The sequence below is a fragment of the Coregonus clupeaformis genome, unplaced genomic scaffold, assembly GCF_020615455.1.
Source record: "Coregonus clupeaformis isolate EN_2021a unplaced genomic scaffold, ASM2061545v1 scaf0042, whole genome shotgun sequence".
NCBI classification, from domain to species: Eukaryota; Metazoa; Chordata; class Actinopteri; order Salmoniformes; family Salmonidae; genus Coregonus; species Coregonus clupeaformis.
This window is the reverse complement of record NW_025533497.1, coordinates 969,998-1,041,779: the sequence shown is the minus strand read 5'-3', so window position 1 is coordinate 1,041,779 and position 71,782 is coordinate 969,998. Positions and strand designations below refer to the sequence as shown.

The following is a 71,782-nucleotide window of genomic DNA, read 5'->3' as shown; positions in this document are numbered from 1 at the left end:
GAGGAGTTCCTCTCAGAATGCGGGTTGCCAAAGCCTTGGCAGACAACTCCCCACGAACATGGCATATTTCACGGAATCTGCTGGCTGTCAGTCGGGGTTTGCGTACCTGGCTCCACAGCTGGCATTCTGACTGCATTCTTGTTTCTGCTTCAATAGCAGCAGACATCTCCTCTGACACAATCAGGCTGTCCAAATGACATTGTTGTATGTAGTTGGGCTCAAAATCAATGGGAAATTTAAAGTTGTAACCTTCAATAGGCAACTGAGGAAACTCACTGGCACCAGGGTGTTTAATAATATATCTACTTAATTCTAGAGGGCACTGGTAAGAAAGCACAGACCCAAATGGCACAGGGCCAAATTTAGAGTCCACCAAATTAAGGCCCTCAAGCCCGTGCAGCAATTTGCAAATCCCTGGTTGTGGACGGATGTCTTTCAGTTTCTCAGCACTGGCCATGACGTGAGGATCCGGAATAGGCCCTGGCATGAAAGTGAGATATGTCAAGTTTAGATTTCATTAAATGCCACCTTATCTTTTTCACTAAAAAAGACAACCACACTCATCCAGTCTCGTACATGCTTCTAATACAAATAAAAAAATATCCACTGAAAGTCTATATAAAAAGTAACAAATAATAATCACTTTTATGTTTGTATTATTTTAGAAATGCACTAAAGTCTTTGTGCTCTAGTACAGGCGGGGGCTCATTCAGACTCACCATCATAGGCTCGGTACAGTGTGCACTTCACACCAGCTCTGACACTTGTTTTTTTCTTAGCCGCTGGTTTACACACCGCCATATCATTGGTGGCCTCTGGTACAATTCCCTGTGATATAATAATGATGAACAATACATTGTCAAAAGTCAATACAAACTGCAAAGTTCTGCATCAGTGTAACAAATAATGTCTGACCTGTGTCCTAGGCCGGTGCCAGGTCTGCAGTGCGCTGGTGCATGACAGAGGCAATGGCACTGTCTTAAAGCCCATGGTAACATAGTGAGCACTTTGAAAAGAAGTGCTACTATGTGATTACATAGTGCTTTCCCAGCAGAGCAGGAACATGACATGTGATTGAGTACCACAGGAACCTCTGCAGAGTCTAGTGTAACCTGTTCATAGAGACATAACAATTAGTGCTGTACTTACAAAACATTTTTTTCGCGTTTCATTATAAACTACTGTACACAATTTTCAAAACCCAATTTCTTTTTTAATTAAGAAAAATTGGCTGTTCTGAAACCTTTGACAAGTAGTGCCAACACTTATCGAAAATTTGAACATTTTGAGTTATCACAGAATCTTTCCCAGTCTTTATTGCCGTCAACAACCCACATCGGTTTGTTAGAATTTCGTTGTGTATTAAGTTTAATGATACAAAATCAGAGCTCAGACTGAGAAACAAACTGATCCACAGTGGAACATTGTGGAATCATTCTTATTAAATCTGCAACCGCAGCAAAACACAACAAAAAGAAAACTTATCTATCTTAACCTATCTTATCATAATGTTAGAGAACTGTTTATCTGAGAAACCTGAAGCCGATGAGCCTCCTCATTTTTCTTCATGGACCTGTAACATCGCCCTCTCACTGTCACCTCACCGTTAACTACACTTGAGACTGTTTCAATACAGTGATTGGGGAGAAAGGGCGCAGCATTAGCCATTAATACATTACTGACTCTTATCTTACGGTCGATACAAACAGCAGTAATATTAAAAAGAGGCTGCAAAACAGAAACTCGTCAGCTCATAACCTTCGCTAGCATAGGGCTAATTTAAGCTAAATAAAGATAAACACGTACCTTCATAATCAAACAGGTAACCTTCAACGAAGAACTTGTAGCCTTTATCAAGCTTCGATCTTGAAGTAAGGGACCACTTGTCAGCAAGTCGTTCTACGTCGTTAAGTCGTATTGGTGGCAGATGTGAAAGGGACTGGGTGAACTCCATAATGATGTGCTACTAGCTAAAGCGTTCCTAAGCGACACCGGATGTAAACATAACCTGCATCGCGGCAGAACGGAAGTTGTCTGACGTCACGTGAAAAGGGCCTAATACAGCTAGCTTTACAGAGTTGTCCATGTGTGCCCTGGTGTTCTCATGTTTCTTTACCTTCTCTGACAGGTGCTTCATATCCCTCACTCCGGTACCTGTCCATGCTGAATCTGACCCCGTCGTTTTAAAAAGCAAGCACGGAAAGCAAAATAAAGCATTAGCATCAGTGCACCCAGCTAGCCAAGCCTTCCTGGTGTACCAGCTACGGGAGAAGCCGCGCATATACTGCTTCCCTTTCTCGCTAGCCTGCTGTCTGATTGAGAGGTCAGGTTGATCTGGGCCCAGCTCTTTCACCCGAACTTTCTCTGACAAAGTTCTCCTCTCAAACGGATCTTGGAGGAGAGATTTCACCGAGTTAGGGTTGGGTCTTGGAGGAGTAACGCTTGCGTTCGCCATTGTTGTCTAGTAAAAATGGCGTCACTGGACCCCGGTCCTTATTTTATCAGGGGCGAGCTTGGGGCGGTAAAATAATCGCCCTCCTTGGATTCGATTTAAGATCGCTTATTGACTACATTTTATGTCATACATTCATATCTTAAATTAGCAATTGGCTTAACTGCTACGTAGACCCGCCTCCTCGGGGCACTTTCTGTATCGCCCAGAGCTGACGAGGCGTTTGACAGGCAGAGGAAAGGTTGCGAATATGATTTTCTATCATATCTTACACATATTACTGTGTGCATTCCATATTTCAAACACACAAATATTGACATACTGATGTTTTTATTATTATTATTATTATTATTTTTTATTTTTTTATTTTTTAAAATAATTTTATTTAAGGGGGCGGCGCCCTAGCGCCCTCTATCGGCCAGCCGCCACTGCTTTTCATGGCAAGTTTTGGGGAAGTGGGGGAGGGTGAATCTGTTACTTTGTCGATTTGATTTCTTTTTAATAGGCCTATCCAACAAAAACAGCGTAAGGAATAGTTCCACTTGATTTTAATTGAATATCATGCATGCATATTTTTTGGTGGCGATCGGATTGTGTGAAGGGAATTCCAGTGATAAATCAAGGATTGTACGACAAATGCAAAATGAAAAAGTTCGGGAGTGCGTGAAAACTGGGAAAACGTTTCGTTTCATTGTATCATAATGTTACATTCGTCATCAAATGAACAAGAGCACTTCGTGCGATTTTTATTAACGGTTACATTTTAGATTACTGGAATACAAAGTATAATTTTTTTTCCTGGATACAAAGTTGCACCGTTGAATCTCCAAGATGTCTTCCCATGGCTGGAGTTCCATTGTTGGTGGGTTCGGGATGCTTTGCGTTTGGGCTGCCTCCTCCTTTACTCATGCGGTAACGGTCCAGAGAAACGAAACAATTTTCAATGACTTCTGCAAGAAAACTACAACATGTGAAGTGCTTAAATATAATACATGTCTTGGGTCACCGCTACCGTACACGCACACGTCTCTTGTCTTGGCTGAAGACTCAAGTACCCAAGACGAAGCGTTTGAGAAGTTGGCCATGTGGTCTGGTAAGCCTTTATTTGGGTAATAAGCAAAGGTAAAAAGGGGTCGTCATGTTCATTTACTGTAATTGATATGAAAGAAATTGAAAAATGTATGAAACATTTGTGTTGCGTTATTAAGTGCAGACCCCCCATTAGCATCAGATGCAATATAGATGTTCATATTATGTCATTTGCAAAAGGAAACGTAAAACATTGTTTATTTTACACGTTGAACTTTCACTAGTGATTATTTAGTCTTAACCTTGCCATTTGACATAAACATAATGTTCTATTATACGTTTTTTTTTTTTACAGTAGCACTATATAATAATTATGTAATAAGATGTATTACATTGTGCTATTAAAAATTAAGGTAGATATTGGTTACAGTCACATACAAGGTCAGTAGGTTAATTGGTATAATATAGCGTGTTAACTAGGCAATGAAATGTTGAGGGCCCCTCCAAATGGATCGTTTTTGTAATTGCCAAATACACGGGAATAGGACTTTTACAGGAAATGAGGGTTAAGAGCAAATAAAGAACAGAAAAGAAAAGATTCTCTCTGAGGTGTTAGATATTCAGTGAGATTTCCTGCACATGCATACACACTCATTAGTGAGCCATCAACCTGCGTTTCCTTCCACTTTACACTAATCCTCAGCTCATCTGTAGAGTGGTTCCCTTCCCCACTCCCCACCCCCACCATGGGAAAAAAAGAGGAGACCACACAACTAGTGACCTTCCAAATGCATGATATTGTAACGGTAGCAGCCTCATCAAGAGGTTTGGAGCTCTTGGCGTAACAGCTAAGGTGTTGAGTTAATAGGCACTGGACCCAGGTACCAATCCCAGTCAGGGTCAACGTCCAGATCCTACTTATCTCCTGACCCTAGTGATCATCATCATCATCAACATCCAGATCCTACTTATCTCCTGACCCTAGTGATCATCTTCATCATCAACATCCAGATCCTACTTATCTCCTGACCCTAGTGATCATCTTCATCATCAACATACAGATCCTACTTATCTCCTGACCCTAGTGATCATCATCATCATCAACATCCAGATCCTACTTATCTCCTGACCCTAGTGATCATCTTCATCATCAACATCCAGATCCTACTTATCTCCTGACCCTAGTGATCATCATCATTATCAACATCCAGATCCTACTTATCTCCTGACCCTAGTGATCATCATCATCATCATCAACATCCAGATCCTACTTATCTCCTGACCCTAGTGATCATCATCCTCACCACACTGAAGTGATGAATGTGCATGATTTATATCCAGACTGGTCTCATACTGTATATGCTGTAGCCAACACTACTATCGTTGTCATACCATACCATACATAGATGTTTGGCATGACAATGAACGAACAAACCCAGAGAGGAGTTTGCTAAGGCACAAACAGGCTGGAGCACCAGGGTCGTGTGGCGCAGAGTGGCGCAGTGGTCCAGCTGTGCCACTAGAGATCCTGGTTCGAATCCAGGCTCTGTCGTAGCCGGCCGCGACCAATTGGCCCAGCGTCGTCCAGGGTAGGGGAGGGAATGGCCGGCAGGGATGTAGCTCAGTTGGTAGAGCATGGCGTTTGCAACGCCAGGGTTGTGGGTTTGATTCCCACGGGGGGCCAGTATGAAAAATAAAAAAATAATGTATGCACTAACTGTAAGTCGCTCTGGATAAGAGCGTCTGCTAAATGACTAAAATGTCGTGTTCGCTAGGGCACACTGTAGCAAAATGTTTCACAACAGAAAACGATAATTAGCGTTTCTTATGGTACCTACCTTCCCATTTCTCTCAGTTTAGGAGCGTTCTCATCCATTTGGTGTCTACTGAAGTCAACCCACGGTACATTATTGTCCCTCACCTCCCGCCTCGCCCATGCAGGTCTGAGGAACGCCCCTCGGTGCTGGGCGGTCATCCAGCCCCTGCTTTGTGCAGTCTACATGCCCAAGTGTGACAACGGGCAGGTGGAGCTTCCCAGCCAGCACCTGTGCCAGGCTACGCGTCGCCCCTGCAGCATCGTGGACCAGGAGAGGGGCTGGCCCAACTTCCTCAAGTGTGAGGAGACGGACAAGTACCCCATGGGCTGCACGGTATGGTAGATGCTCTCACTATGCATGCATGTGTCCAGAAACAACCCCAAGCCCCTAACTACTAGCCATTTTTTAGTAGATCGGAAAAACCTATACAATCCTTTCGGATCTGAACAAGTGCCTAGGGCAGGGTTCTTCAATTCCGGTCCTGGAGGGCCGAAACACCTCTCTTTTTCATCCTCTCCTTCTAATCAGGGGCTAATTCAGACCTGGGACACCAGGTGAGTGCAATTAACTACCAGGTAGAAATAAAAAACAGAAGTGTTTTGGCCCTCCAGGACCGGAATTGAAGAACCCTGGGCTAGGGGGTAAGGGCTAGGGGTTGTTTCTGGACAGGGCCACAGACTGAGGTTCATTGGTCATGTATTTAGTGGCGGCACCAGAAGTTCTTCACTGGGGTAGCTAAGGAGGTGCTTGGTCATTGAGAAGGGTGAGAAGGGGTGCTTGGTCATTGAGAAGGGTGAGAAGGGGTGCTTGGTCATTGAGAAGGGTGAGAAGGGGTGCTTGGTCATTGAGAAGGGTGAGAAGGGGTGCTTGCAGTCCATGGTGTACATGTTTGTGTGTATTAATACATTATTTCTTGAGGGTGCTGATGGGGTGCTAGGCCAATTCTTGAGGGGGCTTCAGCACTATCAACCCACTGGGCACACACTGGTTGAATCAACGTGGTTTCCACGTCATTTCAATGAAATTACATTGAACCAACGTGGAGTAGACGTTGAATTGAAGTCTGTGCCCAGTGGGAGGCCCCTCCATGGAGTCACCCATCTAGTCAAGAGACTATAATATATTATATACAGTGCATTTGTAAAGTATTCAGACCCCTTGACTTTTTCCAAATTTTGTTACCCCTGAGGTAGCTTATTGTTATTATAAACTGGTCACCAACGTATTTAGAGCAGTAAAAATAAATGTTTTGTCGTACCCGTGGTATACGGTCTGATATACCACAGCTGTCAGCCAATCAGCATTCAGGGCTCGAACCACCCAATTTATAAAATATTATATAATATTGAGGCGTATGCCCCATATGAAAAATAGACCAAACAGTGACATTATGAGCTCACTGTGCCTTCCGTCCATGGTGAGACAGAACGAGGTGCAGAAGCTGAAGTTCAACACGTCGGGACAATGCGAAGCCCCCCTGGTAAAGACAGATGTTCAGGCCAGCTGGTACAAAGATGTGGAGGGCTGCGGCATCCAGTGCAACAACCCCCTGTTCACCGACGAGGAGCACTCGGACATGCACGCCTACATCGCTGTGTTCGGCACCGTCACCCTGCTCTGCACCTTCTTCACTCTGGTGAGCCTCACACGGCAGTGTTGTGGACTACATTACCCATAATTCCAAGTGTAACTTGCAGCTGTTAGCAACTATTTTTTGACTTGACTTTTAACTTTTAAATTTGAAGTTACTAATGGAATTAAGATACAGGTATTGTAACACACATACCATTATTTGTAGATAATGTGTTCTTACTGCTTTTCACAGAAGTTGTCAAAACAATGCTTTTTATTAGCTGATTTTGTTAGTAATTCGTGGAGAACTATGTGTTTCAGTTAGTTGACCTTTCTAAGGACAGCAAAAAGTGTTTTACATTGATATTATTAATCTTTATGATTTGACCCATGACCTGTGGGGTGAGACTGTACTGAGAAATCACCAGGGATTTTTTATATTTATTCTCAAATGTTCCTGTCTCACATCTCCTCTCTCTCTCTCTCTCTCTCTATCCCCCCCCTCCCTCTCTCTCATTCCCTCCCTCCCTCTCTCTCATTCCCTCTCTCCTTTCACAGGCCACCTTTCTGGCGGACTGGAAGAATTCAAACCGTTACCCCGCCGTCATCCTCTTCTACATCAATACCTGTTTCTTCATGGGCAGTATCGGCTGGCTGGCTCAGTTCATGGACGGAGCTCGCAAAGAGATCGTATGCAAGAGTGACAACACCATGCGTTTAGGGGAGCCCTCGTAAGTGAAGAAGAAGAATACTATATATTTTAATGTCCATCATTTGTAGTTTTTGCTTACGACCCAACCCCCTGAGACACACACATACACCGAAGGGGTTGGAAGAAAGTGGGAGTATATGAATATAAATATGCCATAAGCGACTTACAGTCATGCGTGCATACATTTTTTGTGTATGGGTGGTCCCGGGGATCGAACCCACTACCTTGGCGTTACAAGTGCCGTGCTCTACCAGCTGAGCTACAGAGGACCACAGTATTGGAGTATATGGAGTATTATGAGATAAGATGGGAAAATGCCATTTAAAGGAGTATTTCTTGAATCCTCTGGTGAGGTTCGTAGCTCTTGTATTTAGCTGGTACAGGAGTCAGGAGGTTAGTTTTCACAAGTTTGCTTTGTTTCTCAAACTTGATTGGTTGATTGATTGGTTGGCTGATTGATTGATTGAATTTATCAGACAATTAATAACACACATACAGCCAATGCAATGGCAGTGTACACTTTCAAAATCATAGTCATTCACTTTCTCCTCTCTCTCTCTCTCTCTCTCTCTCTCTCTCTCTCTCTCTCTCTCTCTCTCTCTCTCTCTCTCTCTCTCTCTCTCTCTCTCTCTCTCTCTCTCTCTCTCTCTCCATCCAGGTCTACCGAGACTCTGTCATGTGTCATCATCTTCAGCCTGGTCTATTACTCCCTGATGTCTGGGGTGATCTGGTTTGTCATGCTGACCTACGCCTGGCACACGTCCTTCAAGGCCCTGGGCACCACCCACCAGCCCCTGTCGGGCAAGACCTCATACTTCCACATGGTCACATGGTCCGTCCCATTCATCCTCACTGTGGCTATTCTAGCCACCGCTGAGGTATGGAACACCTACCATTTGTTTTAGCCATTGAAAAAAAGTAACTTCTGTGATTTGCGATTTATAATACTTATGATGATAACACATTATACATGCTTATGACAAGTCTCACAATGCGTTGTAACTTAATCTTAATGCATTGTACCAGCAGGCTTTAAGTTAGGTGTTACTGGGTTATTTTGCAATGCTGTAATCCCAAACAGTGTCTACAGTTTAGAGACAAGTTTATTTATTCCCTTTTCATGATAGAAAGACTGACTCAGAATTTCTTGTTTTCCAAATTATTTATATTTTATGCTGTTATGCCATTCAAACACATGTATGCATTTCTGGTCTCTGTTGTTTGCCACAGGTGGATGGAGACTCTGTCAGTGGGATCTGTTTCGTTGGCTATAAGAACTACCACTACCGCGCTGGCTTTGTGTTGGCTCCCATTGGAGTTGTGCTTGTCATTGGTGGCTATTTCCTCATACGAGGTGAGTTCTCTCAAACCCAAAAAACTAGACATTTTCATATTTCAGAATTTAAACGCTACCAAATAAACAGACGTTCCCTAACTGATTTCCTCTGTTTGTTTCTGCAGGAGTCATGACGTTGTTCTCCATCAAGAGTAACCACCCGGGTCTTCTGAGTGAGAAGGCTGCGAGCAAAATCAACGAAACAATGCTAAGACTTGGTATGACCCCTTAGCTGTAAATCACCAAATATCCAGAGCCAAACCACTGGCATAACAGTGTAACAAACCTGGTTAGTGTTGAAAAGACAGATAACCGCTTCCACAAGGGAGCTAGCTTTCCTGGATTTACTGTAGATTCTGTGACAGGATATATGTTATATAACCCTTTGGTTTTATCATCATATAAAGTATATTGTGTCTTGACTCCTGAGGTTTCTGGAATTTCAAATATCCCTAATCATTTGTGGAATTCCTCTTTATCAGGTATATTTGGATTCCTGGCGTTTGGCTTTGTCTTAATCACGTTTGGCTGCCACTTCTACGACTTCTTCAACCAGGCTGAGTGGGAGAAGAGCTTCAGAGAATATGTGTTGTAAGTTCCTTTTCTCCTCATGTAGCCTACAGTAACCCAGAACTATATTCAACCTAAGGACTTCTGGACCCTTTTGGAATACTCAAAAAATGTATGCTTCTTTTCTCAACAATATAATATATAATATGCCATTTAGCAGACGCTTTTATCCAAAGCGACTTACAGTCATGTCAACACCTGGAAGTAATCACCAATATATGACATGACATAATTGGTAAAAGCTTTGCAATGGAAAGTTTCCTTACACTAATCCAATATGCCAAATGAGTGATTACTTCAATGAAGGGAGGAAGGAAATATGCATTTAAGAGTATTGGAACATGGCCCCAGTTGTATGGTGTAGTAGGAGATTTAAGAGTATTGGAACATGGCCCCAGTGGTATGGTTTAGTAGGAGAGTATTGGAACATGGCCCCAGTTGTATGGTGTAGTAGGAGAGTATTGGAACATGGCCCCAGTTGTATGGTGTAGTAGGAGAGTATTGGAACATGGCCCCAGTTGTATGGTTTAGTAGGAGAGTATTGGAACATGGCCCCAGTTGTATGGTGTAGTAGGAGAGTATTGGAACATGGCCCCAGTGGTATGGTTTAGTAGGAGAGTATTGGAACATGGCCCCAGTTGTATGGTGTAGTGGGAGATTCCCAGCAGATGAGACAGGTGGTAACCATAGCCCTACTGGGTTGTGGTGCTGTGAATGCAGCCTTATTTCTCCACTCTGTTGACTTTGGGTGGACTGGTATTAATTTCACCTCAGAAATGTAAATGTCTCTTTCCTGCCTCAACAAGTAAACAACTGGTTCATGTCAACCGCTCTGTATGTGAATATGCCCCATTTATATGGCTTAACAGTGGGTGTGTAGAGTATTTTACCACAGCAAATGCAACTGCCTGTGCAAAAAGAGCTTTGACGATTGATTGATGATGTCTGTGATGGTTTTGAACAGGTGCGAGGCCAACGTGACGATCGCTCATCAGACCAACAAGCCGATCCCAGAATGTACCATCAAGAACCGTCCCAGTCTACTTGTAGAAAAGATTAATCTGTTCTCCATGTTCGGCACGGGCATCGCCATGAGCACCTGGGTGTGGACCAAGGCCACTATCCTCATCTGGAAACGCACCTGGTGCAAGTAAGCAGCCATTTCCTTTAGAACACACACAGAAAATTAGACAGGGCGGCAGTCCCTTTGTGCTTTAGCAGAAAGTTGTCATGTAGAAAAAAGGTATGAAAATAGGCTAAAAGAAAATAGTATATGAACTTTAACAACAATACCCAAGTATGGAGTTACACATTTTATTATCCCTCTGAGGCATTCACACGGCATTGTCTGTGTATTAAAGCTGAAATCCGCATAAGGTGAAACAGTGCCACTGTTCGCCCCAGCACATTTGTTATTGTTTTTTTGATGAAACTGAGGAGAGGAGTACATTTTGTTTTCTTCAGTCCATACTATGCTGTTCTATCGCACGTGCAATGATATCCAAGGGAAAAAATACAGTGTTTGTTGTTTGATGCAACTTCTTTGTTGTTGTAATATCTCAAACGGACGTGGTAGTTTCACCAAGTACGGATTTCAGCTTTAATGTCTGCACAATTTTACCGTGATTGCCACGTCAAGGGATAAGTGAACATTGTCTGTCACATTGTCATTTACCTACCTGTTGTTCCTGTCATAGGGTTATCGGCCGTAGCGACGATGAGCCCAAGAGGATAAAGAAGAGCAAGATGATAGCCAAGGCCTTCTCCAAGCGCAAGGAGCTCCACAAAGACCCGGAGAAGGAGCTGTCCTTCAGCATGCACACTGTCTCCCATGACGGGCCAGTAGGTAAGTCCCCAAAGCGACCCCCTGGGGGTTTAGGAGAAGTACTACAAACCTTGGCATCAGTCAGCAAGAGGCTGCTTGGCATCAGTCAGCAAGAGGCTGCTTGGCATCAGTCAGCAAGAGGCTGCTTGGCATCAGTCAGCAAGAGGCTGCTTGTCATCAGTCAGCAAGAGGCTGCTTGTCATCAGTCAGCAAGAGGCTGCTTGGCATCAGTCAGCAAGAGGCTGCTTGTCATCAGTCAGCAAGAGGCTGCTTGGCATCAGTCAGCAAGAGGCTACTTGGCATCAGTCAGCAAGAGGCTGCTTGTCATCAGTCAGCAAGAGGCTGCTTGTCATCAGTCAGCAAGAGGCTGCTTGTCATCAGTCAGCAAGAGGCTGCTTGGCATCAGTCAGCAAGAGGCTGCTTGGCATCAGTCAGCAAGAGGCTGCTTGTCATCAGTCAGCAAGAGGATGCTTGGCATCAGTCAGCAAGAGGCTGCTTGTCATCAGTCAGCAAGAGGCTGCTTGGCATCAGTCAGCAAGAGGCTGCTTGGCATCAGTCAGCAAGAGGCTGCTTGGCATCAGTCAGCAAGAGGCTGCTTGTCATCAGTCAGCAAGAGGCTGCTTGGCATCAGTCAGCAAGAGGCTGCTTGGCATCAGTCAGCAAGAGGCTGCTTGGCATCAGTCAGCAAGAGGCTGCTTGGCATCAGTCAGCAAGAGGCTGCTTGGCATCAGTCAGCAAGAGGCTGCTTGGCATCAGTCAGCAAGAGGCTGAATTGGCTGCCTCTCAATGAAATGGCACATTTTGGGGCTGAACTGAAAACTCTAACATTCAAAATATTTTTTTTTTATGAGGATGATATGCCATACTTTTTAATAATTGAGGAACTCCTGGCTGATATTAATGGAGTTTCCACTATGTTTCAATGTTACAACTAAAAGTGAATGTCATTGAGAACTCTGTCTGACACTAGAAGTGAATGTCATTGAGAACTCTGTCTGACACTAGAAGTGAATGTCATTGAGAACTCTGTCTGAATGACAGAGTCATCAGATAATGTAAGCACTGAGGCGGCTGTGGCCAGCATGCTTGCTTATGTTGGAGGGACTGTATGAACTGTTAGTTATTGGAACACTGCAGGGGACTCCAGGGAGCATTCTACTATATAAATAACCTTTGGGGCTTTTAATGAATGGATAGTAATGGTTGAGCTCTTCTACTATATAATGGATAGTAATTGTTGAGCTCTTCTACTATATAATGGATAGTAATGGTTGAGCTCTTCTACTATATAATGGATAGTAATGGTTGAGCTCTTCTACTATATAATGGATAGTAATGGTTGAGCTCTTCTACTATATAATGGATAGTAATTGTTGAGCTCTTCTACTATATAATGGATAGTAATTGTTGAGCTCTTCTACTATATAATGGATAGTAATGGTTGAGCTCTTCTACTATATAATGGATAGTAATGGTTGATCTGTCTTTTCTTCTTTCTCATTGGTAGCTGGCATCAACTTTGACCTGAACGGGGAGCCATCCAATGAGATGTCTTCAGCCTGGGCCCAGCATGTGACCAAGATGGTGGCCAGGAGAGGTGCCATTCTGCCGCAGGACATCTCTGTCACCCCTACAGGGACACCTGGTGAGAACTGCCACCTGCTTATTGACATTGTCTGACATCTGCACTTTTCCTTGCGTTCATTGCGTTCTTCCTTGAAATGATAACAGATCGTAGACAGTTGGATTGGTTAAAGCAATGGGAGAGGGTCTTTGCTTTCACTTATCCAATCATGTATAGATTCAAACAGGGCCTATGTTACTAGCCTGGTTAAGCCAGACTGAATGCTGCACTCACAATGGCAGTATTCAGTCTGATATAACCAGGCTACAGAATTGTCAGTTCAGCCTCCAGTCTGATTTAATCCTGCTACCATGTTACCACTATGAGTCTGAATCTCACCCTGCTCTTTCACCCAGTTCCACCGCCAGAGGAGAGGAAGCTGTGGATGGTGGAGGCGGAGATCTCCCCTGAGATGATGAAGAGGAAAAAGAAGAGGAAGAAGAGGAAGAAGGAGGCGCGTCCTATGGAGGAGCTGGCCGAACACCAGGGCTACCGTCAGCGAGAGTTTGGCACCAGCTCGGTGCCACGGCTACCCAAGCTGCCCGGCCACAGGAGCCTGGTGGCCAATCTGAGGCAGCACCAGGAGGAGGCTGAGGACGTCCTACCAGGCTCTTACCCTGAGTTTAGGCCCTCTCAGCCCCTGCCCTACCAGGAGAGGTACGGAGGAGCCCTGGGGCCCTCCTCTAGCCAGAGGAGCAGGTACACTGACCTCAACCCCCTCTCCCTCAGCGACCTGCCTGAGGACCTTGGCCTTGGGCCCCGCTGCCGCCCCCAACAACCACCCCCCTCCTCCTGGCAGCACAATGGAGCGTTCCGCTACTCCGGGGAGGTGGCGCCTATGGCAGGGGGGTCTGGGAGGACGGCCCACATGGGGAGGTCGCAGGGGGGTCAAAGGAGGGCGGAGTGGGGGCAGATCCACTCTAGAACCAACCTGATGGAGGCGGAGCTTATGGACGCTGACTCTGACTTCTGAGAGCGACCATGGAGGGTTGTGGGGTTTAGTGTTTTTTTTTACAGACTGTAAGCTAGAAGTGCTGGATACTTACACTTATGGTGCTCCCTTGCCCAACAGTCAAGATGAAACAGGACTCAAGTCAAGTTAATTGGTCAGTCTCATTAAAAAGGAAGGGCTAAAGGAGAACTGATCAGGCCAAGGGTGAGTTTCACAAAAGCTTCTTGACTTATGTCCCACTGGGCACAAACTGGTTGAATCAGCGTTGTTTCCACATCATTTCAACCCCCTAAATCTATGTGATGACGTTAAATCAACGTGGAAAACTGATTGGATTTGAAAAAAGTCATCAACATAAGGGCATTTAGTATTTTTTTCACCCAACTTTTAACCTAAATCCAATGACATGGTGAAATTTTTTGTTGATTTCACATTTAATACACGTTTGTTGACAACTCAACCAAATGTAATTCAAAACTAGACGTTGAACTGACTTCTGTTCCCAGTGGGGTGTCTCTGAATTTCTCTTAGCAACCCACAGCAGTGACAGAGTAACAATGATAATGTCTGTAGTATGTTCTCAATAAAAAATAAAAAATCTATGGCTGCGTTTAGACAGGCAGCCCAATTCTGATCTTTTTACCACTAATTGGTCTTTTGACCAATCACATCAAATCTTTTCACATCACATCTTTTTCAGAGCTGATCTGATTGGTCAAAAGACCAATTAGTGACAAAAATATCAGAATTGGTCTGCCTGTCTAAATGAGCGAAATTCATTGAATAAAGCACTTTGCTGTTCAACAAGTGGTCTGGGTCTATAGGTTGTGAAGAGAAATGAAGTACCTCGTTAGCTACAAAGCTTTTGGGAAACGCCGCCCAGGCTAGTCAATGTGTGTGTGTGATTTTTCAGAGTTACCTAAAATAATTCCACTTGTGGCATTGGTCAGAAAACAGACATGACCACCCACGTTGCAACAGCTAACTTCTGTTGTCAGAAACATTTCATTGAATGTCGGCACAGAGGAGGCAGCTCAACTCTGACCGACTTGGATTAGGATCACGATCACTGACATGATCCCGGGTCACTTTCTCTTGGATCAGACATCACTCTTGTTGATTTCAGACTCATAGCCATTCATTCATTCATCATATGACTTCGAAGGCTCTTCCAGAGATCTTGTCCTTCCTTGAGTCATTTCATGCATCTTAGGGTTTATATAAGTAGTGTAAAGTGGCTCCCTATACCTGTGTCTCTTCCACGTCATCGCTGACTTTAGAAAACTGGACAGGTGAAAACGAATTATATGTAGGCATTCTCCATATTGCTTTCAACTAGCCTGTGTTAATAAACAAAATATTACTAGATCTGTAAAGATGGAGAGGAAGCCACTTTAGACGATTGAGATGCAGCTGTAGCCTCAAACTATCAGGCTCTCTGGAAGTTCCATGACTTTGTATACCATCGTCAACTAGTAGTCTGTACTTTTGTAGCAAAAATATATAACTGCTTTTATATTGCCTGGTGCAATCACACAAAAGTTCGCTTTTTTCACCTGAGGAGAAAGAGAATGGATTTTATATCAGTGGAAATTAAATACACAACTGAGTGGGAATCAATCATTTAATTTCTTGAAAGTGTTCTTGCACATGTTAGCTACATCAGTTAGCTACATTTTTTTTCTGTACAATTGTATTAAAAATGGTTATTTTTTTACTGTAAAATGTAGTATTTCCACATAATGTTTTACTCTATTGTACAGCAGTGCTTGACTTGGACTGAAATAGGTGCCGGTACTCATTTTGCTTGCTGGTTCTGTTTATATTTAGGCGCAGGAGCTCCACAATACTTTTGAGCTAATATTCTATAAGAGGAACAGGAGCTCAAGCAGTATAAAATGTGAGGTGCCGGTACTCAGCTCCGGTGAGCTCCTGCCCAAGTTAAGCATACGTATAGACAACCTTGGCTATACTTTGTTGAGTTTATGTTTTTACTGTAAAGGATAGTGCTATATATTGCATCACGTTGTCCTAGAGGGGAGCAAAACACGTTTATTTTCTTTACTTGTAATTGTGCTTCTCTCTCTATGTGCAGTGCACCTATTCATTTATTGTGACCTAGGAAGTAGTGGAGGTTGTTGAGGGGAGGACGGCTCATAATAATGGCTGGAACGGAGCAAATGGAATGGCATCAAATACATGGATGTGTTTATAATAATAATAATAATAATATGCCATTTAGCAGACGCTTTTATCCAAAGCGACTTACAGTCATGTGCGCATACATTTTTACGTATGGGTTTTCCCGGGGATCGAACCCACTACCCTGGCGTTACAAGCGCCATGATCGACCAATTGAGCTACAGAGGATTTGATGTATTGAGGTGTATTGATGTGTTTGATGTATTTGATGCCTTTCCACTAATTCCGCTCCAGCCATTACCACGAGCCCGTCCTCCCCAAATAAGGTGTCACCAACCTCCTGTGCTAAGACGCAGCATACCTCTACAATTCTATGTTGTTATACTGTATGTTTGGTTGATTTTCCGTGCTGAGGTACATTACAGATTTGCTCAGCAAAAGGGAAAAGTCACTGAAGCTCGTGATGTAGTTGTACCTATGCTGTAACCAAAGTAATTTAGTATTAGTGTCTTTGCGTCACACTCACAACAGAATAAAGATGGTGCCGAACTACAGATGTAGGATCTTAATTTGATCACCCTGTTGCAGGAGAACTTCCCTGCAATGCAGGACATTTTAAACTTGTAGTGCATTTGAGATTTAAAAAGGCTTTTGAAGTTTGTAATTTCCACTTAGAAATTTCAGACTTAATTTTCGCTTATGAAAAATGTATCAACCCCTACAAAAATGTCCCTTAATTATAATCCACATAATAATTCACATTTCCTGTTGCTGCAGGATTATGTTCCTGCTGTAGCAAACTGGCTCAAATTAAGATCCTACATCAGTATTATGATAGTCCTATTAGCTAATGTGCTATGTGTATCAGAGAAGTTTATTTATAAAATGTCCATGTCTGGAAGATAAATTAAGCAAGCTGTAAAGCACTGCAATGAAAATAACACTGTAACATTTGTTTCATACATTTGGACATTTTTTGCACCATCAGTGCAAATAAATGTAATTTCCCTTCAAAAGTATGTTTTGTGAAAAGAAATAAGGGATCTATCAAGTGTATATGACATGAACTGTAATATTTATCATGTTATACTGACCAGCCAGTCTATTCAAGGGGAAATTGACCCTGCTATAGTTTTTGAGGCATTGTGAACATTCTCAGAGTTTAGTTTTGCTGTCAAAGATAGTTAAATTCAGTCCATCTCTTTGTGGGTTCTTTATATTGGCTAAATCCATTTCCCTATTGTCTATGTAGCTTATTGCTGTTTCTCTCTTCACTCATATCTTGAACATAGAATTGTATCACTTTGATCGTGAAGCTGTATTTTTCTATAATTATGTAAATGAAAGAAAAGCTAGAGTTCTGGTGCTGTTGTTTTTTGATTTATTGATTGAGATTTGTGAATAAAACATAGATTACATCCTATTTAGGCAGGTTATTGGTCACCAAACATTGCTTTAAGTTGTGATGGTCCTTAGTTCTGTAGTCCAACATTTGTTGGAATAAAGTTTTTTTTCCACATATAGTTTTTAAGGTCTCTACTCAGTATGAAATGTAATTTTCCTAGGTAAAGTAAATAGGCCAGGGATGAGCAACTGACAGCACACGGCCGGTCCCCTTTTGAAAGCCCTTGGTTCAATTTCCCCAAAAAAATACAACAACAAAAAACATCATTGTTTTAGGAACTCAGTCGGGGTCTCAACTTACTGCTGCAAGTTAGAATTGTAGAATACAAAATATGCTATTTCGAAATGTGGTTGTGCATCAGCAATTTTTCTCTTGTTATTACAGTCACTGATAGTCATTCAATTAGCCCACCATGTCAGCTAACATTTTTTAGATTGCTAAATTAGTTTAGAGGCCAGCTGACCCAATTTGGGATGATGGTTGCATTACAAGCTTGGTCCCACATTGAATTTGTTAGTTTGTCTCACTCAGATATCATATTAAAAACTGTAAACAACTGCCCCCAGCCCCATCAAAGTTGCCCATCCCTGAAATAGGTCTACACAGCATGACAGAATAAACATATTATTCAAGAGAAAATATTTGATCATAAACAGCGTAAGCTATGAATTGGATTTTCAAACAAAGTTGTTTTATATTTAGAATGTGGCCACAGCACATGACACAGAGTCACTACACATCCCAGAATGCAGTCGATGGACAGGGAAAATATATGAGGATGATCTACAATTCCCGCAATGTTTAGGAAGCGCACAGAGAAACTGTGAGGAAGGGGACTGAGTTGATAAAACTGGCGTGGTATTAGCTCTATGGAAAGTATTATTATCAACAATAATGTCCCACATTAAAGCTCCTATCGCTGATACGGAGAGGCGTAGGCGGAGGTCCACGGCTGAAAGTTCAGGTAAGAACAAATCGTAAACTTTCCTTCTATCAATCGCCGCGGGTTGTTTACCACGCAGCATTCGTGCGTTTGCAACATTGTAACAAATGTAGTATCGTACATAGACACAGCCCTTAAGATACACTTCGGCATTTGTTTTGTAATTTTCCTAGAAGGTTCAACGACATTTTGAAAAGCCTATATTTGTGGCTTGTCAGTTAGTGTTCAGTAGTTACCTTTGATTATAATCACCTGTGTTGTGTATGGGTAGGCTGCTTTCCTTAGATTCCCACATAATTGAATTTGAGCGGAGGAGCCCCTAAATAACTTTAAACACTTAATGTAGGATAACCAGGCCTCACAAACCTGTTTACTAATATGTATGAAAAATGAATTTCCTGTGATGTCCATCTGAAAACTGCTTGTTAATTTGCTCAGACCCAATATTTATTTCAGTTCACAGATATTGGAACCAGATTCTGAAAATAGTTTATGGACTCTTATTACCAGAGACATTGTAGGCTACACTGGACTATAACTTAAACCAGGGTTTCCCAAACTCTGTCCTGGGGCCCCCCTGGGTGCATGGACAGAGTTTGGGAAACCCTGAAAGCTACAGTAGTGGTAAGATTATGACAACATGAGGAGGAAAGCTCCATTTTAAGACAACACGTCAACATGAGGAGGAACGCTTTCGCTAAATTTGGATTTAATTGAAAAGATGATCAATCTGCTTTCCCTCAGATTATGAGAACTGTGAGTCCATTGATTGACTGGCCCCTCTCATAATTGAAGTTGCATGAAGACGATGTCACATGTCGATAAAGAATCCCTTCCCTTTGTTCGGTTAGGAGTCTTGGGACTTCTTGGGACAGTGATGCTCATCTTAAATCCTGTGGAGATGTGTAAGCTTAGGGAACGTCAGGTCAGGAGAGTGCATGCTTGATTTACAAGTAATTGTTGCTCTCATGATTTTCCATGTGTGACCATTTCAAATTCTCTGAATTGAACTTAGAAAATACTGCTTGTCCTTTTTAAAAGAGATGAAGTTGTAAGATTATCTTGCTCACCTCTCAAAGTGGTAAACCTCATTGGCTGGCACCACAGAGGCATTAAAGAGGCAACATTTTCGTGCATCAGCATAGTGTTTGGTAGGTCCACTGACTTGATATCCATAGAGAATGTCATCAGTCACACCAATCTAAGATTTGGGTGTCGCTGCATGTGACTGTCAGGAGCATTCCGTTAGTCACACACTGACTCGACGGATTTAGCGCATTGGTCCACACAGGTTTCACATGACCTGACCAACTGGGACCCAGAGTTGTTCCTGATGAGGAGAAACTCCTGGCCCTAGTTATGCCATATGGATTCGGTTTGTCTGGCAATGTTGAGTTTAGTTCTCTGGGGGATACCTACCTCTACTAATAAATGTATAATTTCTTTCTGAACGCTTTATGCAAGTTTACCTGCATCTTCTTAGATGTAATTTGTCCCCCATTTTTTGTTACCCTACACAAGTTGTATGTTGATGGATAAATGAAGAAACACTTCAATAGTATAATAATGGAGACATTGAAGGGTAGGTTATGTTTCATATCAGTGTTTGTTTCTCCTCAGATACCCAATGGGACCATGACCCCCGGGTCTACCGCCGTACATCCCAGTGTGACAGACTGTGTGTGGACATTGGCAGCCATGTGGCCGAGACCACCTCGCCAGACGTCTCCCACCAATACACCCCCAAATTGCACTCTGCAAACAAAGGTGAGGCTACAGCCTGTCCTGGCAGCACATACTGTCACAACCAACACTGACTGTTTGCAAAAGTACCCATGATGCTCTGTACAACCGATAGCATTGGTGTAATTGAGTTTTCTGGGTTGGCTGAGCTCTACACTCTTAGGAGAAACAAGATTCATGAAAATCATTTTGAAATGTCAGTTTGTTTGTGATACTTAATTTTTTCCTAATCTTGGCCGTACCATTTCATCCATTTGTTTGGCACCTTGGTGTCTATAACCTCAGGAAGCACCACTCCTTTTCACTACGGGGAAGAGGTCTGGCAGGATGACTCGAGCTTGAAGACCACCATCCGAGCGGAAAACGAAGTAGAGGCAAACAAACTGGCCAACAACTACAGGGTGGGTGAAGTGTTGGACACTACAGAGAAAAAAAAGCCTGTTTTGTCTTCCATGTAAAACAGTTTTAATTTGAATAATTTACAAAAGATACCTTCCACTTGGAATTGATGACGTGTGTGTGTGATGGTATCTGGTTGTATGTGTGCACATGTTCAGTTTGGCTTCAGAAAGTGGAAGAGTCACGTGACTGAGAGGCCCATCGAGGACAGGTCGGACGTTGTGAGGGAGCTCTACTCAGAGCTGAACTTTGTCAGACCCCAAGGTTAGTGTCTGTCATCCTGCTCCTAATTCACTTGCCCCCTGCGGAACCACTAATATGACGGTCATTAGAAAAAGGTCTGGGTCGTGTTCAGTAGTCACCAAATGGAAGAAAGTATCTCCCCGTTTCGGGGGCAGCTATCTGAACGTCCAATAAGAGACGTTGGTTTTTGTTTTCCGTGGCAACCTTTTAAAAAAACATTTAGCTACTATATGCCCTAATGAACATGACCATGGCTTGATGTGAATCATTTTGGAAATGTTTGGGGAAAAAATACTCAAGATTGTAGCGTTCTATAGCTATAGAGTGGACACTATGTTGAATAGAAGACACTATTTATGTCATTCTTTTTTTTTTTTACATCTCCCTTTTGATTTCAGGTTCTTTGATCACTTGTGGAAACATAACGTACTTGATTTTATTTGGATGGTGGATCTCTTTAGCCTACCTCTTGGTTTGTCCTCTAATGTTTCTGACCATCATTGGAGTTCCTTATGGTATGAATCCTTTCATGTAATACCACCTTATTTTAATTTAATTTTCAATAAAATCTGGATGACTTTACATCGGGATGACGTGAGTCCGAATTTCGACTCTAACATTTGAAGGTCTTGAATCTTTTTTAGGGAAGCTGTGTTGGAAGTTATCATGCTACTTTCTGTGGCCATTTGGGAAGTCCATACTAAAGGTAAGAGTTATGGCAGTGATTGATTATGCTATTGTCTTGGCTCAATCTCCATTGATTATTGTCTATTCAGGGTGACGTTTAGATGGTGGAACCAGCCTGATTGCTGTGTTCATCATTCTCCTTGCTCCTCATACACCATTACAACAACTAGGTCAAAAAACTCAACAATAAATAACTAAAGACTTGAACACCCAGGTATATTCATGGTTTTGTTATAAGTGTGTGCAATTGTCACCTCCAATACTCACACTCTCTGGGCCCCATTTTAACAGTGCTGTAGTCAAACTGATGCTCCTGATACTATTGCTTAGTGCTGGACTGTATTAATAAGGTTTAATAATGCATTATTAAGGCTCTTATTTATGTTAGGTCTAAGCAGACAATACAGGTGTTGTTTTTACTTCCATCTGTCTCCCTTGGTCTCTCACACATTCTCTCCCTCCCTCCCTCCTGCTCTCTCCTTCACTCCCTCCATCCCGCTCTCTCCTTCACTCCCTCCCTCCATCCCGCTCTCTCCTTCACTCCTTCCCTCTATCCCGCTCTCTCCTTCACTCCCTCCATCCCGCTTTCTCCTTCTTACACCTGGATGTTTAGCCCAGCAGCCTGGTCCGGCGATGCTGTGTGAAGTTCCCTCACTGCGAGGCCATCCCAGAGGAAGCTGACTCAAAGGAGGTGAAGGAGTCCACGCCCCTGCTCATGCCCCCTTCTGTCCCCATCGAGGTCCCCCCACAACGGACGCGTTACTGGGTGAGGCTTGTCCCCTCGCCTATCACCTGACCAGTGTGACTGACCCGTGTGGGCTAATATTTTCTCAAGTAATATTTATGTCAAAAGTTATGTCCTTATAAGCGTATGTTTTCCTTATGTGGATTGCGATGGAATGTGTTTGGTTTGGTTTGATGACTGGTTAGTCTGACCTCTAAACTCAATCTGAGAGCCCGATTGGCTGCTCTGTTTTCAAGATTTTGCCAAGACCTTTTCATAACCAGTACTTGTCACGTCTCTCCCCGCTGTGCGTGTGTGTGTGTGTGTGTGTGTGTGTGTTTGCATGTGCGTCTGTGCCTGCTTGCTTGCCTGCCTGGTCTCCTATGCTGTGCCCTGCTGGGTGCAGTGTCGTGTCAGTACCTACGTGTGGCTGTTGCTAGGCTACCCTCTCCTGGGGCTGATCCACGGCCTGGCCTGCTTCCTCTCCTGGATCCTGGTCTTCACCATCCCCGTGGCCAAGATGAATGCCCGCATCCTGACCGTCATCCTCCTCATGCCTCCCGAGGACGTCCACATCTGCCGGCTGAAAAAGGTGGAAGCGCTCATCAAGGTCTTCCCTTTCCATGTAGTGTTGACATTATCACAGCCACTGAACTAGTTACCACTTTAATCCAATCCATTAACTTGGCCCTGTGGATTTCAAATCATGCCAGAAGGTTTTTATTAGAGGAATCCTTTTCCTAGATTTGAAAATGTATAATTTGATGATTGCTTTGCTATGTTTTTCTGTCTCTTTTGCAGCCCCAAGGGTGTGAGAGCCAAGTGCTTCTCTGTTGCTACCACGCCTTCAACTGGTATTACTACAAATACACCATGGACGGAATCAATGTCTTTGCTGTCAGTATCCTTTAACAGACCATTATGGCACATCACCTGACTGGTGGTGGCGTTCCAGGTCGCTTAGTTTTTTGCAGTCACACGGCTTAGATGATCAGATCTGGAGAAGTGTTTGACGTCCTAGGAACCACATTAATTTGCTACAGAGATATTCTGAGCTTGGCAGCCTGACTACAAAAAAGATGACCTGGAACGCCTCCAAGGAGCTAACGGAATGTCCTGCCAGTTGCACGTTTTACCCTGTCCAGCAGGAGTCAGCATTTCTGCTCAGTGGTTCTTTACAGTGCTTCACCAGTTTGTAGGTTCTGTAGGAGAATCACACAAGTCAAACTGCTTGAGAAAAGCAAACAATCAGTAGGTTTGAAGGGATCAGTTTAAGCAAGGCGTGGTGCACAGTTGTTAATTTTATTCACACAATGAGTAGCCATTTATAGATCCATGCTTCTGCAATGTAGTCGATATCCAACACAGCGTTGTAGACTTTCCACACCAATTGAACCACTGGTGATCCTTAAAGCAGTGTGCCTACCCAGACCTGCTGCCCCTGGTCATCACGACCCTGGTGGTCGGCTATGTGGACACAGAGAACCAGTTTGTCAGCTCGGAGGCCAAGTTCACCACTGCCGTCAGCTCCATCATCCCACTGTCCTATTACATTGGCATGGGCATCGCCAGGTAATCCCACAGGCTGCTCTGCCAACATGGAAACAATACCAGAACCACAATAAGAGGCTAGCTTGGAGACAAATTATTCTCATTGTGTTGAACAGATGTTAAGTCCACATATGGCGGTTAAGCCACACGTAGAGTTTATATGATTTACATTTTTGTCCTGTTGTGTTATGGTGGTTAACCAAAAGTGACAGTGGTTGATGAGTCTGAATGTTTGTGGGGGATATAATAATGTGCTTGTGCTCCGACAAGGCCCTCTGAATAGAATCACTCCGGAGGCTGGTTTATAGTTCTGTCGAACTGAATTCGGTGGTGGTAAACTTCAGTATTAGTAGTTCAAATGGTGCATCTCTCTGCAGTATCTCAGCTCAGAGTAACATGCTGTCTGTCTCTGCAGTATCTCAGCTCAGAGTAACATGCTGTCTGTCTCTGCAGTATCTCAGCTCAGAGTAACATGCTGTCTGTCTCTGCAGTATCTCAGCTCAGAGTAACATGCTGTCTGTCTCTGCAGTATCTCAGCTCAGAGTAACATGCTGTCTGTCTCTGCAGTATCTCAGCTCAGAGTAACATGCTGTCTGTCTCTGCAGTATCTCAGCTCAGAGTAACTTTGCGGTGGGAGCGGTGGTGAACGCTACGTTTGGCTCCATCACAGAGATGACCTTCTACATCACTGCCCTGCTGAGGGGTCACCAGGCCGGCTCCAAGTGCTATGAGGAGGTCGTCAAGGCCGCTCTGACTGGAACCCTGCTGGGCTGTATTCTCTTTATCCCAGTGAGTGGCACCTAGACACACACACACATCTCACTGACATACACAGAAACATTACTCTCCAAGACTGACACACAAACACCAGTGTTAATTTCCTCAACAAAAATAGTGACTAAAATATTAGTCAAACATCTACTTTTCAGTGGCAGTTGACAAGACTATAACTGACTAAATAGACCCAGAAAACTAGAACTAAAGGAAAATGTTCTGTTCTGCAGTGGAAAGGAAGTGCCACACCCGGCATATACAGCCTAGCCTACATCAGCTGGTGAGCTGCGGGGGAGCAAGTGATGTGTGTGGCCAGACAGCCTTCGCTCCGGCTCCGCCTCCGCCTCCGATTATACACATCGCTAAGGAGACTCTCTTGCTTCCCCGTAGCTAACCAGTTACCACCAGCCTTCTAGTTAGATACCCCTTGCCTGGTTAAGAAACACAAGATGCTTCACGAAATAAATAAAAATAGCAGCTTTAAGTTGAATAGTAGAACAACAGTCTAGCTATGTTTTTCCTCTCTCCCTTGAGTATAGAAACGTTTTTGAATTTGTAGACTCGCTCAACCCTCGCACTTTCCCCACTGCATTTCACAGCCTGGTTCTGTAGCCAACATATTAGCCACTTCTCCCTCTTTTCCTGAGAGAAAACGGCTTGAGTCTAGCCCTTACCTTTTGAAAAGATATGACCCATAATACCGACACTCCGTTCTTTTCTTTCTATGGTGCATTGGCAAGACACATTTTTACATTTATAAAGCAGGCCGTTCTAAAACTAGGCTACTTGCAGACCGGACTGTTAACCATTTGTTTAGGCTACACCTTGTTCAGTCATGTTACCGCATTAGCTAGCTAAAGCCAACTATCTGGGGCGCGTTCAGCAGGATGCAACGTTTTGCAACGTTCAGATAGAAATATGCTATGTAGAACAAACATGCCTCTCTGACATGTTGAATAAGGAATAACGTCGGCTCTATTCATGGTATTTTTATCTGCAATGTTTTTCAACTGAACGTGGCCATGGTAAAATTACCAGTAGCCTATATGCAAACATTTGGTGGCACAAAAAGGAAAATGGATAGCAAACAATTTATTGACTAAATCCCTCTTGTCACCACACTATCTGACTGGGTAAATAACTTTATTTTGACTTAATGTGGACCCAGCACTTGGACCAGGACTCGAGCACGGGGACTCGGATTTCAACCATAGGTGATTCTGACTTTCACTCAGCCTCGAGCACAGGGGACTTGGGACTCGATTGGGACTGGAGGTTTAGTGACTCGACTACATCACTGGGTGAAACAGTCATTAGCTCCTGTACTACTTCTGGACATCAATATGGCTGCAGCGTCTGGAACGTTGAGAACAATGGCAATGACACGACCGAGGGATGGAGGTGCAACCCATACTACTTTGCCAATACTTTGTGGCACCATCTGGTGATTTTGCTTCTGTGTCTCTCTCTCTCTCTGTGCCTCTCTCGCTCTGTGTCTGTCTGTTTTGTATGTAATGTGTAATATCTATGTAGGCTGAATTAGGAATTTACATGGCCAGATAATTGTTATACATTCTTATATATGTTTGTCATATTTCTGCTGTTGGGAAGAGAATAGGATGTTATGCAGAACAATCTGTTGGTAGGACAAGGTTATGCATCTTTGTGCACATGGAAGTCAGTGATTTCAAATGACAATGTGACTAAGACTTAATTATATTTTAGTCAAAATGACTAGACTAAATCTAAAAGAAGAGTGCCAAAACTAACACTGACACACAGCCAATGGGCATATATGATTGCCAAACTATGTTGACAGTCATTGTCTCCTGTCTACCCAGGGTATCAGTATGATCATCGGGGGCTTTAAACACAGGGAGCAGAGGTTCAACAGCCGCTCTGCAGGGGTCAGCTCAGCTCTGCTCTTCATATCAGTAGGAGGTAAGAGAGTGCACACACACACACACACACAGAAATATAAACACAGATGCACACACACATACGTAAGCACACACACACATCTGAACACACACACACTCATCGACTAACACGTTCACACACTGTCCTGTCCCGCAGGCGTATTTGCCCCAACCCTGTTTTCCAAGGCCTACGGTAGCCTGGTGTGTGCAGGCTGTACCAGCTCTCCAGCCAACATTAGTGGGCCCTTTACCTGTAACGACTGCCACTATGACATGGTTGGTACCTACATCTCCTACTCGCCTGCTGCATCATCATCTAAAGCATTACATTGACTGTGCTGCTGGGAAGCGTCTCTGGGTCAAATAATACTTAAACTGCACTTGATTGAGCTTACCTGGACCAATGGAACCAAAGACCTAGTGGCCAAAAGGGTTAACCCTAACCCATCCATCTGGCACTCCAGACAGGCTTCATTCAAGTATTTGATTGAAAACAAGTATGATTTCAACCCACGTCTGTAGTGTAGTGACTCATGTGGAAGTGTGTTATGATGATGTCGTGAGGGGTGGTTGTGGGTAGCCCCAAATGCTTCAGCAGGTATTAAACTAAAACCATACTCTCTTTCTCAACAGAGTGGAAGTAACGAGCCCTTGTATCTCAGACACATTGAGTGAGTACCAATAAAATACCCATTCTGTCCCATGGTTTGTTGGTGTTACCAGCCAGTAGGCCTGCTACAATGTAGTTACTTGCTGTATGGCTTGTTTCCCAGGCCTCTGGTGTACACCATCTCTGTGTTGCTGCCTGCCGCCTACCTGATCGGCCTCATTTTCACCCTGAAGACCCACTCCCACATCTACGACATCCAAGTCAGTGACGGGCACGACCACCACCAGGTTCAGTGCCCACCGGGGGGCGTCAACACGGCCGGCGCCAGCGGTGAGCCCCCCTGCAAGCTTTTCCCATAAGTTGTAAACTTTCGTGGTGTTGTAGTCATATTGTATAGAGGAGCTGGAATGTGTGAGATACTTCATCATGTTGGTTTCTATTGTGTGTGTGTAGGCGGTCACGGCACGGTCGTCCACTGGTCCAGGTTGAGGGCTCTGTCTGTACTGATCATGGCCACACTGCTAATGGCCGCCTGTGCCGACCTCACCACGGAGCACATCAAACCCATCCTCGACCACTCCGCCATCTCCCAGGTACGCCCACACCTGAGCCATGTTCATTAGGCGTCAGCGTAGCAAAATGTTGTGCAATGGAAAATAAACATTTGCGTTTCTTATTGGATAGGTTCAGATAGTACCTCCCCGTTTCACTCCATTTTAAACTGCGTCCTTCCTTTTCATTCCCATTGAACAACACACAGAGGCCATAACCAGGGGGATATAATGTGATTAGTGTAATTGGGTAGAAAATCACTCTGGAAAGCTCATTATTGAAAGCCCCTGTAACTTTATAACAACTGAATTTTACACTCATGATGCGACCTGCTGCGACCTGCCAAACAACTTAAATGTGTTGTGTCCTGACTGTGTAAAAGGATAGTGCAATGTCTCACTGTCTGTCATTCGGTTCTGCAGTATTTTATAGGCGTGACCGTGTTGGCGATGGTGCCGGAAATTCCCGAGATCTTCAACGGAATACAGTTTGCCCTGCAGAATAACATCAGTCTCAGGTATGCCACTATCACGCTCTTGATACTGCGTTTTCACTCTCCTGATGGATCTTGTCTCGTCATGCATAACCTAGTCTCTCTAGACAGACCGGTTGCCTCCCACAATGTACCAATGTTCAAGCATACATACACTGTACGTAAACCAACGTCAGTTTGGCAGAGAGGAAAGGGCGGAGTTGAGCGCCGGGGAAAATGTCCAGAACTCTGCTGTAAACATTTCTGGTAGCTAGCTAGATCAGGGGTGTCAAACGTACGGCCCGCGGGCCGGATCAGGCCCGCAAACGGGTTTAATCCGGCCCGCGAGATGATTTTGGGGAGAAAAAAAAAATAAAAAAATCCACTGGATGGCGCAATAGCAATTGTGTTAAGCAAGCAAACTGTTTATACCGGGGCAGAGCAAGTAGGTCAAGCACGTGCAGCCAATGAGCTACTTTGTTTTGCCCGCGATATTTATTACGGCTTCTACTTTTAACATTATGTGCTTTGGCACCCTCATTGCCCCAATATGTCTCTGTCAAAAAAGAGAAAAATGGACGCAGAGTGTTCCAAGAAAAATGGTCATCCTATTTAATCACGGAATTGAATGGGAAAGCTGTATGTTTGGTGTGTTCAGAGCATGTTGCAGTGCTGAAAGAATATAACCTTCGTCGCCACTATGTGAGTCTTCATGCCGACAAATATGACAACTTTCAAGGACAGCGGAGATGAGAGAAGGTGAATGAACTGTTGGCGGGTCTGAAGAAACAGCAGTCTGTGTTTACTCACAGCCGAGACATCAGTGACGCTGCAGTGAAAGCTAGCTACCTCATTGCTAATGAAATCGCAGTGGCTTCAAAACCATTTAGTGAGGGTGAATTTGTAAAAACATGCATGATGAAGGCAGCGGAGATTGTGTGCCCTGAAAAGCGGCAGGCTTTTTTGCAAATATCAGCCTGACAAGAAACACAGTTGCAGACAGGATTTCCGATCTTTCAGTGGATTTGGACAGCCAGTTGAAGCAAAAAGTAAAGTCATTTATTGCGTTTTCGGTTGCAATTGATGAAAGCACGGACATTACAGATGTTGCACAACTGGCCATTTTTTTCATCCGCGGAGTTGATGACACATTGACCGTCACCGAGGAGTTCGTGGAGTTGGTGCCGATGACAGATACAACGACAGCAGCTGATATTTTTACCGCACTCGTCGGCGCGCTGGACAGGGTCGGAGTGGACTGGTCCCGCGCTGTCAGCCTGGCTACAGATGGTGCGCCCTCAATGATCGGGAAAAAAGCAGGCGTTGTGACAAAGTTCAGAGAGAAAGTGCAATCTGCAAATGGAGGACGTGATTTTTAGACTTTTCACTGTATTTTGAACCAGGAGGCTTTGTGTTGCAAGTCATTAAAGATGGATAACGTCATGAAGGTGGTCATCCAAACTGTTAATTTCATCCGATCCAGAAGCCTGAATCACCGTCAGTTTGACAGCCTTCTCAGAGAGAAAGACCACATCTATGGCCTGCCATACCACACTGAGGTAAGATGGTTAAGCCGAGGTGCTGTGCTGAGGCGTTTCTTTGATTTACGAGAAGAAATTGAACAGTTCATGGAAGAAAAGGGCAAACCAGTGTTAGAATTTCATTCCGCAGAATGAATGCCGGACCTTGCATTTATGGTGGATGTTACAGAGCACCTGAATAACTTGAACAAACAGCTGCAAGGGCGCAACAAAGTTGTCACGCAGTATTATGACAGCATACGTTCTTTCAAGTTGAAGCTGTCATTGTGGGAGACGCAACTTGCCGGTGGTGATGCAGCTCACTTCCCCTGTCTGAAAAATGTGTGCGCGACCCAACATGTGGCAGACATGAAGCGGTTCAAAGATAAAATAACTGGACTGTTACGGGAGTTTGAGCAACGCTTTCAGATTTATGTTTATATGTTTTTATGTTGATGTGCTATTGTTTTTAATTGATTTTATTTTATTTGTATATTTAACCTATTCTTGACTCTGTGGTTCTTGCACTTGTTTGGGGACCAGGATTTCATTATTTTTATCTACATTTCTGCCTGAGAAATGACACCCTGATATAGTTCTGTGATCTGTGAAATAGTTATGTTAATCACTGAGGCATTGTGTGTTTGTGTTCTTTTTCTTTAGAATTTTCAAATAAACTTGACGTGTTTTATGATTAATAGTGATGTTGTGCTTGTACTATTTTGGACACACTGTCCTCAGGCTCCAGCTTTATGTTGTATGTTGATCGTATTAAAACAAAGAAAACAATCTGAAGTTGTTGTTTTTAAGTTATACATACCATGATTTTTCCGGTCCGGCCCACTTGGGAATAGATTTTCCTCCATGTGGCCCCTGAGCTAAAATGAGTTTGACACCCCTGAGCTAGATGGAGCTCGCAGAGGATATTTTCAATGAGTGTATTTCTCAAGTGAGTAGTTTGCATGAGCCATGACGTAAGCATTACAAGCTTACAACAACCACTGACTGGCTGTGGCTAAAATTAGCCTAGCTATCTGTGTCCGCATTGTGTGCCCACCTCTGTCATGTTTCTTGTGTGTCTGCCTCTGTCATGTTTCCCAGGGGATTGTTTTAAGCCCCACCTACCAAAACTCTTAATTTGTTGGGAGAGTTGTCTGTCTGAAGAGCACCCTTATCGAATTGGCCATGAAAATCTGACATGATTTCCAGAACAAGTGCTGTTGCCCCCTAGATCTGGGATTTTCGAGACTGTGTAACCTGACATTGATTTGTTTGTCTGTGCAGCTTGGAGGTGGGAAACTGTATAGCAGTGCAAGTCTGCATGATTCAGATTCCCTTACTCATCTTGTTCAACACTTTCTATGTAAGTCGTTTTAAGTCAATCTACATTGTGATTAATTGCATCAGATGTAATAATTTTCAGTATCAAACTTGTTCTTGTACATAAAGCCTCAGGTTTTGATAGTAGACTGTAGCAGTCAGAGGTGAAAAGATCCCACCAAACATGACTCCATCTCTTTTCCAGGATGTGGGGTTCGTGCTCCTGTTCAGTGACTTGCATCTTTGGGCCAGCATCTTTAGTGTGATTGTGGTCAACTACATTTTCATGGATGGCAAGTCGGACTACTTTCAGGGTAAGTTGTTGTGCTTGGTTCACATTGCTATGGCGCTTGGTTGTAGTAAAGATCCAGATATCACGGATTAGACTGAATTCCAAACCCCTCTGTTTCCTCTGCAGGCACTGCTTTGGTGGTGGTTTACCTCATTCTACTGGCGTTGTACTTTTTCGCCCCATCTCCCCCCGCCTGTTGAGCTGTTCCGCAAAGAAGAAACTTCAACTCCCAGAGTCCTTTGAGTCACTATTTCTAGGAGCTGCTTTGTTTGTGTTCAAACTATTATTTAATTGCCATGTCGATTTATATTGTCTCTTTGTCTGTCTTTCAGTAGTATTCCTAAGGGCTCGCAGCGAAAACCTTTTGAAATGCTTTGCAGCGGAAGGTCCATGTTGTCCCTCCATTTCAATCTGTTTTCTTCCATTTGTGGCTAATGAACATGACCCAGTTCTGGGCATCAAGGGCCCTTTACCTTTTGGAATGATTTGCATTATGATTTCTAAATGAACTTACCTTCTATTTTATTTAAACATTGCACATCCTGAGGTGTATGTAAACAATGTAGAAGACTGAAGATATATTTTGTAACAAAGAATTTATTGTCCCAATGTTTTTTTTCCAGTAGGATTTTGGCAGATTAAAATGCAGATGTTGTTAAAGCAGGGTTTGTAGAGTATGCTAATATCAATGTGTAAAGTGGTCACATTTGTGCTTTGCATTCATTGGGGTTTGGGGTATTAAGCTCGGTTCATATGGACCAAGAAACCTACACAAGGTGTAACGCTAGGCTCTGTATGGGAAAAGGACAAATTGTCACGGTCACATTCTGGACATTTCTGTTCAGTACTTTCCCATTCTTGTGATTTGCTTTGTTGCAAGGTGTTGCATTGGATATGCTGCAGCCAGGGCTAGTTCAACACAATGTGTTGCACCTGAGCAGGCAGGTAAACATAATCATTCCACACAGCCCTCTTTGGAAGCAACGGCATGCCAATTTCAATGTGCTTGTTGCACATACAGAGGACGTTATGGTGGTTAAATCAAGGTAACTAAATCTGGACTGTTACTTGGTAACGTGTGCGCTACAAGGGTTCATGCAAGGTTGACTGATCTAATCTAAAGGGTTCATTCCATGCCAGTTCCATAACACTATGTTGAAGCAGGCAAACCATAGCCTGATCCCAGATCTGTTTGTTCGGTCTTGCTTCAACTCGTGACAATGACAATCGGCGTTGGCAACACCGCACAAACAGATCTGGGACCAGGCAAAGCAAACAAAGGTGATACAAAACTATTTACAGTACATGTTTATTGACTAGTCAAACAATCAAAACAAAAAATTCACAAATACAATTATCAATTCAGCGGTCGCCTTAAAACCATTTGCCGCACAGCAAGGATTAAAGTCCAGGGGAGACAACTTGTTTTCCAACATAAAAGGTGACTGTCATGACATCATGCACACTGGGAGCCTATGTTGTCGTCACGCAGAGGAGAAGAAGAGGGGGAATAGAACGAGGACAGGCACAGATTTAGGCATTTCCTTGATGGGGCGCAGGGAATCATGGGTAGTCATTGACATTTTAAACTATCCCCATGGCAACGATCAATAAATACTATTTTGTCCCACAAGGAAGATTTTAATGGCATTGAATTCAAGGTGCAATAATATTTGGCGTTAAAACACGTCCCCATCTCAGCATATCATCTGAACTGTGTTGATTATTTTACCCTGGCACTCTGCATACATTTATTTATTTATTTAACAGCAGAATACTTACTACTTTTCGGATTCGGCCCCCAAGTACAACAACATACATGAACTGTAATTCATTCATAAATACAGCAGCATAATTCAATATTACTCTGCTCACATTATTGCTGCTTTCTTTAACTTTTTGTCCAGTGATCGCTTGACAATGGAGCAGTTGAATGTGTTTGGAAAGGGCAGAGTTAAAAGGGGAATGATAGAAGGAAGAACAATCAGAAACGGGAGTCATTCCTAAACAGTCAGTATGTTTGGATCAAACTAAACCATTACTCATCACATTTCCTTCTTTCTAGCTTGTGGTACTTCAATATCATTTCAACTTTGGGAAAGGCACTGAATAAATCAGATCAATGTTAGTATTATACTTAAAATGGACCCCCCAAAAAATTTTCTATCAGCAAAGAGAGTAAAAGTTGGAACAGAAATTTAATATTTTATTTAAATAAAAACATTTTAAAGTAATTTTAGTAGCACCATATTCACAGTGATGGGATGATTTAGTTTACAAATGGACTACCGCAAGTATACTGAAGAACTAAAGTGACTGATACGGTTCAGAATGAATGGAGACCAGGTGTTTTGACTCTTATGCTTATATGTTCTACTATGGTGGAGATAAGAAGGGTAGTGCACTATATAGGGAACTGGGTGCCATTTGGGACACTGACACATAACTATAGCAGATATAACTGTCAGAGATACCTGTATAGCAGAGATAACTGTCAGAGATAACTGTATATCAGAGATAACTGTATGTATATCTGATAACTATCAGTGTTAAATGGGTATTATAAGGAGTGTGCTGTGAGATGGTGAAAGGGAAGTGCTCTATTAGAGACCCAACTACAGTAGCATCAGTATCACAAATAATCAACAATTAAAATCAGACATTATCCCTTAATAATAAGCCTTGAATAGGGAAAAGTGCTGACTACAACCTGCGTCTAAGTCTGGCATGAGGGTGGTACCAATACAACCTTCCCCTTGTAACACAAAACATGCCAACTGTCTGGTGTAACTTTTCACCTGACTCCAAGTCTATCTAACTTTCCTAATTGCACGTAGAGAGAAAATAATGTATGTGAGAGAAATCCAGAACAGGATGTCTCGTGAAAATACATACAAATTTACGTCCTTCAAATAAATAATCATGCACCCTTTCCTTTGAAATGACATTCTTATTAAAGTCATGAAGGCCAATATAAAATGAGAAAGTAGTGAGGGGGTCGTCGTGAATCTGTAAATTATTTCTGGGTCTGCAGGCAGGCAGATTGAGAGGCTGGAGGCGTGTGTGTGTGCTGGGGCGGCGACCTTGCTTAACACAAAAGCAAGATGGGGGAATGGGGGCGGGGCGGGGGAAAGTGGGCGGTGCAGGGGCATGAAACATTCCACTTGGATTCCCTTTAAAATCATCAGAAGTCCAAACGCAACGAAAAAAAGAATCCCATTGTTTTTGGTTTTAAGGCGGGGCTACGTAGGCAGAGGGACCATCAACTCCTTAAAGGCGACCCCCTTCAAAATAAATCCTGTGCTCTCCGTCCGACATCTCCTCCCATCCATCCGTCCATCCATCTATCATTCCATCCATCCTCCCTCCTTTATTTCAAGCGCTCGATGAGTTCCTGTGTGAGGCCCAGGTGGAGGAGCTGCATGGTGGGCAACTGAGCCAGCTGGGGGTGGGCCTTGAGCAGCCGCTCCCAGCACAGCTCCAGCAGGCTGGGCACCACCAGCCAGATCTTAAACAGGGAACCAGTCCGCTTGTTCTCGTGGATGTTCACCACACCGCCGTGGACGTACATGCAGCCAGCCTGACCGGAGAGAAGAATTAGAAAGCTTTATCGCCATGCCAACAAATGGTCACACAGAGAGAGTGAGTGAAATATGAGCGGGATATTGAATTGTTGTTATTGATTTAGGATGAACCTGTGTTCTTGTTTTGGCAGTGTAAGAATATACTGACTTATCGTTCCAATGAAGCTAACTGGATTGGAAACAGAAATGGGCTTATGATGAAGATGAAGGGACTTACAAATGAGTTATGAAATGAGGTACTAGAGAGAGGGAAGGAGACACAGCACCTTATTAGAGGAAAATCATCATGATGATGTGGCAAATGACACTTTGCTTCTTGAAAGTCTAATATCTTCACTGCTGACATGGAAAACATTTTGGGACCGTATCAACAGTGGACTAATAAAAAAAAATTATACCAAAAGATAGTTTTTCAGTGGAGTATCCCTTTAAGTCTACTATGCTAGACTTTGAAACCAGTGAAATGCATATAAACTGTGAATGGGACACTATAAACAGCTGAGGTTTCCTCTAGCGTAGTGCCCTACTGACCGGGGTCACAGCAGCACAGTGGAAATAGGCTGGCTCAGGCATCACTGCTGGCAGCTTGGTCCACTGGAACGTCTGCAGGTTGATCTTCCACAGATCAGCCACTATGACTTCCCCGTTGTAACCTCCACATAGAAACACATCTGAGAGAAAACATTATGGGTTAGACCGAGACCAGTTAGAATGTATTGATGGGACGACTGAAATCACCTCTTTATTGAAAGAAACTGTTGAATGTGAGGCGGAGACAGACAGAAGCAGACATATGAAAGTGGCAATGGCTTTGATCAAACCACCGCCACTATGGGGATATGTGGTCAGGGCAGCAATACCACTACACCTCCTGGACAAATGATGATTTTTGATACTACTGCTATTGAATAAAACATTTTAAAAAGAGATTTATCTCACCGTTCCGTATCTGCACACAGCTGTGACATCTCCTGGGAGCAGGGTACCCTGTCAAAACCCAAAGCAATTGGATGAGTAGAAATATGGGAAATAATACCCATAGACAGCACATTAGTTTTCAATTAAAACATCAAACACAAACCTATTTTATCGTGAGGCTTGGTTGAGATCTCCTCCCAGGAATTTGTCTCCAGGTTGTACGCATGTATCTGGTCAAATCATGTAATAATAATAAATGAGTTCACCTCAAACACACACAAACAAAAATAACCCATAACCCACCCACATAACCCACCCACACTCAGTGACAGAAGTTGCTGCTTCCTCCATCCATATGGCTTTACTGTACTAAAGACAGCCTGAAAACCATCAAGTGACCAAATTACCCAGATGAACTGTCTGTTTGCCTAGTCAGACTCACTACCATCACAGGTTTACGATCAGTCTTCCGACCTTCCTTGAAGTTATCACAGATCTGAATTGGATGGATTGGTGAAAGTGACATGGTGGTAACCTATCCAATGACTTATAAATCTGTGCTCACCTCAATGAAACAAGGAAGGAAGGAAGGAAGGAAGGAAGGAAGGAAGGAAGGAAGGAAGGAAGGAAGGGACGCATTTCCACAGTATTGGAACAGGGCCACTAACTACCACAGGTTTATGTTGATGACAGGTTGGTGTGCTACCTTGTCCAGCGGGTAGGAGGTCCAGGAGGTTCCTCCTCCCAGGATGTATATCCTCTGACGGTCATGTGCTATTTCATGCCTGTACCTGTGACACAAACAGACATGACTCATCACTTATGAGGCCCTCTGCTCCTCTAGGAGCTGAAAGGAATAAGTCAGGTCATCACTCATGCTACCCAGTGACATTCCTGGGGTGTATTCACTATAAACAAAACAGAAGAAATTGGACCGAAACAGGGAGGGACTACCTGAACTGGTCCATAGATCTTCCCTAATGTGGTATGACAATGACATGATCCGGTGGGTCCGATTAAGGCGTGACGCTCACCGTTCCTCAGGCAGGTGGTCTGGTGGGTTGTTGGGTTTGAGGTGGATCCACTCTCTGGTGGTCAGGTCCAGTCTGTGCAGGTCTGTGCTGTATATGTAGCCCGTCGTTCCCCCAAACACATATAGGAAGCTGTTAATGATGGCCATCGCCTTGGGGACAGAGAAACAAAATGGCAACCATATCAAACTATAAATGGAAATCAACAACAATAAATATATTTATTTACAAGGATTCCCTATCTCCTGTATAATATGCTCCCCTGGGAACCTTTAATGCCTCTACCTTTCCTTGTGGACATTTGGCTACCATGAAATTCTAGCTACGTCAATCAGATTTTATTCAAATTTCACAAATGCATTTGTCACAAAGCGCTTTTTAACCTAATTTTCATACCTCCAACTCAATACCAGTGTCTACATGCAAAAACGGCGCAATTCTACATTTTGTAGAAAAAAATATTTATGTTAAAAAGTTATATCCTATGACATCATCAAAAGGTAAAACATTTTCAAAACAGTGATTTTCAAACACTATGAGATTTGCGGTGACGTCGGGAGCAAGAAACGGCTACATAAAAACCTACATAAACATGATTGATTGGATTGGTTCCTATATGTGACTGGCTCCGTCTCCTAGCTTAACTTAAAGAACATATTCTGGGCGTTCTGCCAGATGGTCCTAAAGAGGGGGTCATGAACCAAGGATTGTTTAACGACACCAAAGGCAAGATTAACATTTTCAAGGCTCTTTCTTCACACAATAAAATGTCCTTCACAACCCCTTGACTTTTTCCACATTTTGTTTCGTTACAGCCTTATTCTAAAATTGATTAAATAAAACAATTTCCTCATTCATCTACACACAATACCCCATAATGACAAAGCGAAAAACAGGTTTTTAGAAATGTTTGCAATGTATTAAAAACAAAAAACTGAAATTCCTTATTTACATAAGTATTCAGACCCTTTGCTATGAGACTCGTAATTGAGCTCAGGTGCATCATGTTTCCATTGATCACCCTTGAGATATTTCTACAACTTGATTGGAGTCCACCTGTGGTAAATTCAATTGATTGGACATGATTTGGAAAGGCACACACCTGTCTATATAAGGTCCCACAGTTGACAGTATGTCCGAGCAAAAACCAAGCCATGAGGTCGAAGGAATTGTCCGTAGAGCTCTGAGACAGGATTGTGTCGAGGCACATATCTGGGGAAGGGTACCAAAACATTTCTGCAGCATTGAAGGTCCCCAAGAACACAGTGGCCCCCATCATTCTTAAATTGAAGAAGTTTGGAACCACCAAGACTCTTCCTAGAGCTGGCCGCCAGGCCAAACTGAGCAATCGGGGGAGAAGGGCCTTGGTCAGGGAGATAACCAAGAACCCGATGGTCACACTGACAGAGCTCTAGAGTTCCTCTGTAGAGATGGGAGAACCTTCGAGAAGGACAACCATCTCTGCAGCATCCACCAATTAGGCCTTTATGGTAGAGTGGCCAGACAGAAGCCACTCCTTAGTAAAAGGCACATGACAGTCCACTTTGAGTTTGCCAAAAGGCACCTAAAGACTCTCAGACCATTATTAACAAGATTCTCTGGTCTGATGAAACCAAGATTGAACTCTTTGGCCTGAATGCCAAATGTCACGTCTGGAGGAAACCTGGCACCATCCCTAGGGTGAAGCATGGTGGTGGCAGTATCATGCTGTGGGAATGTTTTTCAGCGGCAGGGACTGGGAGACTAGTCAGGATCAAGGGAAAGATGAATGGAGCAAAGTACATAGAGATCCTTGATGAAAACCTGCTCCAGGAACTCAGACTGGGGCGAAGGTTCACTTTCCAACAGGACAACGACCCTAAGCACACAGCCAAGACAACACAGGAGTGGCTTCGGGACAAGTCTCTGAATGTCCTTGAGTGGCCCAGCCAGAGCCCGGACTTGAACCCGATCTAACATCTCTGGAGAGACCTGAAAATAGCTGTGCAGCGACGCTCCCCATCCAACCTGACAGAGCTTGAGAGTATCTGCAGAGAAGAATGGGATAAACTCCCCAAATACAGGTGTGCCAAGCTTGTAGATTCATACCCAAGAAGACTCAAGGCTAGAATCACTACCAAAGGTGCTTCAACAAAGTATTGAGTAAAGGGTCTGAATACTTTTGATATTTCCATTCTTTATTTTTAAAAAAATTAGCACACATTTCTAAAAACCAAATTTTCTTTGTCATTATGGGGTATTGTGTGTAGATTGATGAGGGGGGAAAAACATTGAATCAATTTTAGAATGCTGTAAAATTACAAAATGTGGAAAAAGTCAAGGGGTCTGAATACTTTCCGAAGGCACTGTATGTAGCCACTGGTATGGTACTGGAGATGATGAATATGAGGTTGAAAAGTGGCGGAGTGCCCTTTAACAGGAAACAGCATGTAGGCCTAAACCCCAGAAGAGTCCAGAGCAAGCCAAGGAGGCAGTGGCAGACAGAACCAGTAGAGAAGATGACCAGAGATGAGCCAGTGATGCAGGATTTGATTGGTCTACCTGTCCGTAGATTCGGTTGGGCTTCTTCCCTCGGCAGTTGAGCAGCGACCACCGCTTGTACTTGACATTGCAGACGTGGACGTCATTCCCATTGTTTTCCCCAAAGGGAATGCCGGTGCCACCGAACACCAGCAGATTGTTCCCATGTAAAACAGCTGAGGGACACAACCCTGAGGGTTTAAGCTGGGTCGTGTTCATTAGGGCACACAGTAGCAAAACATTTTGCAACGGAAAACAAAAACAAGTGTTTCTTATTGGACAAATTATTGTACTTATTTTACAAGCATTACGCTACACCCGCAATAACATCTGCTAAATATGTGTATGCGGCCAATAAAATTTGATTTGAAGTACAGCTAGTACCTCCCATTGTCATGCCTACCAGACACTATGCCCAGCTGTCTGAAAGCAGGTGGGACTGTCCATGTGGAGGCTTTTCACCAAATCACTAAACCTGATAATCCATTCTCGTCTGAGGTCATAATATCAGGGGATGACGAGGTAAAACCGAGAAATCATCCACAGCCCAATTATTTATCAAACAGTCCATTTGATGTTTATGAGGTGTAGAAATGCTCTTTCGTGATTTAATACATCAATGAGTTAGAGAAATCATATTTTACTAACTAAAACTCGTCACTAGTGACTGGGTTCTAACTCAGTTTGACACCCACCAGCATCTCATTGGCAGCGCTCTTTCATACAATCACACATTTTCCCCTCTTGATAAGAAGTGACCATACTGCATTAATTAAGACAAGTTGTTATTGTTGGATTACATAAATTGGAAATGAAAAAGTAACTAACTAAAGCAACATGAGTTTTCCATTCATAAATGTCCAGGGTAAATTCCTACCATAGATTGCCCTGGTATTTCAGTTGTACTGAATGACTGTCAAATAGTTAAATCTGCCCTTAGTATGCTCAATGAGCTTAAATTTATACCGAAGATAATACCCATTTACATTTTTGTAATTTAGAAGACACTCTTATCCAGAGCGACTTACAGTAGTGAGTACATACATATTTCGTACTGGTCCCCTGTGGGAATCAAACCCACAACCCTGGAGTTGCAAGCACCATGCTCTACGAACTGAGCCACACGGGACTCCTGAAGATAATACCCTTCGGTACCCCTGAAGATAGTACCCTTCGGTACCTGAAGATAGTACCCATCAGTACCTGAAGATAATACCCATCGGTACCTGAAGATAATAGCCTTCGGTACCTGAAGATAATAGCCTTCGGTACCTGAAGATAATAGCCTTCGGTACCTGAAGATAATACCCTTCGGTACCTGAAGATAATACCCTTCGGTACCTGAAGATAATACCCTTCGGTACCTGAAGATAATACATCAAGGGACACCCATAGGCTAGTAGATCATTTTCACTGTAGTGTCCCTTTAAATTCCATACCTGAAAAAAACAATCCTACTGGCTCCCTTACCTGACATGGAGGCCAGTTCGGTGGGCATGTAGCCCTCTGTGCGGATCTGCTGCCAGGTGCCCGTGGCAAAGTGGTACCTCCACAGCTCCCTGAACAGTGGGTAGTCTTCGTTCTCCTGGCCACCCGACTCATCGTAGTCCGGGTTGTACCCCCCGAACACGTACAGGTTGGTGTTGTCTGCCACGCAGCGATGCCCGCTCCGAGCTGGGGGCATATGGAGACCTGTGGGGTGGTACAGAGTGGCAGAGGTATTAGGAGGAGGATGACAGTAAGGGACAACTTGGCGAGAGATGGTAAGCTACAGAGAGCTACAACTACAGGAATCCCACACAGCCTAGTTGGCCATCCTTCATCAGTCCTGTGTGGACATCTTCATGGGTCAACATCATGCAGCCATGATAATAAAAGTTGATTAAAAAAACAGTCCTAACTAAATGATGTAAACAGGACAGTTTGACTAGTTGATAGAGTTGCAAGATTCCGGTAAACTTACCAAAAAATATTACTTGGAAGACTACCGGAATCAGAATGGAATAAGCAGGAAATCTGGAGTTCTCAAACCAGGATTTATGGAATTTTGCAACCGTACTAGTTGAGGACTAGCCTATGCTGTCTGAGCAAGGTCCTTCCAAGTTGCAATCTGGGATTCTGGAGGTTTCTACTGAAAACAAACGACTCAGACTTAGGAACACAACTTTCAAAAGGTCACACCGACGGGGCGCTCTTTTCCACAGTGACTGTCCACCAAGAGAGATCACAAGAGCCCTCCCACCTCCACCTTTCAGCTGCATGACTTTCCTCTCCACAGTCCATCTGCAGAGCTGTAAAAACCCAGAGCTCACCGCCAATAGCATAATTCCTAGGCTGGGCATTAGGTCCACAACCCGCAACATTGCAGCTGATACCAGTGTGTTCCCGAAAATCGAATTCTAGCCCTACAGAAAAAATCTCATTTGGTTGCATCAATTAAGTAGCCAGCCACATAAGGGTTAAGTCTAGTAGTCAGCTATTTGACTGGCGCTTAGGGAACACACTGATACTGACAGTCAGAGAGAATCAACAAGATGGGTGGGTGCTGGAAGGTGAAAAAAACACACTAACATAAGTGTGTCATTGGGCCAGTTTGTTTTGCATGGCCCGGTTACCCGGATGGGTGGAGATTTCACTTAATGACCAATTGAATGGTCTAACATGGAAGGATCAGTGGAATGGTCCGCCCATCCAGGGCACTCAGCCATGCAAAACGAACTTACCCAATGACACACTCACACATACACACACACCCAACCTAGAAGCCCCACTCATTTTCTTAGGGCCGGTCACCACAATCAGAGCCGTCAGTCGGTCAGTAACACACACATGCCAACCACTTCTTTCTTAAACAGAGCAAGGGGTCCCCAATGACTCAAGAAGGGGTTCAAAATGGCCTCTTCTAACATAGCACCATGATGATGATCTTGTGATTAGATGCAGATCCTAGGTTAGGCTAACAGAACCCAAGGACATTGTTTACAAGGTAGTCATTTTTCAGAGACAGCGGGGTTGCAGTGAAAACTACAAGGCGCAAGCCATCCAAAACATTTAGCCTATGTCCAACAGCATAGCGAGAGTCCGTGCAAAGCAGAATAACCTGTTTCGCAGCATACTGTGTACAAGAGAAACAAAACATACATTTACATTTACGTCATTTAGCAGACGCTCTTATCCAGAGCGACTTACAAATTGGTGCATTCACCCTATAGCCAGTGGGATAACCACTTTACAATATGTTTTTTTTATTTTTATTTTTAGGGGGGTAGAAGGATTACTTTATCCTATCCCAGGTATTCCTTAAAGAGGTGGGGTTTCAAATGTCTCCGGAAGGTGGTGAGTGACTCCGCTGTCCTGGCGTCGTGAGGGAGCTTGTTCCACCATTGGGGTGCCAGAGCAGCGAACAGTTTTGACTGGGCTGAGCGGGAACTATGCTTCCGCAGAGGAAGGGGAGCCAGCAGGCCAGAGGTGGATGAACGCAATGCCCTCGGTTGGGTGTAGGGACTGATCAGAGCCTGAAGGTACGGAGGTGCCGTTCCCCTCACAGCTCCATAGGCAAGCACCATGGTCTTGTAACAGATGCGAGCTTCAACTGGAAGCCAGTGGAGTGTGCGGAGGAGCGGGGTGACGTGAGAGAACTTGGGAAGGTTGAACACCAGACGGGCTGCGGCATTCTGGATGAGTTGTAGGGGTTTAATGGCACAGGCAGGGAGCCCAGCCAACAGCGAGTTGCAGTAATCCAGACGGGAGATGACAAGTGCCTGGATTAGGACCTGTGCCGCTTCCTGTGTAAGGCAGGGTCGTACTCTCCGAATGTTGTAGAGCATGAACCTGCAGGATCGGGTCACCGCCTTGATGTTAGCGGAGAACGACAGGGTGTTGTCCAGGGTCACGCCAAGGCTCTTCGCACTCTGGGAGGAGGACACAACGGAGTTGTCAACCGTGATGGCGAGATCATGGAACGGGCAGTCCTTCCCCGGGAGGAAGAGCAGCTCCGTCTTGCCAAGGTTCAGCTTGAGGTGGTGATCCATCATCCATACTGATATGTCTGCCAGACATGCAGAGATGCGATTCGCCACCTGGTTATCAGAAGGGGGAAAGGAGAAGATTAGTTGTGTATCGTCAGCGTAGCAATGATAGGAGAGGCCATGTGAGGATATGACAGAGCCAAGTGACTTGGTGTATAGGGAGAATAGGAGAGGGCCTAGAACTGAGCCCTGGGGGACACCAGTGGTGAGAGCACGTGGTGCGGAGACAGCTTCTCGCCACGCCACTTGGTAGGAGCGACCGGTCAGGTAGGACGCAATCCAGGAGTGAGCCGCGCCGGAGATGCCCAGCTCGGAGAGGGTGGAGAGGAGGATCTGATGGTTCACAGTATCAAAGGCAGCAGACAGGTCTAGAAGGACAAGAGCAGAGGAGAGAGAGTTAGCTTTAGCAGTGCGGAGAGCCTCCGTGACACAGAGAAGAGCAGTCTCAGTTGAATGACCAGTCCTGAAACCTGACTGATTTGGATCAAGAAGGTCATTCTGAGAGAGATAGCAAGAGAGTTGGCTAAAGACGGCACGCTCAATAGTTTTGGAAAGAAAAGAAAGAAGGGATACTGGTCTGTAGTTGTTGACATCAGTGGGATCGAGTGTTGGTTTTTTGAGAAGGGGTGCAACTCTCGCTCTCTTGAAGATGGAAGGGACATAGCCAGCGGTCAAGGATGAGTTGATAAGCGAGGTGAGAAGGTCACCGGAGATGGTCTGGAGAAGAGAGGAAGGGATGGGGTCAAGCGGGCAGGTTGTTGGGCGGCCTGCAGTCACAAGTCGCAGGATTTTATCTGGAGAGAGAGGGGAGAAAGAAGTCAAAGCATAGGGTAGGGCAGTGTGAGCAGGACCAGCAGTGTCATTAGACTTAACAAACGAGGATCGGATGTCGTCAACCTTCTTTTCAAAGTGGTTGACGAAGTCATCCACAGAGAGAGAGGGGGGGGGGATTCAGCAGGGAGGAGAATGTGGCAAAGAGCTTCCTAGGGTTAGAGGCAGATGCTTGGAATTTAGAGTGGTAGAAAGTGGCCTTAGCAGCAGAAACAGATGAAGAAAATGTAGAGAGGAGGGAGTGAAAAGATGCCAGGTCGGCAGGAAGTTTAGTTTTCTTCCATTTCCGCTCAGCTGCCCGGAGCTCTGTTCTGTGAGCTCGCAATGAGTCATCAAGCCACGGAGCTGGAGGGGAGGACCGAGCCGGCCGGGAGGATAGGGGACACAGAGAGTCAAAGGATGCAGAAAGGGAGGAGAGGAGGGTTGAGGAGGCAGAATCAGGAGATTGGAGGGAGAAGGATTGAGCAGAGGGAAGAGATGATAGGATGGAAGAGGAGAGAGTAGTGGGAGAGAGAGAGCGAAGGTTGCGGCGGCGCATTACCATCTGTGTAGGGGCAGAGTGAGTAGTGTTGGAGGAGAGCGAGAGAGAAAAGGATACAAAGTAGTGGTCGGAGACATGGAGGGGAGTTGCAGTGAGATTAGTAGAAGAGCAGCATCTAGTAAAGATGAGGTCAACCGTATTGCCTGCCTTGTGAGTAGGGGGGGACGGTGAGAGGGTGAGGTCAAAAGAGGAGAGGAGTGGAAAGAAGGAGGCAGAGAGAAATGAGTCAGGGAGGTTGAAATCCCCCAAAACTGTGAGGGGTGAGCCATCCTCAGGAAAGGAACTTATCAAGGCGTCAAGCTCATTGATGAACTCTCCAAGGGAACCTGGAGGGCAATAGATGACAAGGATATTAAGCTTAAAATGGGCTAGTGACTGTGACAGCATGGAATTCAAATGAGGAGATAGACAGATGGGTTAGGGGAAAAATTGAGAATGTCCACTTGGGAGAGATGAGGATTCCTGTGCCACCACCCCTCTGACCAGATGCTCTCGGGGTATGCGAGAACACATGGTCAGACGAGGAGAGAGCAGTAGGAGTAGCAGTGTTTTCAGTGGTAATCCATGTTTCCGTCAGCGCCAGGAAGTCGAGGGACTGGAGGTTAGCATAGGCTGGGATGAAGTCAGCCTTGTTGGCAGCAGAACGGCAGTTCCAGAGGCTGCCTGAGACCTGGAACTCCAGGTGTGGGGTGCATGCAGGGACCACCAGGTTAGAGAGGCAGCAGCCACGCGGTGTGAGGCGTTTGTGTAGCCTGTGCGGAGAGGAGAAAACAGGGATAGGCAGAGGCATAGTTGACAGGCTGTAGCAAATGGCTACAATAATGCAGAGGAGATCGGAATGAAATGAACTAAACATCTGGGAAAGGAGAGAGTAGGGCCTCCCTCACCAAAACTCCCAAATATAACTCACCCAACTTCCACCTCAGAAACTATAATTGCATCACTGAACCACCCGAATAAAAACTCTCCCAACTTCCACTTTAGAAATTAGAATTGTTGTGAGCTACAGCGGTTCAATGTTTCAAGGAATAGACTCAACTTACTTTATTCAGCTAGCTAACTATGACGCCATAGCTAACTAGCATGCTAGCATCCAATAACACACAGTTTAGCACCAATACTTGGTTACAACAAACTACCAATAGTGTGTTAACACACTAAACAGATAATTCGTGTCCGTGTCTAGTTCCTTTCGTAACGCAGCAATAATTAAACGTTGGCTAGCTAGCACAAATATATTGTATTTAGCTGCTACAGTACAGCTAGCTGGTCGTGTTGGCTAGCTAGCAATGGCTGCTGTGTTGACTTTGTTTGAAAAACGGCAGTGCTGCGAACAAATGTAGCTGGCTAAGAGGATATTGTATCTAGTTGCTACCGTTGCTAATAGCTACTCCAGGAGGTGTATAATAGGCCGTTGGGCCACCACAAGCCGCCAGAACAGCCTCAATGTACCTTGGCATAGATTCTACAAGTGTCTGGAACTCTATTGGAGGGATGTGACACCATTCTTCCACAAGAAATTCCATAATTGTGTGTTTTGTTGATGGTGGTGGAAAATGCCATCTCAAGCGCTGCTCCAGGAAGTGTTCAATTGGGTTGAGATCTGACAGACACACACACACACACACACACACACACACACACACACACACCACCCTTTAAATAATAATAATAATAATAATAATAATAAACCCCCTATGCTCCTTTGAGATCCCTCTTTCAAAGTTACTGAGATCTCTTCTTCTAGCAATGCATTGTCGTGTATTGGGATCATGCCTTTGTTAAATGTTTTTCTTGAAGAAATGGAATGTTGTTTATGTTAGGTCAAATGTGGCGTTTGTGGGGTGACGCCCCAGGGGAGACTGGTGATTGGCCAGAAGAGGGAGCCACCCATCTTTTTGCATTGTTTATAAGTAGGGGCTAGACAAAGAAAGGGCAGAACGGCCATTGCAATCTGGGACGCCGTTCTCCGGATGTCATGACATCTGTCACTTATGCTGAAGCTTGTGATATGAATAAACCTTATGATCCAAGTTCAGTATGAGCAGACTCCTTTGTTTATCAGCAATAATTGCCAGCATTCACCCGATACGACAAATGGCGCCCAACGTGGGGCTGGTCTGCAAATCTCCTTTGCTTCATGCGTAGCCGCCAAGCTAACTCGGTCTGAAGTGCCAGAAAAGGGTGAGTTTTCCTCACAGCTTTGGAGATTGTTAGGTTGGATGCTATGTGATTGTACACTGGAGAAATGTACCATTTAGGACCGAAATGTGCCTCGTGTGGCGTTATTGCTGATAACTGGGGGTCTGGCTAATCATTATAAAAAATTTAAAACAGCGCAAAACGGGAGAGAGCTTATGGATTGTTTATAGAGATGTGTTGCTTGAATAGTAAGTCAAGAACAATCGGGGCCAAGATATGTATACAAGTTAGGACATTGCAGGATTTGATAAGCCCTCGTAACAAACGAGGCGACCCATAGGGTGGGCCATAAAATCCTAAAAACGCAGTCGGTGTGATTAGGTGTGTTCTGGGGACACGAGTTTTGGAATATAAATTCTATTGATGTTACATCTCAGCTGGTGGTTGACGAAGCATTTGTCTGGAGTAGCCTCTCATAAAATATCCAGAACTCACGGCAGCCTAAAGTTAGAAAAAAGGAAAAAGTAATTAAAGACGCAATGTCGGGTACATTGTTTTTATGCTACATGGTGCATACAGGCTAAGGCTAAATGCTAATGCTAATATGCTGCATGCTAACATGTGACCGTGGAGGTCCACTGCGATGGGAGAAAGCCTCTTAAATTATGTTTGTCTGTAGAATTTCGGTTCTAGGTTTTGTGAGCGCTGTTAAATGTTGTTTGACTATGAGGGGGAAACGGAGGTACAGCAGGACTGTTAACCGTCTATTTGGGGTTGGGGAGAGATGTAAGAATCTCCCTTCCACGGTGAAAAAGTATTTTTGAATGTATCGCGCATGCGTGGGATTTTACTAGACTGGGCTGCAGGGGGAGACAGGGAGACACAGACGAGGGAACAAAGAGGAGAGATTTTAACACGAATCTTATAGTTTTAAAGCGGCTGGTGTTTGAACATGAAACTATTTGTTGAGATGTAGTGAATTTATACATTAAATATATGTTGACGGAGTATAATGAATTAAATTAAATGACGGATTAAAATAAAATAAAAATGTTTTTGAGCGATCTATTTAGTTCTGAGTTCAGTCTTATAGCGAATGTGAACGAAGGAATATTGAATATGGTTGAAATAACTCAGTATTGCATTAACTACTAAAATCTTTTTCTGTGTATGTTCTTTTGTCATATGAGAGGAGCAATAGGACGATACGACAGGAGAGAGAGAGAGAAAGAGAGGGGGTGCTGACGTACACGTCACGTGACGCGACAGAGGATCAAGTCAAAAAGGTTTTGGTACTGATTATGGTTACAAAATCTTCCCCTACAGGATATTTGATGTTATGACAATTTCACATAGGCTTGGCAAATACTATTTCATTAAAAATTGCATTTTGGAGGTTATGTGCATCACTGGGTTGATTGGAGTTGTGTTGGGAATCAAGGACTGACATTATTCTGTAAATTTAAGATAATTAGGTGCGTATAGAGCAAATGTAGAAATAAAAAAATTGGTTTTAATTGTTCATATTTTTATTGGTTTAATAAAAAATAAAAAAAAGTTTTTTTTTGTTTTTTTTTGGGTTGTTTAGTTTATATTAATAATTAAAAGGGGGGAAGCCATAGGCTATATAGTCTAAAATAAAATAATTCACGATAAAGGAATATAAAAGGGTTGTTACAATGGGGAAAAACGACATCAAGGCTATAAAAAGTCATTACACCGATTGATATAGTACAAAATAGTAACCCTTTAACTAAAGTATTGTTAGGTTATCCGGCAAATGAAACAAAAGTTGCCCTTCATTCTCAAACAAAAACTGATAAAAGATTCCAGCGATAAACAAAGGTATAGAGAAGGTGACAGGAAAACTAATGGCAGAAGTTAGTACACCTTTCTCACATACGGATTCAGCAAAAAGACACCCACCTTACGAGAAGGAAGTAGAGCTTAGGGATGTTTATCCTCAGCTTCCAGTGATCATCCAGCAGGGTGATTGTTGCATCAGAGATGAAGATGAATAATAGATCGAGGACAAGCAGAAACGACAATGAAGATGAATCCAAAACTCCAGAAGGAAGAAAAACCGAGATGTCTGGAAACTAAGAGAAGAATGAGGTTCGGAAAGATGAGGATGAAGATACAGAAGGAGAAAACCTGCTGAGAAAATAATCCCAAGAATTGGAGGAGAAGAAGAATACATTGAGGCCAAGCAGCTGAAGAAAAGTAAGAAGATGATGTAAGATGATATTTCGAGGACCGAACTTAGAATATAAGCTTTTGAAGAATCCTGATATGTCAACAGCAAGAAAGAACAGGATCAAGAAACTCTCAGAGAACTCAAGCATACAACTGGTGGAGAAGAGAAGCTTTGGTTATGAAGAATCAGAGTGAACCAAATCAACAATCACTGTTACAGCTTCAACTGAACAATATCAAATGCAATTGTACCAGCCAAGGGGGGTACCAGGTGTTTCATATCCACAGCCAGTTTCTGGACAGACACAGAATTGGAGAGGAAGAGGACGAGAAGGCTTAGAAGGAGGAGGAAGATTTCAGCTACACTTCCAGCAACTTTCAGAAGACTGTTATAATTATGGACAAGTTGGTCACTTTACCTGTGAGTGCAATGGGCCAGGAGGAAACAACAGAGAACATTTTTAAGGAAGATACAGGGGCCAGTCAAGATCACCTGTTCTCCAGGTGAACCCTAAGGATTCTAGAGTGCCTAGAAGATACGAAGGGGGGTGTCAGCTGATAGCATCGATTAGAGAAGAAGAGAAAATATCTAACAATTGAAGTAAAAACAGAGGACTATGAGAAGAAAGGTGAATAGTGGAAAAACTTATCTGTGTTGAGCCTAAAGAGGTTAAACATCTCACTATGTAAAATTAACTAATTAGGATAGGGATTTGAGGTAGTAAAACAGCTAATTACTCTTAAGGAACCAATGGAGCTCTGCTATAAAAATCAAAGAGAAATTAAAATAGACATACTAATATTAAAAAATATACCTATTGCATTGTTGGGAAGAGATGCATTGTTTAAATTGAATTGTACAATAAGATGTACACTAAACGGATGTCTGGTAGAAGATTTAAAAAAGTAGGGTTTTGGGAATCATATTTGCTTAAAAAGATAATATCATAGGAAGGATGATAATCTATTAGACTGCCTATTAGACAATCTGTCTGGAAAATAAAGTTAAAAGGGGTGACTGTTATTCTGGGTTACATTCTTACACCAAGGGATTTCAGGCTAGGCTAAAAGGTGTTTAGTCGTTTGCCAAGTCTGTGTGTAAAGAAGTCAGAAGCAGGTGGGGACTTTCCCAATCACATATCCTAAAAATTGGTGGTAAAGGGATTTTGTGAATAAATCAGTGGAAAAGGTTTTTAAAGGTTAGGAGAAAAGATTAGATTAAAAAGTTAGGAGAACTAGGTTGAAGGAACTCTAAGACAGTAAGCTAAGTTTCAAAGTTAGTAGTAAGAGAGAGAGAACAGTGGTGAAGGACACTTTAGAGTAGGGAGATCAAGGTAATTATAGGTGTATTTTTATAATCAAAAGTTTGAAAGTTAGGGTTTAGAATAGGAAGAGAGAGTGAATGTAAGTTACATTTACGTCATTTGACACTAGTGGTGATAGATGGAAGTACAAGCAAAGAGTTCAAAGCTTTGGGGAAAATGGATGAAGTAACTAAGGACATTAACACTTCAGTCTATTAAAACAACAGTGAGAAGCAATTTAACTCTTTCAACATTGATAGTTATTAAAGCCATAAATATATCGCATTTGATTATAAGGGAACCAATATCTCCAGCACCCATTTTAGGGGAACGCTGTTTTTAGGGTTAGGATGGGGACGTTCCTCCCACATGGAGAGATAATTATGGAGAAGAAGTATTGTTATCAGGACCAGATGTAGAAGCGGTGTCCCCTAGTCAAAGGAGGTATAATTTGGAAGAGGGTTATGAGTGACTGTTCACTTATTTTGCATAATGTTACAGAGAAAGATCAGGGAGAATATATGTGTACTTATCTAGTGCAAGCATTAAAATTTGTTCCGGTTAAGAATTATTGGTTAAAAGACTATGTAATTCATAAAGTAACGCTTATGATGGAAGATTTGAAGTCTGTTGAAGTTTCCACAGTCACCGAAGGAGTTCAGGAAGTATATTATTACAGTAGCCACTCCAACAGTAAATAATACACAGAGGATATCGGGAACTTTCGCACTAGAAGTAGTTAAGAGTGTTAATACATCAACTAGATCAACTACTTTAATGGTAACTTTGGAAGGGATTAATGATACGATGGCAATAGCAAATGTAGGAAGTATGACACCGACAACAACTTTTCTGAAATTAAAGGGGGTAGCAAGAAGGACTCAGGGGTTTATGATACGGATAGAGAGTGCTGTCAATATAGATTCATCTGAAATAGTGAAGGATACTATCATGGTGGTACAGGATGAGGTATTTGATTTTAATGACAGACAAGGAGAGGTATCTGATCAGTACCGCTCGTTAGGGAAGAGAGAAACTAAATGCATGTAGTTTGATTCTTCTGTTGTGAAAATTAGAGAGAGATCAGGTAGGAATCTTTGGTTCCAGCAGCTCATTCTGTAATATCAGTGAAGAATCTTGAGGGTCCATGTCTGTTGAGAATTCCAGTCAAACATTTTAGAGAAGGTCGCTCGACCTCTATCAAGTATGTGTCAATCTTATGCTTTGTCATGACTGTGGTATCAGCAACAATCAGTAACCGATAAAATAATGTCGTTGTCAAAACATTTGTTTAAGCCTAGGGTTAGGTGGTATTGGGTTAAGTGAATTAACTTGTGTGCATTTGTTAGATGGGAAGAAAAATCAGGTAACAGCGAGCCCTGAAGCATTTGAGGTGAAACCATTGAGGGCTAAAAGTTGTGTTTGTTCTAATAAAACATATGATGTAAAGGGTATGTTTATGGGAATATCAGATTGTGATGTTATATGATAACTTTGGGTAAGCATGACCTTAAGGGTAGTAATGAGAAATATAAATGTAACTTTTTATGTTCCAGGTAGTAGGAAGAGCAGGACTTTGATGGTTAAAAGATTAGCTTTTGCCTGTCAATGTAACTATGGGGAATTTTAGAGCTATTTTGAGGGTTTGTGGTGATAAAGCATATATATTCTTACCCTATTGATGGACAGGATGTTGTTACATGTCGACGTTGAAGCTTCCATATGAGGTTTCTACCATTAAAAGAGGGGTAGCACCGGACTTAGATAAAGCTAGGTTTGAAATTGGATGAAAAGAGACATGGAGACATGTCATAGTCTTCAAGCCTATCTTGAAGGATAAATCTAAGGGAGAAGGGGGGATTTTTCCATGGTATGGTGTAACATTTGGGAAGATCCTATTGATAATGTTAGTTATACTTTGATCCAGATAGTATCACTATGCGTTAAAGAATATAAGGGATGCATTTGGTAGATCTGAAGGAGCGGAAGTCAGCGAAGACTTGGTTGCAAGATCAGGTAGGCCAGTAGGGGCAGTGATGGTTCAGATTGTAGTTGCAGCTTTGATAACACTGTGTGTGATGTTTAATTTGTTACTGACCTTTGAGAAAGCTATGATATTGAGATAGGTTGGAGAGTGATGCCTGGAGACAACACTCAGATGCTGGTGTTGACTGTTCCTGATCTGGATGAAGATGGACAAGTGGAACTGAATGGATAAATATCATTTTTGATAATTTGATCTTTTTTTTTTTCTTCTCAATATTAGTGTGATTTTAGTATGATTTTATGAATCAAAGGGGGGAAGTGGGTTAATGTGATTCATACATCATTTATATATCATTTCTATATTCTTAGTTGATATTGATGTTCAATTTGAAAGTGTTGTTTTGCAAAAGATACTGTTTGGTCTTTCCTTTTCTTCCAGAAGCATTTGGGGGAACATGTGGAGATTGAAATACTCAACCAAGGACAATATGAAGGGACAATATGACTGGAGGAGATGAAACAAGGAGGGTGTGGAAAGATTCCGATTCCATCATCAACAATCCATTGGAAGTCGAGACTACGGGGAGATGAAGTGTAGTGGACTACATTCCAGTGTCTGCAATGAAATATAGACATATTTGCATGTGTAATACATAATTGTGTCATATTCTTAGGTATTGATTTTTGTAGAATGATGTATGATGTTATTGAATACATGTGGGGAACTTAGATGTTTTTGTTTATTTCGTGAATGCTTAGGGACAGGGAGTCTAGGCAGGGAGAGGTCCACTGTAGGGTCCAATGGGTTGACCAGCCTTAGAGTGGATATTTTTTGGATAGGATTTTGTTTGCAGGGGCTTACATGTGTATTTAATTGCATCATAGTTTCAAATGCATTTACATTGTTTATGAGTTTATCTGGAGTACCGAGGTGGTTGCCTGGGGCAGAGGGACCGTGAGAGAATTTTACTGTCTTGATTGATGGATGGATTTGGAACGAAGGTTGCCGGACAGTTTTTCGCTCTTACACTCCATAAAGATTTGTTCATATTTCATAGTAATGTATTCACACTTCATAAACAGTTATTCATATTTCATAGAAATGTATATACACTCTAGAGAAGAATGTTTTTGGTTTAATGTTAAAGATACTCAATGAGATAAATTGTCACTTGTCATAATCCTATTCTGTTTGTTTTCGAGACTGTTTAGTCTCGAAGGGGGGAAATGTCGTGTATTGGGATTATGCCTTTGTTAAATGTTTTTCTTGAAGAAATGGAATGTTGTTTATGTTAGGTCAAATGTGGCGTTTGTGGGGTGACGCCCCAGGGGAGACTGGTGATTGGCCAGAAGAGGGAGCCACCCATCTTTTTGCATTGTTTATAAGTAGGGGCTAGACAAAGAAAGGGCAGAACGGCCATTGCAATCTGGGACGCCGTTCTCCGGATGTCATGACATCTGTCACTTATGCTGAAGCTTGTGATATGAATAAACCTTATGATCCAAGTTCAGTATGAGCAGACTCCTTTGTTTATCAGCAATAATTGCCAGCATTCACCCGATACGACAGCATGTTAGCCAAAATAATGGGCATTTTTCTACATGACCCTAAGCATGATGGGATGTTAATTCCTTAATTAACTCAGGAACCACACCTGTGTGGAATCACCTACTTTCAATATACTCTATATCCCTCATTTACTCAAGTGTTTCGTTTATTTTGGCAGTTAACTGTCCATTCACACCATATGTGAACCACTGATACTCTCAGCGCCAGGCTTGAGACCAAGATAAAGCTTTACCACGCCAAAACGACACTCAACTAACAAGCTAAAAGACGAGATAAGACATGGGTTGAGCACAGGTCATTCTTCATCTTCAGTCTCAATGTAGGGCAGCGCTAACCATACCCACTCTACTAGAAACCTAAAATGCTACACTTGGGGTGAAGTATAGGACCTAGGCTACCTTTGGTTAAGGGAAAGGGGGATACCTAGTCAGTCGCACAACTGAATGCATTCAACCCAAATGTGTCTTCCACATGTAACCCAACCCATCTATTCTAGGCTTGAGAAAATTCCACCCTTCAATGCCACTTTCACATAGCATGAACCAAGTGGTGATGTCCTTGTATATTGCAGTATAATGGACCAGGCCTGTGTTTTGTCCACCAACAGACAGTGCCAAGCTCAAGAGGCCGGCTCGCACCCAAGTTCTGCTACCAAATCCCACTGTCACTGTCCATTGGCCCAGTTCCTGTCACACTGTTGTTCTCCCAGGCCCTAAACATCCCAATGGATTCTGTTCTCCTTAAACTTTTTGAGCTGGTCTGACAGCCTGGCTTTATATTGCCCAGGCACTCATGTCCTCTCTGATGCTAGGTGGCTTTTTTCAGTGTCACCCAATGTCCACTCAGAGAGAATCATACATAAGCTTATCTGGAGATAATATCTATAAGTGTCTCTGTGTCTGTACAGTACAGTAGCACATTCCACCAGCCGCTGAAAACCAGCCTAGGATTACTTCTGTCCAGTGATCATGGGTTACAGAGAATATTGTATGTACAAAGGCATGCATGTAGCCTATCCTCTTTCTACAGTATGCATTCTCTTTAGCACATGCCCTTCGCTCACTCACTCACTCACTCGCACACACTCAACTCAACATCATTTGATAAGAAGCAAGGCATTGCCTAGATATTGCACAGCAGCTAAATAGTAGGCCACGCACAACTAGACCTAGAGAGCAATAGTAATGGCATCTTTTTGTAGGCACTAACTCTGCCATGGCTCATTGGCCAAAGCCTATGGGGAAATGTATGTTGTTTTTTGTTGATAAACACTGAAAATAAGGTCTGTGGTAAAAACAGGCTTAGGAGATCTTATACGTTTCGTTCTGAGATAATCTTCATCAGCTAACGTCACTTTTTTGTGCATTTATAAGCATTTATTTAATCAAAACAAGCACATAAAGTCTTCATAGTGGTCCTGTTAACTGACTGATATTATCTCATAGAAAAAAAACTTATAAGATCTCCTAAGCCTGTGTTAACCTCAGACCGTATTTTCAGTGTTTATTCCAAAACCCCATTCTTTCCCCTCATAGGAATGGCTGAATGAACCTGAGGAAACTAATTTCCGTTGTTTAGGACTACAAGCTGGCGAGGTCTAAACTCAGCAAAAAAAGAAACGTCCCTTTTTCAGGACCCTGTCTTTCAAAGATAATTAGTAAAAATCCAAATAACTTCACAGATCTTCATTGTAAAGGGTTTAAACACTGTTTCCCATGCTTGTTCAATGAACCATAAACAATTAATGAACATGCACCTGTGGAACGGTCGTTAAGACACTAACAGCTTACAGACGGTAGGCAATTAAGGTCACAGTTATGAAAATTTAGGACACTAAAGAGGCCTTTCTACTGACTGAAAAACACCAAAAGAAAGATGTACAGGGTCCCTGCTCATCTGCGTGAACGTGCCTTAGGCATGCTGCAAGGAGGCATGAGGACTGCAGATGTGGCCAGGGCAAGAAATTGCAATGTCCGTACTGTAAGACGCCTTAGACAGCGCTACAGGGAGACAGGGACGGACAGCTGATCGTCCTCGCAGTGGCAGACCACGTGTAACAACACCTGCACAGGATCGGTACATCTGAACATCACACCTGCGGGACAGGTACAGGATAGCAACAACAACTGCCCAAGTTACACCAGGAACGCAAAATCCCTCCATCAGTGCTCAGACTGTCCGCAACAGGCTGAGAGAGGCTGGACTGAGGGCTTGTAGGCCTGTTGTAAGGCAGGTCCTCACCAGACATCACCGGCAACAACGCCGCCTATGGGCACAAACCCACCGTCGCTGTACCAGACAGGACTGGCAAAAAGTGCTCTTCACTGACGAGTTGCGGTTTTGACTCACCAGGGGTGATGGTCAGATTCGCGTTTATCGTCGAAGGAATGAGTGTTACACGGAGGCCTGTACTCTGGAGCGGGATCGATTTGGAGGTGGAGGGTCCGTCATGTTCTGGGGCGGTGTGTCACAGCATCATCGGACTGAGCTTCTTGTCATTGCAGGCAATCTCAACGCTGTGTGTTACAGGGAATACATCCTCCTCCCTCATGTGGTACCCTTCCTGCAGGCTTATCCTGACAAGACCCTCCAGCATGACAATACCACCAGCCATACTGCTCGTTCTGTGCGTGATTTTCTGCAAGACAGGAATGTAAGTGTTCTGCCATGGCCAGCGAAGAGCCCGGATCTCAATCCCATTGAGCACGTCTGGGACCTGTTGGATCCGAGGGTGAGGGCTAGGGCCATTCCCCCCAGAAATGTCCAGGAACTTGCAGGTGCCTTGGTGGAAGAGTGGGGTAACATCTCACAGCAAGAACTGGCAAATCTGGTGCAGTCCATGAGGAGGAGATGCACTGCAGTACGTAATGCAGCTGGTGGCCACACCAGATACTGACTGTTACTTTTGATTTTGACCCCCCTTTGTTCAGGGACACATTATTCAATTTCTGTTAGTCACATGTCTGTGGAACTTGTTCAGTTTATGTCTCAGTTGTTGAATCTTGTTATGTTCATACAAATATTTACACATGTTAAGTTTGCTGAAAATAAACACAGTTGACAGTGAGAGGACGTTTCTTTTTTTGCTGAGTTTATGAACATTGGTAGCCGCCAGCTGGCTAAGAACTGTTGGACTATGGACCACAGTACCTGGGGCTTCGGTTGCATTCCTTGATGTAACAAACACAAACCCATCAGGCATCAGCAGATATGTGATTATTAAACAGCATTAGATTATATTCCTGTGTATTGCCAACAATAGAAGGCTTAATCCCTGAGGACCAGAATAATGTGATGATGTAATATATGATCAATTTCTCATCCATAATTATTTCTCATCTTGGTGGTTTGGAGTCAGTGTCAAGGTCATTCACATACTGTAAATCAATCAATACCGTGATCAATAGCTTAAATTAAATGTATGAATCAGGTTCTACAAAGCACTTTTTTTTTGCAAGGATGAAGGATCACCTGGAGTTGAGCATTTCTGCAGATGAGTCGACCACCAACCATCTTTCCATAATCATAATGATGTCAATCTAGCTAACGTTATGCATCACACATTTGTATAACCAACAACTGAACAAGAATCTGGCCTTATTAATGTACGTCTCCTGTAAAGCCAGATTCTGGTTCAACCAACAACATGAAGCGCAAATAACTGACATCTGTGAAATAACATTAGCTAGAATTAGTTAGTTACAGTAGTTAGCCAAGACATTTGCGATCTAGCTAATAACGTTAGTAGATTAGGCTAATATGATATTATTTACTTGCATAATTTATTCTTAAACGATGTTTCCATGGTTTCTTGCTCTCTGAGCAAAGCAAAATAAACAGCATAGATAGCTAACTACCTACCTAGCTAGGTAGGTAGCTAGTTAGTGGTTCAGACAGAGGCTAACTAGTTAGCTACATAGGTAGCCGCTATTTTTACATTTGGTTAAGCATCTTGCCTTTCAATGTCATTACCACAAAAACCCAGTTTCTCTCTACAATCAAGATTAGCAAACTATGTCAATCTTATTAATTGCATTGGTTTCATTACAGTAACGTTACCAGCGGACAGGTCTCTTATAATATGGCTACGCTAACGTTAGCTAGCTAGCTGGATATGCTACAGTAAGTTGTTTTTGACTGACCTGCTACTCTGAGTGGAGGCCTCACTGTCAGTTTCTCGAATTTATTCAGTTGTTCCGAACTGCGATCGCCTTCTGCGGCCGACATCGTTTCCCAGATCCAAGACGATCAACAAAATGTCACTCAAAATTGAGACAAAATGCTTTAAGGTGCTGATAATACATTACAAATCATAAAACATTACATTATTCCCAAGGAAAGCCATTCACAAATGCACACCCGGTCATGTATCCCTGACCAATCAGAGAGCCTGTTATTGATGTGCATCACGCAGGAAAGTTATTGAGTTTCCACTAGTTACCACAGCCATCGTAAATATTCATGAAAACAAACATTTGTTTTTTGGTCTTAATTTAAGTCTAAGGTTAGACATAAGGTTAGCAGTGTGGTTAAGGTTAGAGTTAGGTTTAAAATCACATTTTGAGAAGATTCATTTAAGTAATAGGCGGGGTTTATGACTTTGTGGCTGTGATAACTAGTGACGACCTAATTATTGGCGGGCGAGGTGCATACTATGTGGAAAATAAATAAAAAATTTCAACCTACGCTGCATAATTGAGCGCTTTGCATAGTTCATAGATCGTCTAAGGGCGAGGTGCATACTATGTGGAAAATAAATGTTATTTTCAACCTACGGTGCATAATTGAGCGCTTTGCATAGTTCATAGATCGTCTAATTGTCCATAAATTACTTTGGATTTGATGCAAATAGTTTGGCATATGTTGCATAATGATGGATTTAGCATGAATTACCAATTACTAATACTGTGTCACTGTGACTTGGCTAATAGAAAAAGGCTTAAAGTCAAATGAAAATGTATTTATTCATACCTAGGCCACATGAAATTGTTGAGATTGAAAATCTTTTCACCAGGAACAAAAACACTTTATTCACACTATCACTTCATGAAGCAAAAGCACATCATTGCCATAGTCATAAAATCCTAGAAGAAGTGTTGGACATTCCCTCTTGGATAAAATACATTTTATTTATTGAAGGAAGCATTTACGTTATAAACATTGGCCTGTTGATCATTTAAATTCCACAATATGAAAATATATGAAGACAAAAAGCATCTGTCAGTGCACTTTCTCAAGGTAACTGACCTGATTGGATGATAATGACTTCCTTATCCTCCCTGTCCTGGATGGCTGTGCTTATTGCCAGGGGAGTTACATCCACAACAGACTGCAAACAGAGAAGACAAGACTCACATTGTACATATAACTCGCCAGCCAGCACTCTACAACATACCCCAATGGTCATTGGGGCTGGTGTTATGTCTCCTTTTCTCTGCCTCCTTTCTCTCTGTCATGATGTCAGCTGAGAGTGTGTCTTCGGACAGCGAGGTGGAAGATGGACCCTGAGGCAACTGTTCTAGATAACCTGCTTATGGCCATCATAGGGTATCAGACAAACTTAGAATTGAACTCCAGCTTTTGACAAAATCTTTTGTTTTTCTGCACACAACTGAACTGCTTCCAATTGGCTCATTCATCCCCCTTCCTCTCCCCTGTAACTATTCCCCAGGTTGTTGCTGTAAATGAGAATGTGTTCTCAGTCAACTTACCTGGTAAAATAAGGGTTTAAAAAATGTGTGATCTCAAATCCTTTAGTGCAAGGGAAATTGATGGGTTCATTCTCTGCTCAAGTTTCTTCACAACTCTATGGACGGATTATGCCAGAGATATCCCTGGTCGCAATTTTGGTCCTGGCAGACATAGAAGGGAAGACTTCACCATGGAACCAGTGCTCTCATCCAGGCAGTTGATGGTCACTGTGTAGGTGACCTCTGCTGCAGTGCAAAGAGCCTGGTTGATCATGTCAACCACTGGCCTCTGGTACCTGAGGGTGGCCTTGCGGATATACGATTCCCCTGCCTGTGTGGGTAAGGAGAATGTATGTCCACTCTGGACATGAGAAAAATATATATAAAAAACACGGGCCAGATGTGTAGCCTTGTCACAGGTTGTAACATCTGGTGTGTGGTGATGATGTCAAAACTCTGTGTACTGTGCACAACCAGCTGATTCCACTAGCCTTGATTTGATGCAAGCTTAAAGTGACAATATGTAACTTTTTGGGCGACCCGACCAAATTCACATATAAATATGATTTATAGATCTGTCATTCTCATTGAAAGCAAGTCTAAGAAGCGGTAGATCTGTTCTATGTGCACTACTTCTATGCTTCCCGTTCTTAAGTTTTGTTTTTGCATCTTTTACTTTCGGGTTTTTTGTACACCAGCATCAAACAGCTGAAAATACAATATTTTTGGTTATGGAAAATATATGTCACAGCGGTTACATGGTACAATGATTCTCTACACTATACTAGCTTATTTTGTCACATAAACTGAAATGCGAACTATTAGAGTTTCAGCAACCCAGAAATGGCGAAGCGCTTTCTGTATAGTGCAACTTTAAAACGGTTTCAGTGCTAGCAATATAAGTCTATGAATGCAAGGCCCTCCTCAGGGAGTGTGCCGAGGGCCTATCTGCTCCTTCTAATGATGCATTTTGCATCATGTTGATGTGACCGGTGACACTTTGCTTCTTGAATGTCTGTCGTGGAAATTCACCCCTAAGGACTCAAACTCAATGTAAACGAATCAATCTTTATTATAACGGCCGGAGAGGTTCACAAACTCAATCCAAGCTTGATGAAAACTCTGAAGAGGGCGTTCCCTTTCAGTCCTCTTATACTGCTACACAAACAAGTCATACATTTACATTATTCATTATTCATCATTAACGTTGGTTCCTGCACGTGACTGACTGATACCTCACAAGGCTTTGTGGTGTCGAGAAAACGATGCTAATTATGCTGTGAGAACAAGGAAATCCGCTGACACTGTACTTTGATTATAAAGGTTTATTCCATCAAAGGATTCCAGCGTCAATTTACAGATATCTGCAGACATCTGGAGAATAACCGGACCCAATCTGTAATATGTTATTCTCCCCACTTTGTCCCAAACCATAGTATATATCCTATGTAACCTGATATGGGTGTTTTCCCTACAGACCACTCCCAGGACTCCACCTAACAGACTTCCTCGGCTTTAGGGTGCCCCTGTGACGATCCCGGCTGTCTGAGTCGGGTCCTGTCTGGTGACTAGTGTTCCTGCTCGTATTCTCCAGTTTCCCGAGGGTTCGGGAACGCTCCGGGGAGCGCTCTGGTTTTCCGCACCTGCATCCCATCAGCAATCTGCACACCTGGTCCTGATCATCACCCTTCTTAGGCTCTGGCCCAACATCCAGTTCCTGCCGGATCGTTAGCCATGAACATCTCTCACCCGGAACCTTCACCCAACCTCTGCCTGATGGTCGGCGGCTGCCGAGCCAGTACCGGACCAACCACCGCACCCTCAACAACCCATCCACGCCACCCGCTCTGTTCCCTGGATTATTCAGCTTCACTCGGACTCTAACAATAAACACTCACCTTTGTCTCACGTACCGTGTCCTGGTCTGCTTCTGGGTTCTGGCTTAGTTAACCGTGACAGAACGATCCGGCCAGTAATGAACCCAGCGGACCTGGACTCTGTTCGCCATGCTATTACCCAGCAGGAGAAGATGTTGGGCCATCATAGCACGGTACTACAGGAGATCGCGTTGTCAGTTCGGAACCTTTCTACCGGTCTGACGGAGGTCCAGAACCAACGCAAGTGTCCGGTGGAGGATCCACTACCGGTTTCACCCATCTCGCCTGCCGCTTCTGAAGCTGTGTCCATCCGTGAGCCCAAGGTTCCGACGCCGGATAAGTATGAGGGAGAGCTGGGAAGATGCCGTTCCTTCCTTATGCAGTGTGGACTAGTGTTCGATCTACAGCCCTACTCTTATGCCACAGACAAGGCTAGGATAGCCTTTGTGATTGAGTTGCTGCGTGGTCGAGCGCTGGAGTGGGCTTCAGCCGTTTGGGAACGACAGGATCCCTGCATGGCTTCATACCAGGGGTTCACGGCCGAGATGAGGAAGCTCTTCGACCATTCCGTCCGAGGGAGGGACGCAGCTAGGCGCCTGTTTTCGCTTCGCCAAGGAACTTCGTAGCGTGGCCGACTTCGTGATCGAGTTCAAGACGTTGGCTGTGGAGAGTGGGTGGAACGAGGAGTCTCTGCAAGCGGCCTTTTACCAGGGTCTGTCGGAGCAGCTCAAGGATGAGTTGATCTCCTATCCGGAGCCTAGTGACCTGGACAGCTTGGTAGCTTTGTCTATTCGGGTGGATAATCGAGTCCGAGAGCGAAGGAGGGAGAAGCAATGGGTTCCGTCCAACCGATCAGCTTCTCAGGATCCAGTCGGGTCGTCAAACTGCGCGGCTCGCTAAAGTTGGGAGGACTTTTAGCGAGCCAGTTTCGACCTCTCAATACCTCTGTCAGACCCCGTTTCCCGGCTACCCTTATGAACAGGAATCAGAGCTTAGCGATTAACGCTTTTATCGATTCAGGTGCCGATGGAAGCTTTCTAGATGCCGAGTTGGTGGAACAGCTGGGGCTTTCCAAGGAGCAATTGCCGGAAGCCATTGAAGCTACCACTCTGAACGGCAGTAGTCTGGCACGTATCACGATGAGGACTGAACCGGTTAAGATGCGGTTGTCGGGGAATCATTCTGAGATGATTTCATTCTTCATTCTGCCGTCTTCCCATGTTCCTCTGGTCCTTGGATACCCCTGGCTGAAGGAACACAATCCCACGTTCGATTGGGTGACGGGCAAGGTAACGAGTTGGAGCCTTGATTGTCATGCTAACTGTCTCAAGACTGCCTGCCCCCATTCGGTTCCCAGTCAGGTGATTGAGGCTAAACCCCCAGATTTGTCCCTGGTTCCCGAGACATATCACGATTTGGGGAAAGTTTTCAGTAAGCAGAAGGCTCTGTCACTCCCTCCCCACCGACCATATGATTGTGCCATCAACCTGGTCCCTGGAGCTGTCTACCCCAAGGGAAGGTTATACAGTATCTCCCGATCTGAACGTGAGGCGTTGGAGACCTACATCAAGGAGTCCCTAGCTGCTGGTCTCGTTCGTCCCTCGTCATCACCCCCTGGGGGCAGGATTCTTCTTTGTGGGTAAGAAGGATGGCTCTCTTCGACCGTGTATTGATTATCGGGGGTTGAATGACATCACGGTCAAGAACAAGTATCCCCTGCCCTTGATGAGTTCTGCCTTCGACTCCTTACAGGGTGCTACGGTGTTCACCAAGCTAGACCTACGCAATGCGTATCACCTGGTCCGGATCAGAGAGGGGGACGAGTGGTTGACGGGTTTCAATACACCGATGGGTCACTTCGAGTATCAGGTGATGCCGTTTGGACTGACCAATGCTCCAGCGGTATTCCAGAGTATGGTGAACGACGTCCTGAGAGATATGATCGGTCTCTTTGTGTTTGTTTACCTGGATGACATTCTGATCTTCTCGAAGGAACCTTCCGACCACGTCCAGCATGTCCGGCAGGTTCTGCAGCGATTGTTGGAGAATCGCCTGTTTGTGAAGGCCGAGAAGTGCGAGTTTCACGCCCACACGACATCCTTTCTCGGGTACATCATCTCCAGGGGAGAGATTAGGATGGACCAGGAGAAGGTTAGAGCGGTTCTGGAATGGGCCCAGCCCGGTGCGAGATTGCAGCTCCAGAGATTTTTGGGGTTTGCGAATTTCTACCGCAGATTCATCCGGGATTACAGCCGTGTGGCCGCTCCGTTAACTGCCTTGACTTCCAGCATCAGGACCTTCAAGTGGAATCCGGAGGCGGATCGAGCGTTTCTGGATTTGAAGAGGCGATTCACCAACGCACCGATTCTCTCTCAACCGGACACGGCCCGTCAGTTCGTCGTTGAAGTGGACGCGTCTGATGTGGGAGTTGGCGCCATCCTGTCGCAGCGATGCTCCACGGACAGTAAACTCCATCCCTGCGCCTACTACTCTCGTCGCCTTTCGCCTGCGGAGAGGAATTACGATGTGGGTAACCGGGAGCTTCTCGCGGTGAAACTTGCCTTGGAGGAGTGGCGCCACTGGTTGGAGGGGGCGGAGCAACCGTTTATTGTCTGGACGGACCACAAGAATCTTGCTTACGTGCAATCGGCTAAACGTCTCAACTCCCGTCCAGGCCAGGTGGGCGTTGTTTTTCGGACGATTCAAGTTTGCCCTGACGTTCCGACCTGGATCTAAGAACGGCAAGGCGGACGCCTTGTCCCGGATGTTCTCCAAGACGGAGGAGAGTGGGTCCAAGACCGAGACAATCCTCCCCCGGAACTGCGTCGTGGGAGCAGTTATGTGGAAGATTGAGGAGGAGGTGCTGGCGGCCCTTCGGACTCAGCCCGGTCCCGGTAACGGTCCACCCGGGTCGGTTGTTTGTGCCTGAGTCGGTTCGTCCTGCTGTCCTCAAATGGTCCCACGCCAGCAAGATGGCTTGTCACCCTGGCGTGGCTCGGACTATGGCGTTTCTTCGCAGACGTTTTTGGTGGCCTGCCATGGCCGAGGATACTCGGGGTTTTGTTGCTGCCTGTCCAGTGTGTGCGCAGAATAAGAGTACCAATCGGCCCAGCTCTGGACTACTTCACCCCCTTCCTATTCCCCGGCGACCATGGTCGCATCTGGCCCTGGACTTCGTCACGGGGTTGCCCGCTTCTGAGGGGAACACGGTCGTTCTGACTATCGTGGACAGATTCAGCAAGTTCGCCCACTTTGTGCCAATTGCCAAGCTTCCCTCTGCCTCGGAGACGTCCGAGATCCTGGTTAGGGAGGTTTTCAGGGTCCACGGTTTGCCCAGTGATATCGTTTCCGACCGTGGCCCTCAGTTTACCTCTGCTGTCTGGAAGTCCTTCTGTTTGGCCATTGGAGCTACGGTCAGTCTCACATCTGGTTTTCACCCCCAATCCAATGGTCAGGCGGAGAGAGCCAACCAGAAGATGGAATCAACGCTACGCTGTCTGGTCTCTTCCAACCCCACCTCCTGGGTCTCTCAGTTGCCTTGGGTTGAGTATGCCCACAATACTCTTCCTACATCTGCCACTGGGATGTCTCCCTTCCAGTGCCTGTATGGCTACCAACCTCCCTGTTTCCTTCTCAGGAGAAGGAGCTCTCAGTGCCTTCTGTTCAGGCCCATATTCGGCGTTGCCACCGGACCTGGCATCGGGCCAGAAAGGCACTCCTTAGAGTTTCGGACCGGTATCAGCTCCAGGCGAATCGTCGCCGGATTCCCGCTCCCACCTATACCATCGGAGATAGGGTTTGGTTGGCCACACGGGATCTTCCGTTACGGACTGAGTCTAGGAAGTTGTTACCGAAGTTCATTGGTCCGTTTGTGGTGGAGAAGGTGATCAATCCAGTGGCAGTTCGACTCAAACTACCGAGGACGCTCAGAGTCCATCCCACCTTTCATGTCTCCTGCCTCAAGCCTGTCTTCCTCAGTCCTCTGTTGCCTCCTCCGCCTCCTCCTCCTCCTCCTCGGATGATCGGAGGTGGTCCTGCCTACACGGTGCGTCGCATCATGGATTCCAGACGGCGGGGCCGGGGTTTCCAGTATCTCGTGGACTGGGAGGGGTATGGCCCTGAAGAGAGGAGTTGGATTCCGCGGCGACAGGTCCTAGACGCAGACCTCATCAGTGACTTCTACCGCCTCCATCCTGGCGCTCCGGGAAGTCCGCCCGGTGGCGTTCGTCGGAGGGGGGGTACTGTGACGATCCCGGCTGTCTGAGTCGGGTCCTGTCTGGTGACTAGTGTTCCTGCTCGTATTCTCCAGTTTCCCGAGGGTTCGGGAACGCTCCGGGGAGCGCTCTGGTTTTCCGCACCTGCATCCCATCAGCAATCTGCACACCTGGTCCTGATCATCACCCTTCTTAGGCTCTGGCCCAACATCCAGTTCCTGCCGGATCGTTAGCCATGAACATCTCTCACCCGGAACCTTCACCCAACCTCTGCCTGATGGTCGGCGGCTGCCGAGCCAGTACCGGACCAACCACCGCACCCTCAACAACCCATCCACGCCACCCGCTCTGTTCCCTGGATTATTCAGCTTCACTCGGACTCTAACAATAAACACTCACCTTTGTCTCACGTACCGTGTCCTGGTCTGCTTCTGGGTTCTGGCTTAGTTAACCGTGACAGCCCCTATAGAACTACTCTCCAGATGCTCCCTTTAAGCTTAGTCAACATCCTCTAAGACCATTTGCAACCATTAGCAAAGTCATAAATTCCTTAGATACCACATATTTCCCCCCTTCGAGACTAATTAAGTCTCGAAAACAAAAAGAATAGGATTATGACAAATACATTTTTTTCTCTTATTGAGTATCTTTAACAATAAACCAAAAACACATTTTTCTATGGAGTGTAAATACATTTCTATGAAATATGAACAAATCTTTATGGAGTGTGAGAGCGAAAAACCTGTCTGGCAGCTTTCTTTCCAAATATCCATCAATCATTCAAGACAGTAAAATTCTCTCATGGCCCCTCTGCCCCAGGCAACCACTTAAGTACTCCAGATCAATTCATACATCTTTATCAATGCATTTTAAACTATGATGCAATTAAATACACATGAAAGCCTCAGCACACAAAATACAATCAAAAATGTCCACATTCAGGCTGGTCGACCCATCGGACCCTCCTGTGGATTCTCTCTATCCCTGCCTAGACCCAATATCCCTAAGCTTCCATGAAATAAACAAAAACATCTGAGATCCCCACATGTACCCAATAACAGCAAATATCATTCAAAAATTTATACAGAAAGAATATGACACAAATTATGTATTACACATGCAAATATGTCTATATATCATTGCTGACACTGGAATGTAGTCCACTACACTTAATCTCCTCAGCAGTGTCGACTTCCAATGCAACGTCGATGATGGAATCTGAACATTTCCACACCTTCCTTGTTCCACTTCCTCCAGTCCATTCATATTGTCCCTTCATATTGTCCCCTCATATTGTCCCCTCATATTGTCCATGTTTGAGTATTTGAATCCCCTCTACACATTCCCCCATATGCTTCTGGAAGAAAAGAAAAGACCAAACAGTATATTTTGCAAAACAACACATTCAAATTAAAACATCAATATCAACTAAAAATTATATATAAAATTATATATAAAATGAATCACATACCATGTCCCCCCTTTTGATTCATCACAAAATACTAACTATCACCACAATATTTAAAAACATGTGAAAAACTCAAAATTGATATCTATCCATCAATACTCCTTTGAGTCTTGACAGAAGGTTAAACCCTCTCATCGTTTCATTTGCAAAACCCTTCAAAGTATAGGTAATATTATCTATGTTATCTTCCCAAATTTTACACCATACCATGGAAAAAATCCCCACTTCTCTCCTAGACTTATCCTCCAATGGTAGGCTTCCCAGACTATGAAACTTCTCTCTTTCAGAATCAGATTTATCTCTTTCCCTTGCTTCCCCTCTTTTAATGTTCAAACCTCATATGGAAGCTTCAACTTCAACATGTAACAACATCCTTTCCATCCATAGGGTAAGAATATATTCTTTCTCACCACAAACCCCAGATGTTTCTAAAATACCCAATAGTCACATTACCATGCAAAAACTTCTCTCACCATCAAAGTCCTTCTCTTCTTACTAAATGAAACATCAAAAGTTACATTATATTTCTCATTACTAACCTTATGTTCATGCTTACCCCAAAGTCATCATATAATCATCACCATCTGATATTCCCCTAAACATCCCCTTTCCATCATATGTTTTACTTCCACAAAAACAGCTTTTAGCCCTCACTGGTTTCACCTCCAATGCTTCATGAAGCGCTGTTAACTGATTTTCCTTCCCATCTAACAAATTCACACAGGTTAATTCATTTAACCAATAACACTTAAATCTAGGCCTAAACAAATGCTTCCACAACGACATTATTTTATCTCTTAATGATTGTTGCTGATACAACAGCCATAATAAAGCATAAGATTTACACATACTTGATAGAGGTTGAGCTACCTTCTCTAAGATTCAACCCCATGTTCCTTGTGCTAGAATTCTCAACAGACATTTACCCTCAAGATTCCAAGGATATGCTCCATCTTGAAGAGTAGACAGCTTCAAGTATATCTGACATATCGGTATTCTTCAAAGGCTTATATTCTAGTTCTGTCCTCGAAATATCATCTGGCATCATCTTCTTACTTGTGCTCTCTTTCCTTGGCCTCAATGTATTATTCTTCTCCAATTCTTGGGATCCTTTTCTCAGCAGTTTTTCTTCTCTTCTGTATCTTCAGCTTCTTGAGTTGTTCTTCCAGTTCTTCCTTCTTCTAAATTATTCCCCTTATCCAGGCATGATACGCATCAGTCTATATCTCTTTCTATTTCTTCTGTGCTAATCATTGTAGGATAAAATCCTCTTTAACATAAAGCACCTTTAATCTCCAAATCTTCATTGCTTTCTCCATCTTCACTTTCATCAGAGATCGAATCCTTCTTCTTCCTTCAACTTCCATCACCCCTTCTTTCCTCTCTTGCCAACTTCCTTCTGATCACAGAGTCATATCCACCCATGATCTCTTCTCAATCACTCTGATCATCATCCTCATCATCTTCTTCATCTTCAAGTTCCATCTTCCTGAACCTCACTCCACCCTTAGTTTCCAGACATCTCGTTTTCTTCCTACTTTTGGAGTTTTGGATTCATCTTTATGGTCGTTTCTGCTTCTCCTCTCTCTATTATTCAATTACTTTCATCATGTTGATGACGTCTGGGTTAAGAGTCCCTTCCACTAGCCACGGTTGTTCAATGTCACCCCAACGTTTATTCCCTTTTCCTGATAACCTTGCAATACCATTAACTAAAGGATTACTATTTTCTACTACCTCAACAGGAGTAATTACTTTCACAGTTGTTATGTCCTTTTTCCCCCTTGTAACAACTCTTTTATATTCCTTTATTGTTAATTATTTTATTATTTTAGACTATATAGCTTATAGTTCCCTCTTTTTTTTTCTCTTCCCCAAATTAATCAATAAATGTATGAATTTATTCATCAATTTACTTATTTGTTCATTTTATTTTATTTTATTTTACCAAATTATTGATTAGTGGCAATCTTACCACATCCAAACAGGAAAGTAAATGAAAGTAGTCAACTTCAGAGCAATCCAAAAAATAAAGACCTCTAATCCTACAACACTACAGCACTCACAAACCCATTGCTTAATAAGCACCCAATGACCTTAATTTTACAGAATAACGTCAGTGCTCGATTTCCCACTCAACTCTAATCAAACCCATTCATGCACAAAAACTCAAAAATGCAATTCTTAATTACATCAATTGATCAGTCTGTTGTCAAGTCCTTGTCAAATTGTCATAACATCAAATATGCTAGGCACCCAAAATATCCTCTATGGGAAGGTACGTTTTGTGAATAGAACAGTACTAGCCTTGATTTGACTTGATCCATTGCAGCACACTCTGTCGCATGATGCACTCGTCAGCACTTCCTCTCTCTCTCTGTCTCCTCCTTCTTATCGTCTCTCATATCACAGAAGAACAAAGAACAGACAATAATTTAGTATTTTATGCACTCACTGAGCTATTTCAACCATTCAATATTCCTCTGTTCACATTCGCTCTAAGAAATAAGCAAACAACTTAACTCAGGAATATTATAAATAGCTCAATAACATTTTTTATTTTATTTTTATTTTAATTAATTTTTTATCCGTCAACATATCTCTCTCATTTATCAATTCAATAGATCTCAATCAAATAGTTTCATCGTTAAGCAACAGCCGATTTAACAAACAGAACACTCTATTAGTGTCTAAATCTCCCCCTCTCTGTCTGCTCTGAGTCTGCGTCTCCCAGCAGCTCAGTGCAGGCAGGGAAGTGGCACATTTGCTCTACGTAACTCTAAACTCATAAAATCACACGCATGCGTAGTTCATTCACCAGTGCGATTTCAGAGTGGAGGGAGCTCTCAAGCAGCTCTCTCCCAGCCTAAACAACAGAAAGTAGACAGTCCCGCTGTACCTCCGTTCTTCCCCCATATACAAACAGTAACACTTAACAGAACTCACAAACCAACATAAAACATAGAACACAAATCCTACTCTCTTCTACACACACACATACAGTTTAAGAGGCTTATTTCCGTTCCTACGGACCCCTAAGCATGCTACTACCATCGCGCCATTTTTTCCTTTGTTCCTAAATTTATGCTACCTCGAGTTCCGAGGATATTCAATGAGCGGTTACATCAAACATATAATTAGTCAACTATAAGTTGAGCGGTAACTTGCAATCGAATGTATATACCACAACCCACAGTCCCCGGGACTGACCTAAACCCACCTAATGCGCTTTTAGGATTTTCGGCCCATCCTAATGATCGCCTCGTTTGAGGGCTAACATAGATTCGCGATGTTCTAATTTGTATACATTTTCCTTAGTTCCTGGCCTTTCCTTCATTTGTATTCTTTTTCAATTTTATTCAAGCAAAATATCCCTATAGACACTCCCCCCTGTTTGCGTTGTTACCAGCGCAAACAAATTTAGAAATTTAGGACGGACTCTTATCCCACAGCAAATAACAGCAAAGCACACACGCAAGTTCTTAACGGTGCATTCATTCAACGCACACACACAGACACACGAACTAACCAGTGCCCAAAGTAGTGAGAAAACTCACCCTTATCTGCCTGGACTCTGCAGCGAGAGTCAGCTCGGCGCCCATGAATGGAACGCTGAGAAAAGACGCAACACGACCAATACCTCGTCGCCATTATGTGGTGTCGAGAAAACGATGCTAATTATGCTGTGAGAACAAGGAAATCCGCTGACACTGTACTTTGATTATAAAGGTTTATTCCATCAAAGGATTCCAGCTTCAATTTACAGATATCTGCAGACATCTGGAGAATAACCGGACCCAATCTGTAATATGTTATTCTCCCCCCTTTGTCCCAAACCATAGTATATATCCTATGTAACCTGATATGGGTGTTTTCCCTACAGACCAATCCCAGGACTCCACCTAACAGACTTCCTCAGCTTTAGGGTGCCCCTATAGAACTACTCTCCAGATGCTCCCTTTAAGCTTAGTCAACATCCTCTAAGACCATTTGCAACCATTAGCAAAGATTCCTTAGATACCACAGCTTCTTCTCTCAAAGCTGGGACCTTGAAACTGAGATACTCCTTTTGGTTCCCAGAACAATGTTCTAGGCGTCCTGCCAATTGGTCTGAGGAGCAGGTCACAGTCACCTGCATGAACCAAGATAGAGGGAGAGGAGCTGTGTACAATTCAATGCTATCTCTTCAGACAACATTTCCCCTCACATTCCCTCCTTTTATCACTCTAGGATAATTATTGTTACATTTTAAGGTATCAACAGAGGTTCTATACTTCTATTAAAGTAAGCGAAATCAACACATAAAACCAGACACTTCATCCTTTCAAACCCTTCACTCTGGGTTGTGCAATCTAAAATACACACACATACCCATGGGATCTGTAGACTCAGATTGTTTCCAAAGCTCTTACCACAATCGGGTTGCATTGACCTGTTCTGTACTAACTCCCTGTGACATCAACTGGTCAAAATATAAAACCTGTTGTTTAACAAATACAATAGGGCCTTCAAAAAGTTGGTGCTGACTTATCAGCTCAGTATTCAGTACTAAAACATTTACTTGGATCTACTCCAATTCTGGACAGTGTTCCACGTAATGGAAACAGATTATTGTTTTAGATGACATTACCTTCTTTTTAAATCACTGGTATATTCAAACTGTCGAATTGAGTAATAATAATTGGAAATTGTAAAAA

General features: G+C 43.6%; 3 protein-coding genes across 3 annotated transcripts; 2 read left to right on the top strand and 1 right to left on the bottom strand.

Moving 5' to 3' along the window:
• Window positions 1–2,902: 2,902 nt before the first annotated feature.
• LOC121543377 (smoothened homolog) lies at window positions 2,903–14,197 on the top strand. Its single transcript, XM_041853195.2, has 12 exons — window positions 2,903–3,545; window positions 5,423–5,631; window positions 6,725–6,934; window positions 7,429–7,601; window positions 8,241–8,460; window positions 8,813–8,936; window positions 9,044–9,136; window positions 9,401–9,509; window positions 10,453–10,638; window positions 11,186–11,334; window positions 12,821–12,958; window positions 13,294–14,197. The coding sequence occupies exons 1-12, from the start codon at window positions 3,284–3,286 to the stop codon at window positions 13,908–13,910; spliced, it is 2,490 nt and encodes an 829-aa protein (XP_041709129.1). The 5' UTR covers window positions 2,903–3,283; the 3' UTR covers window positions 13,911–14,197.
• A 3,919-nt stretch (window positions 14,198–18,116) lies between these two features.
• LOC121543378 (putative cation exchanger C521.04c) lies at window positions 18,117–31,845 on the top strand. The gene is made up of 20 exons (XM_041853196.2): window positions 18,117–18,400; window positions 20,000–20,146; window positions 20,408–20,523; window positions 20,680–20,785; window positions 21,163–21,279; window positions 21,409–21,470; window positions 22,065–22,217; window positions 22,582–22,767; window positions 22,977–23,076; window positions 23,606–23,747; window positions 24,332–24,515; window positions 26,342–26,441; window positions 26,577–26,695; window positions 27,053–27,090; window positions 27,193–27,359; window positions 27,483–27,622; window positions 28,004–28,098; window positions 30,858–30,936; window positions 31,099–31,207; window positions 31,312–31,845. The coding sequence occupies exons 1-20, from the start codon at window positions 18,331–18,333 to the stop codon at window positions 31,383–31,385; spliced, it is 2,304 nt and encodes a 767-aa protein (XP_041709130.1). The 5' UTR covers window positions 18,117–18,330; the 3' UTR covers window positions 31,386–31,845.
• A 633-nt stretch (window positions 31,846–32,478) lies between these two features.
• Window positions 32,479–58,238, bottom strand: LOC121543379 (kelch domain-containing protein 10). Its single transcript, XM_041853197.2, has 9 exons — window positions 57,979–58,238; window positions 40,709–40,930; window positions 39,260–39,414; window positions 36,722–36,870; window positions 36,394–36,478; window positions 35,851–35,917; window positions 35,709–35,756; window positions 35,301–35,440; window positions 32,479–34,765 (listed from the first exon to the last, which is right to left on the bottom strand). Exons 1-9 carry the CDS (start codon window positions 58,061–58,063, stop codon window positions 34,556–34,558), a joined length of 1,161 nt encoding a protein of 386 aa, XP_041709131.2. The 5' UTR covers window positions 58,064–58,238; the 3' UTR covers window positions 32,479–34,555.
• Between the last annotated feature and the right edge of the window lie 13,544 nt (window positions 58,239–71,782).

Bases quoted from the DNA above. Each gene is read 5' to 3' on its own strand.
- LOC121543377 (XM_041853195.2), top strand. From the start codon at position 3,284: ATGTCTTCCCATGGCTGGAGTTCCATTGTTGGTGGGTTCGGGATGCTT. The intron at 6,935-7,428 runs GTGAGCCTCACA...CTCCTTTCACAG, and splicing joins TCTGCACCTTCTTCACTCTG to GCCACCTTTCTGGCGGACTG. The intron at 10,639-11,185 runs GTAAGCAGCCAT...TTCCTGTCATAG, and splicing joins TGGAAACGCACCTGGTGCAA to GGTTATCGGCCGTAGCGACG.
- LOC121543378 (XM_041853196.2), top strand. From the start codon at position 18,331: ATGTCCCACATTAAAGCTCCTATCGCTGATACGGAGAGGCGTAGGCGG. The intron at 26,442-26,576 runs GTAAGAGAGTGC...CCTGTCCCGCAG, and splicing joins GCTCTTCATATCAGTAGGAG to GCGTATTTGCCCCAACCCTG. The intron at 26,696-27,052 runs GTTGGTACCTAC...CTTTCTCAACAG, and splicing joins ACGACTGCCACTATGACATG to AGTGGAAGTAACGAGCCCTT.
- LOC121543379 (XM_041853197.2), bottom strand. From the start codon at position 58,063: ATGTCGGCCGCAGAAGGCGATCGCAGTTCGGAACAACTGAATAAATTC. The intron at 35,441-35,708 runs GTGAGATAAATC...GTTTTCTCTCAG, and splicing joins CTGTGTGCAGATACGGAACG to ATGTGTTTCTATGTGGAGGT. The intron at 34,766-35,300 runs GTCAGTAGGGCA...CTCTCCGGTCAG, and splicing joins ACTGTGCTGCTGTGACCCCG to GCTGGCTGCATGTACGTCCA.